At 36.8% G+C, this 72,089-nt stretch overlaps 1 pseudogene; it reads left to right on the top strand.

Moving 5' to 3' along the window:
- Positions 1 to 483, top strand: part of LOC149164509 (uncharacterized) — a 1,352-nt pseudogene extending 869 nt beyond the window's left edge.
- The last annotated feature ends 71,606 nt before the right edge of the window (positions 484 to 72,089 follow it).

The following is a 72,089-nucleotide window of genomic DNA, read 5'->3' as shown; positions in this document are numbered from 1 at the left end:
AGCTTTTGTCAATGGATATACACAAGGAAAAACAAGTGAGGGTGTTCATCACTACACGGAACAGAGATGTGCGTAAAGGGTGCAGAATGAAAACAAACGCCTTTTCTATAAGATGTGTTCCCTTAGCAGAAGTAGTGCATTTTATCAAAAATAAAATGTACAATAAGACAAGTGACACAGAGGAACAAATGGATTCTAGTCAAATCGAACAAGATAGTAGAGAATATGGTGGAATTCCAAAATTTTTCATTATGCTAGCAGCATTTATACGGAAGACATACAGAAAGCTTATCATATAGAGATGGTAGAGAAAAACAAATGGAATGCTATCTCACCTCTAAGTTTCTAACTATCTTCTATCCTGAGATAGTGAAAGGTCCATTTCTTGACATCTGCTTATTTGTGGAAGATTTCAATATAGATTTGCTAATAAAAAGAGCACTGGTCACTAAAGACGCAAAGCGCTTTTCACTAAAGACATAAACTTTAGTGCAAGGGTATATGAAAATCCGTTGCCAAGACACCGGGGGAATAAGATTCAAAATAACAAAGTCTAGTCAAACTGAAAAGTTGTTTTATACAATGTGTTACACAGTAATTTGTCACTGCCTTCCTGTCAGTCACCCTGCTGTGCCAATCACTAAGCTTCATGCCTTCTGAACTGGCCCAAAAACCCATTTTCCTAAAGTTTTGTTCATCAGCGCGTCTGTTTGGAAAATACCCACGATGACTGGCGCTCCATAGTGTATCCCGCGCGCTGCCAGCTCGGAAGAACATCACTTTTCCGCGTTGGTAGCCAGCGCGCCTTTCCCGTGTTCTTCCGCGCTGACATGACTGTCCTAGTTATGTGAACGCGGCGACATCGCGTTAGTTGCCTCATAATCCGCGCTGATCCAGTTTGGGCGAATTTGTTCAAACAACCAGCCTTCCAGATAACTCCAGGCTTGGTTGTTAGCTTTGTGAATGTCGACTCCCTTCTATGGCATGTCTGTTCGACCCTTTGCAACCATTTCCCTCAAGGATAAGCTCATCCTTCCACCCTTTTTGGAGGCTCCTTCTCCTACATTATACTTCCACCATTACCATGAGCAGCTAGTTAGACTTAGCTTGGAATAGCTTGGATTGTACAGAGCTTGTAGTGCTCAGATTGCTGCTATAGGTTTGGTGTGCTAGGTGTGGAAGTGATTGATTGCTTAGGGAAGGTTGTTTTGTACTATTTGTGTGAGAGAGAGAGTTGTTTGTCTTGGGAGAATCATCCTCAAAGGTGAATGCTTGAGATACATGCTGACTGGCCCCTCCTGAGAAGGTTACCGACGTCAGAACATTTGGTTGTATTCTTCTCTATTCTAATTAATAATAGATGACTGCTATTATTGTTCCATTCTCATTTGTCTATGCAATGGTTAAATGTGAATTACATCTTTTCTGACTGATGTATGGTTGCTTTTACTAGATTTCACGCTTGTGTTTGTTTCCCCTTCGTGTGTGCAGGTATCTATTCGTGGAGATCGCGGAGGATTGTGACCAGCCGAAGCGGAGGAGCGAAGGCAACATCTCTTCGTCAAACGACAGCGCAGGTATCCAAGTAGGTGCTCTTTACCTCTTGTTTAATTGTAATTAGGAACATGCGTAGCAGCATTGTGTGATTGTTGCTAGACCCCTGCTGGGCTAGTAGGGATCGCCTCTATCCGTAGAGGGGATTTACCTCTCCAACAATTTGGTGACTCCGCTGGGGATCAGCCTTTTTTGTCTCTTGAGTCCACTTTTGTGTTTGGCTTTGATTGATCTCTTTTCGAGTTTTTGGGATTGTCTCTTTTTCTTATGAACTTTCTGGGTGTTTCTGGGAAGCATCTTTATTGTCAAAAGGCTCTTGCCTTTGGTTTGGGAAGTTTTTATTTTGGCCTTCCTTGTTTTTTGCTCTCAGCGCGTTTTAATTCCGAACAGTCGCGCTGACATCGCGACCCTGTTCTTTGGTTTTCTTTCCATCGCGCCTGTACGTCTAACAGTCGCGCTGACCTCGTTTTCAAGGGCAGCGCGCTTTATTCGTGTCCTTCCGCGCTGGCATCGCGCCCCCGCTTCTTTGTGGTTTTTGTCATCGCGTCTGTGTGTTTTATTTCCGCGCTGACCTTGTTTTTCTAAGACAGCGCGCTTTATCCCTGTTCTTCCGCGCTGACGTCGCAAAGTTGCTACAGGCCTCCCCCTGTCAGCGCCGAGTTGCTGAAGGCTACCCGCGCTGATCCTGTAAAACTCATTCTTGACCAAATTGGCCTCCTGAACCTCTTGCTGTGACTTTCCCTTCTTCTCTCCACCTGTCTGATGACTTGTTTTTCACTGTCTGAACTCTGAACTGCTTGATTGCGGAGCTTGGTTCCATAAAGTTTCGTTTTTTGCTCAGTTTCTAAGTTTGCAAATACCTTCCCTTGTGCTTTCGCTGCTTGGTTCGTGTTTCCATCATTACTCTTGCAATTGCCGGATTGGGTTGAGTCTCTAATCGACTGGTTGTGGCTCTCGTCCTTCGGGTGTTCGCTTTTCTCTATTGATTTCGCACTCTAGCCCTAGGACATCTAGAGGCCGTGTGTGTATCAAGCCTGTCGTAGGAATCTTGTTTGCTTGTTTGACCAGCTGATTTTAGATTTGTTTTCTCACTCGTTCAGTGATTGTCGGAGTGTTTTGGATTGTGTTCTCGAGTGGTTTCTTTTCGCTTCCTCCTTGCTTGCAGTCCTTGCTTGTCTTGCAAGAGCTTAGATCACATAGCTCGTGCGAATTTTGTTTTCCTTTGATTTGGAAGCTTTGGTTGAGTGTTTTGGGAACTTTGTGTGCTTTCATTAAGTAGTTTACTTGGTGTTCCGGTTCCTCCAAATTCATTTAGGTGCTTTGTGTCATTGAAAAGAAATCAAACTAGTAGCTTTGCTTTAAAAAATTGAAAAGGAAAAGAACATTATGTTGGTTTGCATCTTCAAAAGAAAAATTTCCTTTCCTCGCTTTAGTTGCATTAAGTTGCTTGTTTGCTTGTACTTGTTTTGTTTGGTTAAAAATTCCTTGCCCTCTCGTAGCTAGAATTCATCGAACAAAACAGAATTCTTTGGCATGTAGATTGCATCTAGGTAATTGTGAGCGAACATACGATAGAGCTTGAAATCGAAACTTAATCTCAAGATCAACTGTAAAATGAACCAAATGAATCTAAAAATGCATTGGAACTAAACGCAAATATCTAGAGGTCTAGGTTAGAGACGTGTTCCGACGTCTTTAAACATAGTCACTGTTGTTTCACATTAGGTTGGGTGATTCCTCCTTCTGTGACTCGATAGTGGTCTAACACGGACTGCGCTCCCATGTACCGTCGCGTATATAGGGAGACCCCACCAGGCTTTTATCCTTTATCCATAGGAAGCTGAGTCGGCCGCCCTACGATTCGCAATGCAGTGAACACAACATTCACGAAGATTGACCACCCGTACCCTAAAAAGTATTCTGTGGTTTTGCGAAAAGTTTGGCACACCCTCTACCTAGAATTCCAGAGTAGTCACTTTTGATCCTTTTCGGACTCCCTAAACGAAAAGGTGCCTGTGAGCGTCTTATCACTTCGTGCTCATTAAACATTCAAAGGAGACTGGAGTCATCTTTTCGTCCTTTTCTCGACTCCTGAAACATGAAAAGGTCAAGTTTGGTTCTTGTGTCTTAAAATTAATTTGGCCACGATAACATCACCTATTTTAGATCTTGTGTGCGATAGTTTTGAGTAGGGTTTTATCGTTAGTTTCCTTTTGGTTTTCTAAGGGGTCTGGTCATCCTGGCTGACCCATCAACTCCCGGTCTAAGTGATCAAGGTTCTCCGTCCTCTGTTGCTCCAGAGGTACCAGTTGTAAGCGGTACTCTTCCCATTGTTCCGAGTATCCAGCCTATCAACGTACGTGCCCCAGGCGACGAAGATTACATAGAGGATTGGAATCCCATCTGGGAGCCCGATTATACCCCCCGTACCCCTCGTACCCCTCTCGGTATGTCATCTCCAATGTCTTCTTCCCACATGGATGAGACAGCTTCCAGCACCGGTGAGACACCCGTGGTCACAGACATCGAGACCTTGATCCCGGCTTCCTCTCCCCTCCCTCCACGATATCAATCAGTGAGGGATAGGTATGCCACTAGAACGACTTCTACAACTATATGGGATCCTAGTCTTGTTGCCTCCACTGGGCCTTTTGTTTCGCAGCCCCTTAGTACACCCCTTACGACAGGGCTTAACACGCCCGTCACCTCAGTTCCCACTCAACCTACTGTCTGTGTAGCACGTTCGACTCCGGCCGTCAGTGCTGTACCGGTTTCCTCGTCTGAAAACCCTCAAGCTGGTTCCTTTGTTGGTGGAATTCCAGGATCAGGACCGTATGATGCTTTTGGGGAACCCATAACGGACCCAGATTACGAAGGTCCCTTCTTTTTCTATGATGAAAACGGTGAGTTCCTTGAGAGCATCTTAGGCCTCCCTCATCGCCCTTTCGAAGAAAACGAGGAACCCTTGAATGTCACGTACGATCACGCTACTCATATGTTACAAGGGAACCGGGATCCTCCCAGCCAGCCCATAGGACCACCCAATCAAGGCCAGCCATTCTACGTGCAAACCCCCCAGGGGCAACCACTTTATGGCCCGCCTGACCCAGGACAATCTGGGGGCCCTCAAGGTCAACCTTACTAGGAACAACCCATGGGCATTGGAGGTCCGCCATATCCATATCAAAATCAACCCACTGGACAACCAGAGCAACCTTCTTTTCAACAAGGCCAACTCGGTTTCCAGCAAGGGTACCCCTCTGGACAAACTGGCTCAGTTTACAATCCTCCAAATCAACCAGTAGTCCAGCAAGGGTATCCTCTTGGGCAGGGTGGACAACCCTATGTACAACAGGGCCAACCTACCGCCCAGTCTGGTCAATTCCCTGGGCAGGGTGGACAACCCTATGTTCAACAGGGCCAACCTACCCCTCAACTCACTCATCCTTCTGGGCAAGGGGGGCAACCTGCTATACAGCAAGGCCAACCCTCTGCTCAACCCATACACCAAGGAGGGCAGCCTGCCATACAGCAAGCCCAGCCCTCTTCTCAATCCGTTCACGCTGGGGGACAAACGGGCCAACCGTCTATACAGCCGAATCAACCCGTTGTCCACCCTCATCGTCAACCTGGACAAGCTGGCCAACCTCGACGTCAACCAGCTATCCAGCCAATTCGACCATCCGTTCCGCAAAGACAACCCTTGGTGGCACATGGACAACCTGGTGCCCAGCAAGGCTACCCTGCTGGCCAGCCAGGCCCATCTCGAATCCGTCCAAGTCAACCTTCGGGACATATGGTTCAACCCCAGCCGGTTCAAGGACATTACTCTGGGCCTCAAACTCAAACAGGTTATCAACCCTCGTACCAAACGCAGCCTGCCTACCAGGCTCCGTATGGGACCCAGCAGTCATCTGGCTACCAGCAGCCCCAGGGGCAAAATCAGTATGCTCCTTATCAAAATTATCAGCAACCACAGGTCACCCCTTATCAAAATTATCAATATGGCCAACCTGTCGGGCAAGCTGCTAATACATGGGGAGCTGGGGGGCAGATACAGGGACAGCCGTCTGCATATGGCCAAAATCCATACGGACAAAACTCCTATGGACAAACTCCCTATGCGCCAAGTCCTTTTGGACCAGGTCCATCGGGACAAAATTCCTACGCGCCGGGTCCTTTTGGGCCGGGCCCGTCCTGACAAAGTTCGTGGGGGCAACCCCAATCTGGGTGGAACCCTAATATCGCCTCGAATCCGCAGCCACAGATGTCCTTCAACCCGCAGCTACCATTTTTTGCAACGTTGGAACTACCTGATGTGTCCAAGTTAACAAATGACCCTATTTTGCATAATCCATATTGGCCACCGGTTCCAACCAAAATACCAAGTGACTGTCCAAAGTTCGACGGCAAAGCCGGAGAGGATCCTTAGGCCCATGTAATGACTTATCACCTTTGGTGCTCATCTAACTCATGGCTTGATGATTCTATCCGACTTCGCCTCTTCCAGAGGACTCTCACTGGTTCAGCTGCTAAATGGTACATCGAACTCAATCGCGGCATGTTTTCAGATTTTAACTCGTTGGCTATGGCCTTTTTAACTCATTTTCAGTTACCCATTCGGTACGAGACTGGGACCCATCTTCTCACGTCTCTAAAACAGGATACGGCGACGCACATCTCCGATCATATACATGAATGGAGAAGGCGCCGTCGCTTGATTAAACTTTGGATCCCTGATCAACTCCTGACCGACTGGTTTACCACGTCCTTTGTCCCTAAAATTGCCAAAGATATCGCAATGGGGGCGTGTGTAACTGAGGAGCAAGCAATCGCGCGAGCTCAATACCTTGACTTAGTGTATTCTCAGTCAGGTACTTTGTATGAGTATTTGCCAGATGCCCCGAGGCCCGGACAACCCAAAGCTCCACCAAAGCCTTCTGTTGATGGAGTCATTGGTTCCGTAAATTCATCATCTAAGAAATCGGCCGCGAATCCTGGGAAGCAGAAACAAAATGCCTCTAACGAGAATGCTTCTCAGAGCCAATCTATTCCTGGGAATACCTCCGAGGTAAATGTCGTTCAGTCCACCATGGCAGACAAATCTTCGAGAGGAAAAAAGAAAGGAAAGGCCAAAGAAAAATTTGGACAGCCCAAGCAGAACCCTCCTAAACCTCCTTCTGAGGAAGGAGCCAAACGGAAGCCTAAGTATCCTTGTCTCATTTGCGAGGAGGATCACTACACCAAGGATTGCCCCAGGCGCTCCGAGGGTAGTCGGCTTTTGAAAGGTGCTCCAGGGTCCCCTGCCATGCTTAAAGAGCCTTTCCCATCCCAGCAGACGCATCAGGTGGCAGATCCCTCTCAATCCTCTTCCTCGTTCGGTTCTCAAGTGTTCATGGCTGGAACCATCCCCATCCATGTCACGACTCGAGCGAAAGATTATCCATCTTCAGCCGGGAAAGAGCCGGAGGTTCCCTCCAGCGCTCCTCCGTCCAGTTCTAGTCCCCTTCACATTGAACGGCCCAGCACCGAGACGATCCCCCGACCCCCTCCCAAAGGTGTACTCAGGAAGTCATCTTATAACCCCAATGCTCGTGCTGCCCAGCATTATAGCATTGTCGAGGACTTAGCTCAGGCTCTGTCTGCTATGTCCACATTAGAAGTCCTCCAGAGCTGCCCCTCCCAGAGGAAGTCCCTGCTATCAGCAATTGGTGGCATAGACCCGGCAGATTCAGATTTAATCTCTTTTGATCTTGAGGGTTTTACGCAGAGATTGCCTCACCAGGTGGCCTTCCTTATACAGGTTCTCATCAATGGCAAAACGATCCATCGTACGGTCATTGATGAAGGTGCCTCAACCTGCATCATGTCGGTTGCTTGTTGGAAGGCTATTGGTTCCCCTGCTCTGAGCCAGTCTCCTACCACCCTAGAGGCTTTCGATGGAAGAGAATCTCGTCCATATGGTATCCTCCCGCGATTGCCTATCTCTTTAGAAGGGAAAACGGTAGAGGTCGAGGTTGAAGTCGTCGACGCTAATCTCTCTTACAACCTCCTCCTTGGACGAAGTTGGACATATGCCATGCATGCCGTGGCTTCCTCTTTGTTCCGTGTCGTTCGTTTTCCCCATCAAGGGAAAATCGTCACAGTGGACCAGCTGTCCTTTTTCGCTTCCTCTTCTGAAGGGAATGTGCCATTCGTAGAGCATACCTCCAAATCGCTAGTGAGTGTGGGTGCTGGATTATTTAAAGATCCCTCCCTGATGGGAGTCTTTCCCCTCCCACCTCCAAATCTTGCCTCCGTTAACATGATCACAGTGCGTTCCGATCCATGGGTTCTCCCTCCCTTGAATCAGGAAGACTCTTGGGGCGAGATGATGCCGTTAAGCCCTGCCGAGCTCAACTACATCGAGATAGTCGCTGCATCGGCTCCACCCCCTGAACCTGCTTTCCCAAGCAGTGTTCCCAATTCATATGACCACTTCCCTTGGTTGGGAGCAGAAGCCACTTCGGATCCCCTGAAGGAATCATTTCCCTCCGATGAGGCTATCATTGAGACTATGTCTCCGGAGGAGCTCCCTTGGTCAGATTACCACCATCGCTCTTCGTTTCTCCCTCCTCATTCGGAAATGGCCACATGTCTCGAACGGTTTGCTTCATATGTCCCATCTATCCCTCTCCAAACGCCTGTTCAGTTGTATCAAGTGTCTTCGGAAGGAAACATGGGTAACATTACGCAAACTCTGGCTATCGACATCTCTGTCAAAACAGGGGTTGTCGAAAATATTTATATTGGAGTCACATGCACTCCTGAGGAAATTCAACTTTATACCGATTTATTTCGTGAATTCCGTGACGTTTTCGCATGGTCTTACGAGGAAATGCCCGGCATTGACCCCAGTATCGTAGAGCATGAAATCCCTACTTATCCCGGCGCTAAGCCTCTCCGTCAGCGTTTACGCCCAGTGCACCCTCGAAAGGCTGCAGCCATCAAGGCCGAAGTTGAAAAACTCCTTCGAGCTGGTTTCATCTATGCCATTCCTCTCACGGAATGGGTATCTAATATAGTCCCTGTGAATAAAAAACAGGGTACTATTCGGGTTTGTGTTGACTATTGCGACATCAATCGCGCCTGTCCAAAAGATAACTTTCCTACGCCTTTTATTGATCAACTTATCGACGATTGCGCAGGAAGCGAAATTTATTCATTTATGGACGGCTTCTCTGGTTACAACCAGATCAACATAGCCCCCGCAGACCAGCACAAGACTGCTTTCATTTGTCCTTGGGGCACCTTCGCTTACAAGAAGCTACCTTTCGGTCTCAAAAATGCCGGTGCCACTTTCCAGCGTGCGATGTCGTATGCTTTTCATGATATCCGACACATCGTACAGCCTTACCTGGATGACCTACCAGCTCATTCAGCTAAACGTCAAGACCATCCATCTCATTTACGCGAAATCTTTCTCCGCTGTCGACACTACCGTATTCGACTCAATCCGCATAAGTGTGTCTTCTGCGTAGAATCTGGCCGACTGCTCGGGTTTATCGTCTCCCGGGAAGGTATCCGTCTGGATCCCCTTAAGGTCGAGGCCATTTTGAATCTTCCTCCCCCTGCCTCTCTACAGCAGTTACAGAGCTTGCAGGGGAAAGCCAATTTTCTCAGACGATTCATCCCAAATTATGCCGAGGTGGCTAAGGGTTTCACGCGATTATTGAAGCGAGACACGCCCTTTCGCTGGGACGCTATCGCTCAACAATCTTTTGAGCATCTTAAAGACCTTCTGGTCTCAGCTCCGCTCCTAAGACCTCCAAATTATCACCGTGACTACACCCTTTATTTGGCTGCCGCCGATACCACCATCGGCATGGTTTTAGTGCAAGACGACGATGATGGCACCGAGCATGTTGTATATTATCTTAGCCGCAACCTTCTGGATACGGAAACTCGCTATGCATACGTCGAGAAGTTGGCATTGGCAGCTGTCTGTGCCGTCCAACGTTTCTGTCATTACATCCTGTTGCGCACGACGACCGTGATCTCTGATAGCAACCCCATGACCTATATTTTGTCACGTCAGTTGCTGGGGGGCAAATACTCAAAGTGGATCGTAATCCTCCAAGAGTTCGACTTGGAATTCACTGCAGCCAAGTCTAAGAAATCGCTGGTCTTCGCCGAACTGCTCTGCTCCTTACCATCTCAGTCTACACCATCTCGTTCAGAGGAACATATTCCGGATGAAACGCTATTTCTCATCAGCACTCTTGACCCGTGGTACGGGGACATTATCGTATATTTACAAACGTCTTCGTTTCGTCCCAACACATCGAAAGATGCTCGACGACGAATTCGTCACCAAGCTCAACCATACCGCATTTTGGGCGATACCCTGTACCGCCTCGGCGTCGATTCTGTTCTTCGCCGATGCTTAACCCTTGAGGAGGCTGAGCGAGTCTTGAATGACTGCCACTCCGGTGCTTGTGGCGGCCATATGTCCGGATATGCTACCTCTCAGAAGATCCTCTGTGCTGGTTATTTCTGGCCTTCTATCTTCAAGGATTGCATCCTTGCTGTACCAGGTTTACCACCGGAAGATGCGTGCACCTGTTGCACCACTGCACCCTGTCGTAACCGTAGGTCCATTTGCAAAATGGGGCATCGATTATACGTCCTGTAACCCTCGTTCGGCCGGGGGGCATGGGTACATTATCGTTGCTGTGGATTATTTCACCAAGTGGGCCGAAGCAATGCCTACATTAAGCGAAGACGGTCATACAGCGGCGCAGTTTGTATTCAACCATATTATCACTCGTTTCGGAGTCCCTCAGGCTATTGTTACAGATCACGGAAAGCATTTCCGAAATCATATGATGACGGAATTAACGACCCAGCTAGGCCTGCGCCAAGATAGTTCGTCACCGTACTATCCTCAATCGAACGGTCAAGTCAAAGCCGTGAACAAAGTTTTGATCACCATGCTTCAACGCACCGTCAATACACACAAGTCGAACTGGCATCTTATGCTTTTCCCAGCCTTGTGGGCCTACCGGACTTCTGTGAAGGATGCCACCGGTTTCACCCCGTTTCAACTGGTCTATGGACTGGAGGCTACCCTTCCCGTCGAATGCGAGATTCCTTCATTAAAATTAGCTGTCGAGTTGCTTCCCAACACCACTCCGGTGGAGGAACGGCTTCTTTACCTAGAACGGTTAAACGAGACTCATCGTTTGGCTTCTCTGGCTATCGAAGCACAGAAGAAGAGAGTCAAGGCTCACTTCGACCAGAATATTCACCCTCGTTCCTTTGTTGAGGGAGACTTAGTACTGCTCTACGATCAAGCTAAGGATAAGCTGGGGGCAGGAAAACTCGAATCCATGTGGTTAGGTCCCTACATCGTGAAAAGAGTTTTACAAAAGGGCGCATATGAGTTGATTGATTATGAAGGAAATCCTCTTCACAAGCCCCGCAACGGGCTGTATCTGAAGAAATATTATGCATAACTTCGCGCACTCACTTTATACGTGTGTTTTGTGTGTTGTGCATGTTTTCGTTTTTGCCTTGGTGTGAAAGCGTGTTTGCCTCTTATTGTGTTTTCTTCTTCTTGTGCAGATGTCTAGTGCACCTTATGTTGGTTTCGCTGATGGCGCCTGCCGTAGTACTTGCAATTTGTCATCTGCGGCGTGGGTGATCTACGATCCTCACGGAGAATTGTTAGACCTTCAGGGTGTCTGCCTAGGTCGTACCACTAACAACGTTGCCGAATACAGCGCTGTAATTGAATTACTTGCCGAAGCGGTTGACCTCGGCATCCGAGAATTAGTGGTGAACCTGGACTCCCAGCTGGTCATCCATCAACTTAACGGGCGATATTCCGTCAGAGACCAACGCATACTAAGGTTGTACCTACGTGTAAGATTGTTGGAACGGAACTTTGATTATATTACATATCAGCATATTCCGAGATGATTAAACACATTGACTGATGCATTGGCAAATCATGTGTTAGACAGACATTTGCGGAACAGATAACATCATGCAAGAAGACATAGAAAGCATAATAGAGTAAAGCATATGTAAATAAATCATTTCAAGCATAGTTTGCATATGTGTGCTTTTAAGCTTGCATTAAAAAAAAATATAAAATTCATGGGTCATGTGTCGTGAAAATTCATACATAAGATCACAGTTGTACTGAACAATTGCATAACATAAACAAAACATCATCACATGTAACAATGATCCATCCAAAAACCGGTATGTATATATATATATCGCGTGGCGCATTAAGGCGCTCAAAAATAAGTGTATATGTCCAAAATATCAGTACGTCTGAGTCATGTGTCTCAAAATGACAGTGGAAATAAAGCCTAGGCGACTATTCGGCTGGATGATGCTCTCTGTAGTACACAGCTGCTCGTGCTACCCGCCTCAGAAGACGGTGCACCCTGGGTTCCACCCCCACTGTATGGATCTGATGTCGTAAGGGGACCTCTTCGACCCCCTGGTAGTCAGGCACTCCCTCCAGCAACCCCTCAAGGTTGCGAGCCACAGTCTCTGATGTGTCAACCCCTGGAGGGACTAAGGCCAAAGCCCCGGCCCCCTGTCCTTCTCTCCGTGCCGTGGCAGCCAGGCCAATCGGTCTAGTGGGCCCCACATCTGCATACCATGACATTTATTAGGACATGTACATAAAAAATTCCAAAACATTACAAAACTCAAAAAAGTCAAGTGTTATACCTGCATCATCCCACTGTTCACCTGGGGGCAGCACCATATCAGGGTCATTGCGGAAATCCATACCCGCGTATGGCCAGTCCTCCACGAAGACAACCTGCTGATCTAGCTAGTCCCGGAAGAATGTCCCCCAGGCATGTGGCCGGCCGCCACCCCCGCGTGGCATGATGCGAGCCCATCGTGTGGCCCTCGTCTCCCGAGGATCCCTAGGAGCATCCACGGCCATCGTCTGTAGCCGCATGGCTGGCACTCGCTCTAGAATGAGCGGGACTAAGATAGACCCGTAGCCGAACTGTTTCGTCTCCCCGCGACGATAGTTGCTCAGCTGCCTCTTCATGTTGTTGGTCACTGCTGTGCACCAATCAAACACTGTAGGCTCAAGGCAATCAAGAGCTAGCATGAGGTGGGTCTTTGAAGCCTCGTGGTTGGCCATGCTTCCCGCTGCCCGGGTCACCATGAACAGGATGGTGCGAAGGACTATGTTTCCCACTGTGGGGATTGCTACTTTCCCACTCCTCGTCTTCTCAGCCTCCGGGCATACTCGAGCCATGAGATCATCTAGAGGACCGCCGCCAGGTCGCTGTCCCTCTATGATGGGCCGCGCACCCCGGCGTGACAACCCAGTCAAAAAGAAGATATCCATGTGGTCAAATTCGATATCCTGGCCCCGGATAGTGAATTTCATATCCACCGGGTTCCATGCCCTGATCAGTAGCTCGAGAAGATCATGCTGAGCTCTTAGGCGAGGTGTGAGGAAAAATTTCATAAAACCGCAAGCCCGCATGGCATTGCAACAATCCACATTGGCCCAAGCAGCAATATCTTCGACATCGTGCACTCTTTCCTGCCATTGGAAAGCCATTACGTCCTGCACAAACCATGAAAAGAAATTAGAAGTGCTGGCATAGGATTTTTCACGTTCAAAATTGAAACAAAAAATCTTTTCCGCGCCAGCGCGGCTGTTTTAAAAACAGCCGCGCTGGCCATGGCAGACCTTCGTTATTTTTCGAGGTCAGCGTGGAAGAACACGGGTTTTCCGCGTTGACCCTAAGTTGGTCACGTTTTGTCCTAATTCGGCCAGCGCGGACCCGCGTGGGATATCCGCGCTGACCGAGAGCGCATCCATGCACCAAGAATTCGCCCGATTGGGCAAATTCAACCGCTAAAATTCTACCAAATATGATCAAAATGCAGGGCGAGGAGAGGAGAACCTACCTGGAAGAAGCGGCTCGCGAAATGGTGTCCGTATGGGCTGGAAATCACTCCGTCAACTTTCTGGCTTCTCCACGTCCTTCATGTCCCAAAATGGTAAAATGGTAAAAATGATCTTTCACCCCCCCTATTTATAGTAAAAACTCATAAATATCCATATTTTTGGGTTTCTACCATCTTTTGCCATAAATTTAGCCCTAGATTTATCAAATGCATGTTTTAATATGTTTTTTTACACATATCGAATGGATTTATGCGGGTAGTGCTCTTGTGCAGGTTCGAATAAAAGGTGAAAATCATCATGGTCCTGAAATCACTTGGTCCCAACAATGTCGTCTTTGAGCTCTTTTCCGACATAAAACAAGAAAAGATGGCCGAGCCTCCTTTCAGCTCGTTAAAGGGAACGAGAGGCGGTCATTTTAAGCTCTTTTTCGGACCGTGTAACTTAAAAAGATTGCAGGGTGTTTGTCGTTTCGCACTCGTTATGGGCCCTAAAACGACGTGTTTTCGACCGCTTTTTTACTTTTTCGGGTCAAAAGCACTATTTACGAAAAGTACTCCTCGATCGTAATGGTCGGGCGGTTCTTTCGAGCATTGTTTTATACTTTTTCGGGCTCGAGAGACACAACTGTACGAAAAAGGACCCCCCTGGAGTCTTCTTTTCTGCTGTCTTTTCAGGCTCTCTAAACAAGAAAAGACGCCGAGTTTTTCCTTTGTCAGGCTCGTTAAACACTTGATGACATCGGGTATTGTCGAAATGACACTCTTCGAGCATATGCTATCCCCGTCAAGCTTGTCATCCAAAAATAACCGGGGTACCTGCCAGAAATGGTGGGGAAAATGGAACTGTAATCATAGTCGTGTCGGTAGTATGTCGCTCTTGAACATGGCACTCTTCTGCTTCGTGTCTGGGTGGGACCATCTCATCTTGTTTTTCACTGGCCTCCATGGGTTTGGGTTATCTTATTCGACCTCTCATCTGCCCATTGCCATTATTACTATACCCTCTGCTCATTTGATGTCAAATACTGCCAAACCCGCTACAGTGCCGCCGATATGTTCAAGAGAAGTTGACCTCTGCAATAATACAACCTCATCTGCTATCTCACACAAATCAATTTTCCTCTGTCTCGTGTCGATGATGTGGGAATCATTATGGCCCACCTTCGATCAAGGTCACTTCCTGTCGACTTCAGCTCATTATCCAGGAAGGTGACTTAGAGACTCCCTTCAGGTGCCTTAGAGCCTGCATGCCCTAATGGCAGGTTCTTCGTGTTCGACGCGAGATTTACATCATTGGCCTCCAATCGAATGATTCCGTGGGTGTTCGACACCAGCTCATTGATTCACATGCCGCGGATTGTACCTATAGTACCTTGAGGGCCATTGTCATTATTGGTGGTACCTCTCGCGTCTGTTAACAGTTTTCATCATTATCTGGTAATCAGACGATGTTCATGCATGTTCGACTTCAACCCATATATTCACATGCTTGAACTTGTACTTTGTTCGGGTCGAGACGGAGCGCAAGACCCTGGATCCCCGTCTGTTTATGGTCCAGGTTGCGATTTTGTGGATAATCATTACATGACTCATTGATGGATGGCTGCGTCCATTCCACAGACCTTTTCGCATGTCTTTTGGATGGCTGCGCCCATGCCTCGACTGCATGTACTTGACTATCAGAGATATTTCGGTCCTTCCTGGTGATGTTCCAGTTCGGCGTGTGTTGTAAAGCATTTCACCCCTCCCACTCTCTCGGTCTTCATGCTTTAGGGGGCATCTGTTACACAGTAATTTGTCACTGCCTTCCTGTCAGTCACCCTGCTGTGCCAATCACTAAGCTTCATGCCTTCTGAACTGGCCCAAAAACCCATTTTCCTAAAGTTTTGTTCATCAGCGCATCTGTTTGGAAAATACCCGCGATGACTGGCGCTCCATAGTGTATCCCGCGCGCTGCCAGCTCGGAAGGACATCACTTTTCCGCGCTGGTAGCCAGTGCGCCTTTCCCGTGTTCTTCCGCGCTGACATGACTGTCCTAGTTATGTGAACGCGGCGACATCGCGTCAGTTGCCTCATAATCCGCGCTGATCCAGTTTGGGCGAATTTGTTCAAACAACCAGCCTTCCAGATAACTCCAGGCTTGGTTGTTAGCTTTGTGAATGTCGACTCCCTTCTATGGCATGTCTGTTCGACCCTTTGCAACCATTTCCCTCAAGGATAAGCTCATCCTTCCACCCTTTTTGGAGGCTCCTTCTCCTACATATACTTCCACCATTACCATGAGCAGCTAGTTAGACTTAGCTTGGAATAGCTTGGATTGTACAGAGCTTGTAGTGCTCAGATTGCTGCTATAGGTTTGGTGTGCTAGGTGTGGAAGTGATTGATTGCTTAGGGAAGGTTGTTTTGTACTATTTGTGTGAGAGAGAGAGTTGTTTGTCTTGGGAGAATCATCCTCAAAGGTGAATGCTTGAGATACATGCTGACTGGCCCCTCCTGAGAAGGTTACCGACGTCAGAACATTTGGTTGTATTCTTCTCTATTCTAATTAATAATAGATGACTGCTATTATTGTTCCATTCTCATTTGTCTATGCAATGGTTAAATGTGAATTACATCTTTTCTGACTGATGTATGGTTGCTTTTACTAGATTTCACGCTTGTGTTTGTTTCCCCTTCGTGTGTGCAGGTATCTATTCGCGGAGATCGCGGAGGATTGTGACCAGCCGAAGCGGAGGAGCGAAGGCAACATCTCTTCGTCAAACGACAGCGCAGGAATCCAAGTAGGTGCTCTTTACCTCTTGTTTAATTGTAATTAGGAACATGCGTAGCAGCATTGTGTGATTGTTGCTAGACCCCTGCTGGGCTAGTAGGGATCGCCTCTATCCGTAGAGGGGATTTACATCTCCAACACAATGTATATAAGATATACCTCAGTTCTCATGACTGATTCATTTAATTTCATTAATTTGGTAATTGCATACAGTAGGACATTCAAAAGATCAGAGGTTTAGTGAATTTAACGATGCATTGCATATCCTGAAAGTATGCGTAATGCATTGAGAATTCTTAAAATCTATTCTTTATGAGCCTGAGAATCTTGTAAGATTTCTACATTATAATAGATTATAGATTTTCCTTCTAAAATGTATTTTGGCTACAATGTCGCACACATTATGAAATAAAACAACCTAGGTTGTAAGCAAAAATGTTTCCGTGACAAGAAAAAGATACAATCCATCCAAAATCCACATCATAATGTGATTAGAACCAAAAACATATGACACCCTATTATTTATGGCCCTGAGAATATTGAGTGCCAAAACTCCCCGAATTACCTTCTTAAGCCAGGTAGGTTGGCCTACCAGTCAAGAGTTGATTAGGAAATGGTTGATTGCTGCCATATGATTGATTCCAATTTGTAGCTTCCAAACATGGAGGTATTGAGTACCCATACCTCACATTTTCACTACTGACCCCTGCATTAAGTGGAGGTGTGTAATGAGCATACATAGAATTGACACCAACTCTGGTAGGAACAAGGCAAGTGGGTAAACCCTCAGTTTGATAGTGAGGCACTTGAATGTTTATGAGATCTTGGGATAATGGTGTATTATCTGCAATGGAGTCCAATGAGTTTGAAATAATCCTAGTTTCATCATCTATTCTTGTATCATTGATCATCCCTTGTTCCTTTTCAAGCATTTGTTGTGCCTTTCGTTTTTATTTTTCCTATCTTGCCATTTGTTTTTGTTGGTCCTTAACTTTCCTTGCTTTATCTCTTTCAATCCTTTAATCTGCTCGACGTTGCACTGCAACAATCCTTGCTGCCTTCTTCTCCTTGACTAGATCCTTCTTTTTCTGTTTTAATTCTTGCATTTCAAATTTCTTTTTTTTCAGACTCAACTAACAGGTTTATATAGTCCTCTGAGGTGAGTAACTGTGAGCTTTGGCCCAGACGAAGACTACTCGGTGCACCTTGCTTTTTTTTTCGTTGATACTCTCTCTACTGGTAGCTTTAGGAACTGGCCAAGTGTCTTCTCCACCCTTCCCACCTGCATGTCATTTCTTGGTACTTCCATTTCAGTATCTAATGGAACTGATTGAACTATATCATTATCTTGATTTGATGCCTCATTATGTGCTTCATATTCTTCCATTGATCTATTGTCCACAAAAAAATGAACAATTTCACTGTTTAATTCTGCTGGTTGTGAGGGCATGTTCATGCTTTCTTCATTGGTCACTGAAACACTATGTGCATTCATATTAATCATTGCTTCTGCTAGCCATTAAGGTGGGGTTACTTGGCTTGGCAATGTCAATTGGTCATTGTCAACTACATGTTCAACAATGTCATTAACAATATCAGCAATAGGAGTTTCATGTTCTTGAGTTGGTGGAACGATCTCCATGTTACTGCGAATTTGTTCATGGTTATATTGTGTTTCACATACAGTTTCATCATCTTCAACATATAAGTATCCTTGAGATAGGGAAATCATATTACCAGCTACAACAACATCATCTTGGTCATCTACTTCTTACACTTCAACACCTGTTTGGGCATTCCCTTCTTCATGAACATCTACATGAAACGCTTGGCTACACCCAGTATCATGCATAAGAGCATCATAGTTCAGTGGCTAGATTCATGTCCTCCTAAAGCCAGCCTTGATATTTGATGGTGTCAAATCCCTTTTAAAAGCTTTACTTGCAAGCTCTACTAGTTTGAACCTTTTCACCTCAACCTTTGGATTCTTTGTCATCCATGCAGCGCGCTCCAACCTGAAATAGTTCTTGAAAGGGCCAAACACACTAACATCAAGGGGTTGCAGTCTATGAGTGGTATGAGCAGGCAATGTGAACAGGTCGATGCCTAAATTGTTTGCTTCCTCAATTGTTTATACATCCATGTGGCTCCCATGGCCATCTGATATCAATAGGTGTCTTTTATTAGGCGAGACGCCACCTGGTACCAATGAAACAAAGTGAAAAAGCCAACTTAGAAACAGTCCTTTAGTCATCCATGCATGGGGATGTGCAGCCATGCATGCACCTGGTTCACAATTCTGTATATAGTTTTTCAGTTGATTTCTACCTTTGAATAGATAAAATCTTGGGATTGAAGTACCAATTGCATTGACACAACATAAAATAGTTATCCACTCACTGCTCTTAGGAAAAATCTTGGGCACATTTCGACTCCCTCTCTTGGCAATTACCCGCATGCCACAATTCCTCCCTACCTGTAAACCTGTTTCATCACAGTTCCATATATGGTCTGCTCCATAAGAATGTTTATCGTAAGCACTAGAAAGTGTGTCATAGAACTTTTGCACAACTGCAGGGTGCAAATTTAATGCTTTGTCTCTGTCAAGGCCCTCAGCAGTACGCAATACAAGTTCTGAATGCCTTTTTTTAAACCCAAACCACCATGATTTACCAGGAAACCCATCTTTGAATGGGGTTGGCCTCCCTTGACAGATTTGAGCAACTATGGATTTGAGTTGTATCAACTCTAGCCCATGTCCCAATTGGGCCATTTCTTTACACCACTCAACCACCTCGGCCTCCTCCTCCTTAGTCATAACTGTAAGAGTCCCACTACGTTTTATATGAGTCAGTCGATTTATCCAATAATTTATTGATGAGGGAGGAATACCATGTTTTTTTGCAAATGCCCAAACTGAGTATCCATTAAACTCTATGTCGTCAATTACAACTAACATTTGTTCTTTTGTCCATCCTCTTATAACACTGATCTTTTTAGTTGAACTTGCCCCTTGGACTGTTGTTGATGGTGGTTCTGTGGCTGATGGTTTGTTAACATCAGCTGCCATCACATGGTCATCCTCAACAATGTTCCCTGGTGCATTGTTGACATTAACATCAGATGTCTTGTCCTCATCAGATGATGTGTATTGCAGCTGCACACCCCTTGTCACTCTCCTGCCACTTCTCCTTGTACGAGCAACATAAATTCCTTTTGCCATAGATGCAACAACTTGTAAAATTATTGCATGCATTTAGACATTAGAATATTTGTAAATTATGCTTTCATACAAGGCAAAAATACTTCTGCTTTATTACAGGAAATTATCAACATGTATGTTAGTATCCTTGAAAATCAAATATATAGAATCATTTCATTGTATGTCTTCAAAATTATTAGTGATTGTTGTTTTGACAACTTGTCTTTACACTTGAAATACCATGATTGTATTGATTGGTTTTGTTATGCATTTCCCAATAGAGCTCTTGTTTGGTTCGACTACTTAAAATATTGTTTTGTTGTTTGTTGTTTTTTCGTTGTTTTGTTGTTTTCTGTAAGTGATTGGCTGACATTGGAATATGTATTATTACAGAAGTCAAAGATTACAAATAGAGTTCATGCCTCAGCATCCCTTTCTCCAAACCTGTCCTTTGACCGCATCCCTATGTTTCCACTGTAGTGATGTAACTGGATGGAAATGAAGAAAACTTAGATTTTTAGTAATAGCCAAATAGGAAACCAAAAGCCAAATTATCTTAAGTTTCTAGCTTAGTCGATTTTGATTATTACATTCTGAGTCTCTCCATTGACCTTTGTTCACCTATTTACACATTGTTTTAGCTAAGGCATAAGCAAGAGAAATGTGCACATATATTTGTTTCACTATGTCTTATATCATTTGCTAGTGATATTGCACATGCTAGCATCATTAGAACCATGGCTATGGCCAAGAAAGAAGTTCATTCACATTCAGTTACTCTAATGATCATAACTTGTGATGTTTTGGTTATTGGTAGTTATGTGCATCAAATGCCTTGAATCCATGCTTTCATCATGTAGAGAAAGAAATGCTCGATAATGGGGTAACTGAAATAAAGGAAAAGTTGGATCATGTTTCCAAGAAATCTTCTCAATTATAATATTTCATAGATTTGACTTCCAAAAAATCGAATTGCATTACCTCGTAGTCTCTCATTGCAAATTACAACTTTCTTTTGCCTTAGAAGATGGGCAGAAAGCTAGGAATAAGCAGGACGAAAAACCAAATTATCTTTAGTTTCTAGCTTAGTCGATTCTGATTATTACATTTTGAGTCTCTCCATTGACCTTTTTTCACCTATTTACATAGTGTTTTAGCTGAGGCATAAGAAATTGAAATGTGCACATATATTTTGTTTCACTCTGTCTCGTATCATTTGCTAGTGATATTGCACATTCTAGCATCATTAGCACCACATGTGGCTATGGCCAAGGAAGAAGTTCCTTCACATTCAGTTACTCTATTGATCAAAACTTGTGATTTTTTGGTTATCAGTAGTTATGTGCATAAAATGCCTTAAATCCATGCTTTCATCATGTAGAGAAAGTAATGCTCGATAATGGGGTAACTGAAATAAAGGAAAAATTGGATCATGTTTCCAAGAAATCTTCTCAATTATAATATTTCATAGATTTGACTTCCAAAAGATCGAATTGCATTACTTCGTAGTCTCTCATTGCAAATTACAACTTTCTTTTGCCTCAGAAGATGGGCAGAAAGCTAGGAATAAGCAGGACAAAAAGCCAAGGAAAAGAGGAAGGCCTGTGACCAAAAAGAGAAAATATCCAAAGCTAGACAAACTTGATCCATGTAGCACAAAAACAAAACGATAGTCAACACCCATAATTTGCATGACACACACAACATTGGTTTCCAGGTGATAGATCAAGATTAAAGTAAAATCTTGTCCTATAAGAATGTTTTTGACATCCTTGGATTAAGCAAATAACACCTTCAATTATATAAATCACAAAAAAATTTCCATATCTGAGAAAACGAATATATAGAACTTGTTCAAGAAATATACATTGGATGGGTTGGGGAACTTTTAAGATAACCTACAACAGTAACTATGGGTTGCAGAGTTGTTGTCTACAGTTTGTAATACTGTACTGAAAAGGGATGACGATGATCATATTGATAGTGAGTTGGAAAAAGTGGTGAAGCTTGTTAGGTATGTGGGTAATAAAGATGTATTTTCTAAATTTTGCAGGGAAAAAATTTCTCGCAGATTTTTGTTCAATAATAAAAAGGTAATTGAAAATCATGAACGGAGTTTGTTATCAAAGCTCAAGGTTCAGTGTGGTTCAAAGCTTACATTCAAGATGGAGGCCATGGTTAATGATTTTGTCCTTAACCAAGAAAAGCAAGCTACCTTTCATGATATTTTGAAACAACATAATCATCTTACAATAGATTTCTCCCCTGTAGTGTTGAATATGGCAATGTGGCCAACCTACCAACACTCCCAACTTAATCTTCCATCTCAGATGCTTACTTGTGTTGAGGTTTTCGAGCACTTCTATTCTACCCAACATAAAAATAGGAAGCTTACATGGATACATTCACTGGGCACATGTGATATCATCTCCCACTTTGACCACAAGTGTATAGACATGACAGTAACAACCTACCAAGAAGCTACGCTATTGTTGTTAAATGACTCCCAAAAATTGACTTAAGAAGACATTAAATTTCTTTTGAATTTTCCAGATGAAGATGTTGAGAGATTGTTGCATTCACTTGCATGCAGAAATTACAAAATTCTTTTGAAGTAGCCACCCATCAAAACAATAGCTCCACATGATACTTTTGAATTCAATTCTATTTTTACACATAAAATGGCCAGGATTAAGGTTCCACTTCCCAACCTCGTGAATGAGAAGAAAAACGCCACAGGGACGGTGGAAAAAGATAGAAAACCAGCCATTGAAGCTGCCATAGTTCGTATCATGAAAAGTATAAAGGCTTTGCATCATCAATGATTATTGAGTGAATGTATCCAACAACTTGAAGGCACATTCAAACCCAACATTAAATCACTGGAAAAAGGCATTAAAGATTTGATATCAAGGGATTTCTTGCGACCAGACCAACAAGATCCCAATATATACATATACCTAGCCTGATCAAAACTTCGCTCTTGTGGTGGTGGAGTTAATAAAATGTGGTCATGCATATGTTGATCATCAAACCAAGAGAAGTAAAGGAGTATAGAGAGGAAAAGATAAATTCTCCATGGAGAAATTGACCTATTGCAAAGTCTTTAATGTTGATTTATGAAATCTAAGTACTCTATTTTCCTTACTGTATGTATTCCTTACTGTATGTTTTCATCTAAATGGACAACAATATTTTCCTTACTGTATGTTTTCATCTTATAACTCAGTTCCCCTTAACAATATTTTTGTTACTGTTTATTTTTGTCATATCCTTGTGGTTATATCTCGGTACTCCTTAACAGTATTTCCCTTATACTCTGTTTTCGTCTGATCCTCCTGGTTATATGTCGGCTCTTCTTAAGTAGTAGTCATTCGATTATGCTTTTCAATAAAATCTTGCTAGGCACATCAATATGTCTATAAGTCTGAACATAGAAATTGAAATACGTGAATTTTGAAATAGAACTATAGGCTGTGTGTTTATTTTCATGAAAGTGAAACTGAATCTGTAAGAAGGTGAATTGTGAAATAGAATTGTAGGCTGTGTTGATTTTCATGAAAGTGAAACTGAATCTGTAAGAACTCTGATAAATGAAAACCGAACTATAAGAAGAATGTGTTGTAATTGATATAACTAACCTGGATATATTGGCAACTGTTTTGTGATGTTGTCTTCAAGTTTGCTAAATAGTTTGAAAGCATAAGATGTAACTTCAACAGTGGTTGAACTTCTTTTATAGTTTTTTGCACTTGAATTTAATTGGTAGACATGGATGGACATGGATTGCAATGGATTCATTTTGAATGTGTGGTCTGGATTTAATTTGATGTGATATAATGGTTGGGAATTTGTTATTTGTTGATCGATGTGCTTTGATATGTTTTAATGAGAAATAGAGTGAGTTGGGTGTCATTTATTGCAATTATTGGGTTTGGGTGTCGTTTATTGAACAAAGTGGGCTTAAATGTTATTGGATTGGGTGTCATTTATTAAACATAAGGGGTTTAGTTTTTGAACAACACAACAGTTATGGCTGACATACATTCCCTTTTATTATGTGCAGGTATGGATATTTATTTGGGATACAAAGCTTCAGTTCTGATGAGTGGGGGTTGAAGTGACTGCTACTTTGTACTTCTGGAATAGACCATCTTGGAAGCATTTATGGTTTTAGCTGTTTTCTAGTTGGTTCAATATGGTTTGCACTCTTAAGTATTAAGATACTATTTATGAACAGTTGTGGGCCCAATCAATGTATGGGGAAGTTTTCAACATAAATTAATACTTATTTATACTTAATGTTATTTATCTTTGTTTAAATATTGGTTTCAAAAGTCTCAATTTCTGGTGGTGTGGTGGGACCAGTACTATATCAATTACTGGTCCCTGCACAACATTAGGAATCTCTCCCCTAGTATCAATTAATTTGAAGGACCTTAAACCACAAGAAATTATTCATTCCAATTATATTGACCAATCACGAAAAGAAAATTTATGCTTTAAATATTAAAAAAATTATTTTATTTTGAATAAAATTTAATGAGTCGGTTATTACTTTGTGAGAGACCATAAATTGCTTGAAATTAGTCTTTCATTAAATATTTTGAGGCTTATTAAATTGATATCATTAATTTAAACTAAATTTTTTAGGAAAAATCATATAGAAATTTTAGGGATTTGAATTTTTATTGAGATTCATCGTTATGAAATAGTTGTAGAGGTTTATCATCAATCACTAATATATATCTCAAGGATTCAAAGATAAATATCTAATGGTCAAAAAGAAAATAATATAAAACTAAAAAGAAACCTTAAGGGGTTAAAATAAATAATTAGATAAGAAATTTATTTAAATAGTTATTTATAAATTTGAGTTATAATGGAGATCCAAATGGAGGTGGATAATGTTTGCGAGAGTACGAAGCCTGCAATGGTGGTTGTCCTGCTCAGTCGGTTCCTCTTAGTGCATGAGATTAGAGTTGCAATTTACGCTACATGGAAGAGGGAGAGATTGATGGCGCGTGTTTGGGCTTCAATGCTCTCTGCAATTGAGTAGAGAGTCAACAGTGGGGATGCATCTATCATTTAGGGTCTTAAAGGACATATCTAGAGCCATTGCTCTGTGCCAGATGGGTTAGGGCACAATGGGATCTCTCTCCAATTAATTTTGATCATTAGATCTCAACCATCACTTGCCTACGAAAGAGAGGGGAGTACCTTTCTTTTTATTAATATACTGGCTTAGGCCATATCTGCACTAGCAACACCGTGACAACGCTCCCCCTTCAACGATTTTTATTGTTGGTTCGACGCATCTGTGATCGTACACACTGGGAGCCCACATCACATTAACAGGGCAGATCAGTTTGTTGATGTTGAGGCCTGATCCGCCCAGATCTCGCAGGAAGGACTAAACACTTGTACAAGGACAAGTTGTTACATACAAAATCTGTATTCACAGATGTTGTCTGGAATAGATATGAATATTTATACGCCTTTGTCACCTGTCATAGAAGATCTGATACCAGAATTTAAATGAAGGATCGAATAAAGCACAATGAAAACCATCATTGAGGTAATGTATGTAATAAATCTTAGATATCCCATGTTGGATCTAGGATCTTCACCCAACTTGTGCACATTCAACACTAGTCAAGACGCATCAGGATCTAAATCGAGGCTTTCTTAACTCATTTCATCAGATTTTCTCTCAAACACAATAGATCATAGAGTTAGTAAGGATCTTGCAGTCAACGATTTTGCCTGCATCGCAATCTCCTCTACAAGCAACAGAAACATCATTCGACACTAATCCAGAACCCAAAACATATGATCCCCTCGATTAGGAATATCATGACTTCCTCCAATTTTTTTTAAAAATCTCCTACTAGTAAATCTTCATTAGTTTGGGTGCAGGTTTAAGACAATGTTTTTCAATTGAAGCAAAATATCATACAAACTATGGGTTATCCATCACACCTGTAAAACCTGATTTGTGGTGGTAGATCTATGCGAGATTGAGAGAGGGAGCAACGAGATCAAGTAAATCAAAGGGAGTAGGAGGTGTTGCTGGCTCTAGCTTACCCAAAGGAACAAAACCAAACCAAGAACACATAAATGGTGGAATCTCCTTAAAAAAAATCCGGCAAGGGAAACCAACAACTACAACACACCCATAACAAACACACAATACTCCTAGTCCCTACATAGTGGATCAAATGACTCATGTCCCAAAACTGATCATAGATCTTTTAGAAACAAACAATCTCTACAAAAATTATGAAGCACAAGCCATCATATGCAGATTTAATATTTTATGGCCAAAACCAATGGATTTCTTCCATTGGATATTCACAAATTGGACAACAAACTATGAAATACACCTCTGCTCCGAAGGATTCTTCATTTTAAAGTTTTCATCATTAGAGGATAGAGAAATTATCCTTCAGGAAGGCCCATGGTTTTGGGTATCGACCAGACTTTCCATTACCCCATGGTTCCTAGATTTTGATGCAAACACCACGATTGTATCAAGAATGTCAGTTTGGGTTAGGGTGCATAACCTCCCCCTTCATTTCTGGCATAACCAAGTGCTAGAAGGCATTGGGAATATCTTAGGACGATACATAAAGACCGACACACAAAGAATGGAGGAACGAATCTATGCATTCACACAAATATGTGTGGAAGTGGACCTCAGTAAATGTCTGTCAGATCACATTCAATTGTCACACAACAAACAAAGCTGGACTCAGTTCCTAGATTTTGAGAATGCATCCTTCAGATGCCGAATATGCCGACAAAGAAGACATCTATAAAACATGTGCCCTGATGCCAAGAAAGAGTCATGAAGGAAGAAGAAACCAGGAAAGTAACCCAAAGGATGATAATTTCCCTCAAATGAGCCAGATGAGGAAGAAGATGAAGAAGAAAAGGATCCCATTCCCAATGTGGAAAATCATAATACACAAAAAAAAAAAAAAGGAAAGGGGGAAGCATCACAAGAACCAACAAAATTACAGGTCACTGCAGCACAACTAGTGAGGATACCTGAAGAAAAGGACCCTGGCAAGTACAAACATCATCATGCATCTGATAATTCTGATTCAGACAAGGAAATTTAAAGAATAGAAGACATAAATCAGGTAGCTATTGTCTCATCCACACCATCTCAAGGAGAATAGCGAAAGGTTGAAAAAAAAAATTGAGAAAAGTTTAAAATTTTTTCTTCATCTGTTTAGTTCATTATTTTGTATGAATTTATGATCATCAATCTTTGACTAGATGATGGAATGCAGGCATCTACAACATGTAATTTTGTTTTCATTAATAAAATTACAATTTTTCCTTGGGAAAAAGAAAGTTATTTATAAATTTAATCTTTGTTTATTTATATTTTTCTAAAATTCTTGTAAGACTTTGACAATATAAATATAATAAGATTCAACTATTTTTCACTCTATATACTAAAATTATATTAATATTAAATAATTGTAATATTAAAAACTCTCTATAACTATTCAAAAAGAGAAAAAATATATATTAATAGTATTAATAAAATTGATAAATTCAATAATAAAAATATAATTGACAATATAAACAAAAAATCAAAACATATAAAGGAAAGGAGATCAAAGAAAAAGATAAATACAAATACAAACCTGGAGAAGAGAAGGAAATGAAGAAGGGGAGAAAAAACAGGGTTTAGGAATAAAGGGAGGGGACCCACGAACTGATAATCTTCCATCCATCATCCCTATTAGGAGTACTAATTCTCTTCTGAATTTCGATGGCTTCTCTTATTTTACGATGATGGAAATGATCAACCCTAGTGAGGGCCTTAGAATCCTCTAAACAAATATGGTGTTTCGACAATTCCGCATGTTCTGCTGGAGTAGAGGAGCAAATCCTACAATGTCTAAGGTTTGCAACATGTTGAATTCTCTGTGAATTGGAACGACCAGTCTCTCCAATGTAGGGGTTCCTCAAGAACAAGGAATCAAATAAACGCCCTTCATGCTTTTGGGATCCAAAGGGTCTTTGACAGATCTTAAAGAGCCATAGATGGTTTTTAAAGGTCTAAATGTGGAGAGTACCTTTTGCTTCCTTAGAGTACAAACAATCTTGTTAGTAGTCCATTGGATAAAGGGAAGTTGGACACCAAAGGCCACCTCACTAGGCTCTTTCTTAGTCCTAGGTCCTTGGCCAACTTAAGAAAAACTCAGATACATTGAGACTTATTATAACCATTCTTCTTAAATACATTTATGAGACGGATTTTCTCATCATCCAAATAACTTTTATGAGAAACCCTTAACACCTAGTAACTAGAGTATTGAAAACACCTAACTTTAAGACCAAAAAAAATTAAGATTTTATTAATACAATCATTAATATTTATTAACTCTTTAATTTATATAATTCTTTTAATTATATAATTAAATTACACTAAAAAATAAAATATCAAAATAATAAATTTAGCTTTATAATTCAATTTACCTTTACCATTTAAAAATATAATAAATAAATTAAAAAATAAATAAAATATACACTTTTTATACATAAATAAAATATAATAAATCATATACATGTACTTAAAAATAATTAATTTTATTTTTATAAATTAATTAAAATATAATATATTAACTAAAATAAAATGACCGTATACTCTCCGTCAATCCTATAAAATGAAGTATATCTTATTACAAGAAGTTTAATTATAATGTGTTTAATTAAAAATGTAATTAATGGACTAAAATGATGAATGATACATACTTTATCACACATGTATAAGAAAATTATATATTTCATTTTAATAAAGTCTATACTAAATATTTCTGTAATCAGGTTGAGGTTTATCTTAAAATAATGTTATTTTATTAATTAAAAAACGTCTGCTTTGTCATGGTTTTTTTTATATATATTTTCAAATAGGTATATATTTAATTTATACGTAATTTTTGATAAATAATAATAATAATAATAATATTTATTTTATTTTTTAATTTTCTTAACTGAAGATGTATTAAGATGTGAGAGTTTTATTTTTATTATGGTTTAATGTCTAGTAATATTTACTGATTATTTATTTTGGATAATTTTATTATAGTAATAATTACACTAATTAATTTAATTATCAATAATTATTAAGTGGATGATAATAATTTAATATTCACTAAATATATTAGTAATATTTATAGATTAAAGATTAAAGTTTATTTCAAAACCATTTATGTCTTTTATATTTTTTTAATTAAATTGATTAATTAAAAAATATCATGATTTTTTTAAACATATGGTATTGATAAGTTATAATATTAACCCATATATTCTTCTGTGAAAGAGTTCTGAAGCTCGGCGAAAGAGTTAAACACATACTCTATATATACTTCGGTGAAAGAGTTCTGAGGCTTGGTGAAAGAGTTAAACACATACTTTATATATTCTTCACATATATTCTTCAGTGAAAGAGTTCTGAGGCTCGGTGAAAGAGTTAAAAACGTACTCTATATATTCTTCGCATATATTCTTTGATGAAAGAGTTAAATATGTACTCTATATATACTTCAGTGAAAGAGCTTTGAGGCTCGGTGAAAGAATTAAACACGTACTTTATATATTCTTCGATGAAAAAGTTCTAAGGCTTGGTGAAAGAGTTAAAAACGTACTCTATATATTCTTCGCATATATTCTTCGATGAAAGAGTTCTGAGGCTTGGTGAAAGAATTAAACACGTACTCTATATATACTTTGGTGAAAGAGTTGTAAGGTTTGGTGAAAGAGTTCAATGAAAGAGTTAAACACATACTCTACATATACTTCGGTGAAAGAGTTCTAAGGCTCGGTGAAAGAGTTAAACACGTACTTTATATATTCTTCGCATATATTCTTCGGTGAAAGAGTTCTGAGGCTCGGTGAAAGAGTTAAAAACGTACTCTATATATTCTTTGCATATATTCTTCAGTCTGCAGGCTGCGGTGGGTACTGGCAATCTGCAATCAGGTTTGCTGATATTCAGGTGCACACATTCTTTATCTTTTTCTTTTTCTAATACATATTTGCTCATATAATTTCAAGTATGAATATTTCACCACAATTACCAAAGATTACCAAGGGCAGACCTAGCACAGTTACTCTACAAGGCCTTTATGAATATATAGAGTCTTTAGAGAAATGTAGAGAAGAAAGAGAAGCCAAGCTACAAAAAGAGTTAGAAGCCATGCTGGAAAATAAATTTGCATCTCTTGAAGGCACGATCCAAAAACAAATAGAAAATAAAGTAAAACTATTGGAGAATAAAATGGAGGCAATGGAGACTAGATTGCAGGTTATAGAAAAACAAAACCAAGATACTAACCAACCATCCTAGTAAGGAGATGCTGATACTTTAGAGAGTCTTAAAACGAAAGACATGATTAAAGAACTAGAAGAAAAAGTTAATAGCCCCCTCACCCTAAGTAATGTGGTAGATAAGTTAGATATCAAACCAATTAAAGATGAAATGAAAAAATTAATAGAATTAGACCACAAACGTAACAAAAAGGCCTTCAACCTTATAATCTTCAGTTTAAAAGAGGAAGTAGATGAGATACTTTAGCCTTAGCCTAGACAAAATTACATAATAGATTACAAATTGAAACAGTGTGTCTCACAGAAGCAACAAGGTTGGGGAAATTAACTGAGAATAAAGGAAGACTAATCCGCATAAAGGTGAGATCCACTAATCATAAGTATGACATACTTAGTAAAACCTCAAGTCTAAAAGGAACGGGAATATTCATAAATGAAGATATCATTCCAAAAGATCAAGCAGAATTAAGAAAGGAGGTTCAAAAGGTAAAAGAAGCTAGAAAGGAAGGAAAATGGGCAATAATTAGAAATAGAAAAGCCTTTATTTGAGATAGAAACCAAAACGATAGTAATCAATAGCAATTAAACATGCTCTGGATCCTTTCTTGGAACTGTCGGGGCTTCCCATGGAACAAAGGCCCCAAGCTAAGTTGGATTTCAAATGATGTTGATATTATTTTTCTTGTTGAAACTTGGGAGCACGAAGAATCTAAGGTCCCTAACATAGATGGCTTTACACTATGGTCTACCTGGAACAAGCAATCCTCTTGTAGAGGCATTGGGGGAATAACTTGTTACATTAAGAAGAACATCTCCCCCGATGCTCGGATTTATAAAAATGACCCTCACAACCAATATAGTTGGATAGAGATCAGTGACATTAATAATAAAAAGTCCTACATAGCAATATGTTATTTCCCCCCCATCAATTCTACCTTCTATAAGAAAAAGAATCTAGATAAAACTAACCCTTACAATGGTTTAGAGAATGATATTTCTAGCCTAAGGAATGACCGTAATATCCTTTTAATAGGCGACTTTAATGCTCAAACTTCAAACAACCAAGCTATTATTCTAAGCAATCACTCCAACTCTAATCCTCTTTGGTTAGACGAAGACCCTACTCTGGCTAGTGGGTATAAAAGGAGCTCTGAAGACATCGGGGAAAATTTGTTTGGGTCAGAGCTAGTCAAGCTCTGTACTGCTCAGGATCTCATAATTTGCAACGGTCTAAAGAAGTGGCCCAATTCCAACAAGATGACCTGCATCCATGGACTTGGTAGTAGCATGGTAGACTACGTTATTTCCGATCTCCCATTATACAACGAAATAATAAATTTTGACATCTTAAATGACCATGAACCTGACTCTGATCATAGGCCTTTACTTATAAATCTCAATTTTGTCATGCATAGAGTTCCCATAGAAAATAATACTTACAACCAAAAGAACTTAATATTTGATAGAAATAAAAATGATCTCTTTCTAAATGAATTAAAAACTAATCTGCTTCCTTTATCTAGTATAGACAACATAGAAGACCTCTATCATAATTTTACTACAACCCTCTCATATTCTATTAACAAGTTCTCAATTGAAGTTTCAAATAATAAAAGAAATAGCAAAACCAATTCATGGTATGACAAAGATTGTAAAAGTGTGAGGAGAGAAATTAAGGAAGCTGTTGATGAATCTCTTAAAATGGACAAGATAAAAATATACAAAGCCCTAACTAAAAGGAAAAAGAGGCAGTACATTCGTCAAAGGCAGGAGAATCTCTTACACCTCTCTAAGGTAGCTCCTAAGAAATTTTGGAGGCAGTTTCTGACTAGGAAGACTAAAGATAATAATAAAATTGCCCTTCGCGATTGGAATTCCTATCTTAAAAAGCTTTATGAATCTCCAAATGTCATGGATAATTTGGAAACCTTGTTCACAATGAAAGAAGTTTTCTCTTTAGAAGACATTAAGTTTGGGGTTAATCGCCTCGCTAATGGGAAAGCTAAGGACATTGAAGGTTACCAAGTGGAAATCTTTAAAATTGGAGGTCCTGTCCTCATCCCCCACATCCACAAGCTTTTCAATCAAGCAGTCAAGCAAGGGTTTCCTAAACCTTGGACTGAGAGCCTCATTATCCCTATTTTTAAAAGCGGGGATACAAATAACCCCTCTAATTATCGGACAATTATGATCAACCCTCTCTTAGCCAAGTTATATGGTAGTATTTTGGAAAAGAAGTTAAGCATATGGCTTGAAAGTGAAGGTAAGCGGGCTAAAGGCCAAGCAGGTTTTAGAAGGCATCACTCAACAACAGACCACCTTGTTACGCTTAGGATCATTGCGGAGGAATGTTGTAATGATAAATCCAATTTATTTTGTTGCTTTTTGGACTTTAGAAAGGCTTTCGATACAGTTCCTAGATACAACCTTTGGAATAGATTGGAAGAGCTAAAGGTTCCTCTCGAGTTGAGAGCTGCTGCTATAAGGTTATACGAGAATGTAATTGCCAAGCTAAAGAGCAATGAGGGGTGGTCGAAAGATATTAAGTGTAACATCGGAGTTAAACAAGGTTGCCCCCTCTCCCCTGCCCTATTTGGCATTTACATCAATAAGCCCGAAGGTTATTTAGAGGAAGCAGGATGTGATGGCACGATTTTAGCTGGGATAGTCGTTATCCTTCTTCTCTATGTTGACGATATTGTTCTTTTCGCAAGGTGCCCATCTGATCTTGATAAGCAACTCAGGCTTCTTAAGGATTTCTACTCTACCATGGGTATGACTATTAACAATGACAAAACAAAAGTTATGATTATCAAATCCACGAATGACACTTATGCTAATTTTATGTATGACAATAATAACTTGGAGGAAGTGTATTCTTACAAGTACTTAGGAATTGATATTCATCACAAGCTCAACTGGAACCATAGAATTGAGAAAAGGATTAATGGGGGGTGGAAAGCTTATTTTGGTCTTGAAAATAATTGTAAAACAACAAACCTCGTAATGTGGGATAAAAAGAATTTCCTCTTTGAAACTTTAGTCACTCCTGTTATCTTATATGGCTATGATGTTTGGGGTTGCAACATCTACAGAGAATCATGGAGAAAGATTAAGCAAATCCAGAAGCGTTTTATAACTTATAACCTGAAAATTAAAAGTAATACACCCTATCCTATTCTCCTTATAGAAGCAGGTCTTTCCCCTATTGAGAGCCTAGCTATGATTAGGTTTCTTCTGTACAAGCAAAAACTCAATAACATGGATGATCATAGACTTCCTAAGCTAGCTTTAAATTCCATCCAAAACCACCTAAGGCTCAATCGGGGGTGGCATAAAGACACAAGGGCCTGGTTAAACTATTGGGAGATCAACGAGAATGATGCATTGCAAAACATAAATAACATCAAAGATATTGTTACTTCTAAGTTCAAAGAAAAAATGTGGTGTGAGAAAGATTTAACGACTAAAAGAAAATTAAGTTATTATAAGAAGGTCATCAACCCCACCCTAGAAGATCAAAAGTATCTCTCTATTTTAACTAGCTCAAAGAACGAAAATTAATATAGAAAAGATTAGAACGAATTCTCATGAGCTCCATAGTGAAACAGGTCATTGGGCAGTTCCTAAAACGTCATGGATGGAAAGGATCTGCCATATATGTGAGAATAGGAACATCGAGGATGAAAACCACTTCCTCTTAGAGTGCCCCGCATACAACCACATTAGAACTTAGTTTCACAATCTTTGTTACAATATTGACCTTCCTAGCCTTTTACAATGTCAAAATTATAGTGAGCTCGGGAGGCTTCTCTCCAAGCTTTTTGAGCATAGGAATAAAATCTTAAATCAAAATAAATAATTTGTTTCTTTAAGTCCGATAGACCAATGTTTGGTCTCAGTGGATGTTAACCACCACCATTATCATTATAACAAAATTTATTTATATACTAAAAATCTTATTCCATATACATTCTTTTTAATTTATGTTTGTTTAATTCATATTTTTTCAAGTTAGGTTTGTTTAATTCATATATTAATTAGTTAATAAAAAAAAATATAATTAAATTATAATTTTATGATTTTAGTTTACTAATATTATTTTTAATTTAGATAATATGAAATGTATTATAAAAAAATGTTTTAGTGATTATTATAAATTGTCTTTCTATTTATATATAATTTCAGTCAGTTAATTATATATGCTTGCTCTAGTTTTTATTAAATTAAGTGACATGATAATCTAAATAACAATTCACAAATAAAACAATTATACTTTTGTTAGCAAACCTAACCAATAAATATTTGTCAATAAATAATGATTTTTCATAATTAAATGAAAAAGAAACAAATGATACACACTACGCCATGCATGATGCACCTATCATGGGCATTTGAGATCTCATAGCTTTTATAGATTTCTAATATTAGCATTTGAGATCTCATAGCCTTTTTAGAAGATTGTTCTAAAAATATCAGCGTTGTGAACAGTATTTGTATTTGGTTTTGATTGTCATTGTCATACATGGCCGTCATGCTCAATGGATCAACCTTGGCACATATTTTCAGGTCTAGGCCTGCAGAATATCTTGTGGCGGTGAGTGTGAGGCGAGACGAATTTAAAACGAGGGCGATTCCTATTTCCGACTCTATAGCAATATTAATGCTATCTGACATGCGAGGGGAATAGTCATGGAGTGCCCTCTCCATGCTCGCCCTCTCTCTCCACGTGCTGTCACTCAGAGGGCGATGGCTATTCCACTCGCATGTCAGATAGCATTAATATTGCTATATGGTAGGAAATAGGAGTCGCCTAAAAGAAGAGGTAGGTTTTTCTCCTCGAAAGCCGTGGGATGCACGTGTCTTTAAAGGCGTCCAGGACAGCCAATTCCATCAGGGTATCCATTTCTCATTTTGTATGCTCTTTTGCCTTTTCTGGAAACATCTCCCTTGTGTTATGAATTCTATATGTTCTTTTCCTTTTCTGGAAACACCTCCCTGTGCTATAAATACGCTGGGCTTTTGAGATAGGCACTCATGAGTCAAGGGTTTGCCTTTTCTGGAAACATCTCCGTGTGCTATAAATACGATGGGATTTTGAGATAGGCACTCAAGAGTCAAGGGTTTGCCACTGCAACTTTTTTTTTGGCTTTTTGTTCTGTGTCACCGCTAATTCTGCGGAGGGCTTTCATCCGCACACCCATAGGAGAAGAGAGAGAGCATAGCCACTATGTCATGAAATCAGTCTTTTGTTCTTTAAAAGATTTTGACTAGAGGTTGTGCTCTCTTTCTTCTTCTCTTGGTATTCAGTAATATTCAACTTGTGCTTATTGTGTTAGAGGTTGTGCTCTCTTTCTTCTTCGGTTGGTATTCACTAATATTCAACTTGTGTGCTTCTTGTGCTAAAGACTGTGCTCTCTTTCTTCTTCTGTCCTTATTCAGTGATATTCAACTTTTGTGCTTCTTCGGTTGGTTTTTAGTAATATTCAACTTTTGTGCTTCTTGTGTTAAAGGCTGTGCTCTCTTTCTTCTTCTGTGGTTATTCAGTGATATTCAACTTTTTTGCTTCTTGTGTTATCTAGTTGCTACAGTAATTGATTTCAATGATGTAATGTACATAGGAAAGATATTAGTTATGAGAAGAGAGAGAATAGCCACTATGTCATGAAATCAATCTTTTTTTCTTTGAAAGATTTTGATTAGAAGCTGTGCTCTCTTTCTTCTTCTTTTGGTATTCCGTGATATTCAACTTCTGAGCTCCTTGTGTTTATCTCGTTGCTACAGTGATTGATTTCAAAGATGATATAGGGTATATAGCAAAGATCTTCGTTTGTTTGCAATGTAGGGTTTTCATGACCGACTCATGAAATCAACTCTTCATTCATCGAAAGATTTGAAAAGAGGGTCTATCCCTGCTCCTATTGGTCTTTAGCTGATACTCAACAATGTTCGAGATATCTGACTTTAATTTAATATTGAAAGCAGACTCTATTGTAGCTATACCTGAATGTTGAAAATAATTAATTTATTAATGGACACAGCAAAATTATTTATATTTATTTGATAGATTAATTTGTTAATAGACATTAAATGAGCAAAATTATATATGTTTTTATAGATGAGTGATTTAATAATGAGCATATAAGTAATAAGTAATTTGTTAATAGACATTAAATAAGCAAAATTGTATATGTCTATAATTAGATTTTGATAGATTAGTGATTTAATAATAAGCATATACAGTACGACTCATTTAATACCCATTAACGGACTCAACAAACTATATTTATTGCTAGATTGTACTTGGATTCTGATAGATTAGTGATTTAATGATGAGCATATACAGTACGGCTCATTTAATACCCATTAGCGAGCCATATTTATTGCTACAGTAAAACCTACTTCACGATTCTAGCAGAACATTTGACCTACCAGCTCAAAGGAAATTCATTTAAAACAGGTACCATGTATTTCTTTTATTATCTGCTTAACGCTTAAGCTATGTCGCTAGCTGTTTCGTGCTCCTTTGCTTTGCTAGAAAAGCTTTGTTTCTAATATGGCTTTGATAAAGCTGTAAGAGAAATAGTGACGAATCAATTAAAGGAATCACATTTTGTGTAGGCAAGATCAAGGTATTGAAGGCTATAATTTGCACACTGCAAATTTGCAGATTGCCAATACCATTATTCATATTTTCATGCTTGCACGGAAATAATTCCATATAACTGTGTCTAACATTTTGCCTCATATTCATCTACACGACTCTTGGAGGAAAACGCTTTAATCACAGTAATCAGTAGGAAGTATTACGAAGAAGGTTTTCTCAGATTTCATCTCCGTCCTAAATCTGATTTCATCTTATTATTCATTGCCAATTTAGTTAAAAATAATTAATATTATTTTTGTATTAATGGAGAAAATGGTTACATTGTTGTAACGTTCTCCCTAGTTTAGGATTAGTTCCTAAAGTTTAGGGGTTTGGGTGCAACTTCCTATTTCCTATTATTGTATTTAATGATGTAATCTTTGATTGATTGAGATATAGAGTGTACGAGAGTGATCTCTCTGTTTTGGTGAGTGTAGTCTCCAGGTGCAGGGCACACCTGAGAGCTACATCTCTTTCTTTTCAATTCTGTTCACATTTTATCTTGGTATCAGAGCTCAGATTGAGTGAGCCTGATCTTTTGTCACCTGTGAGGCTGAAGTGCCTGTAGTAGCTAGCTTGCCTGTGTGGCGGAATTGCCTGTGTGGCTTGAAGTGCCTTTGTGGCTGTGTGTACACGAGAGCTCTGTGCTCGATTGAGCAGGTGGACTGCAGAACACCTGGCTCGGACTCGGATTTTTTTTTTTTTTTTTGAATAGAAAGGCGGATTAGCGCGGATTTTGCGCTGACAGTCGCGCCAGAAGATGAATTAGCACGGATTTTGAGGGATAAATCGCGCCAAAGCGCCAGAAAGCCCGATTAGCGCGAGATTTTACCGGGAAAGTCGCGCCAATTGGGGTAGCGCCAAGGGGATATACGAATAGCGTGAACTTCGTTTGGGGGTTTGCAAACGGTGCAGATCGGCGGAGTTGCAGATCCGTCCGGAAGAGACAGATCGGGAAAGCGCCAGAGGAGATCTGCGGGAAACCTCGACTTCGTTTGGCGATCTGCAGGGACAGTAGGATCGGCGAAGTGGCAGATCAATCCGGGAGAGGTGGATCGGATCAATTGTGATCAGATCATTGTTTCGGCTGTGTTGGAAACGCCGAATTTGCTCATTGGAGCGGGAGTGCCAGACACTGCAGATCGGTGGCAGAGGTGACAGATCGACCTGACAGGTATTATTTTTTGTTGTTGTTAAGTAGATTCACAATGAGTAATACGATGGAATCTTACCTTAACGAGTCTAGTAAACTTAATGGATCTAACTTCACAAATTGGAAGTTTAAGATCCAGACCTTGCTCGAGGGTGCGAATGCTTGGTCCATAGTTACAGGCGATGAGCAAAAGCCGAATGGAGGGCCACAGGAGCAAGACTGGGAAAAATGAGAAAACAAGGCCAAAGTCCTGTTGAAGATGTCTGTGAAAGACAATGTTATTGCGCACATCAGAGATTGTAAACGTCCGCGGACATCTGGACGAAAATCAAAAATCTGTATGAGACCCAGAATACAAACAGAGTTTTGGCTCTGAAAAGCAAGCTGTTTTCAATGAGGATGGACGAAAGGGAGACTGCTACTGCATTTTTTGCGCGAATTAAAGATGTGAAAGACGCATTGGTGGCCATTGGAGTGGCGGTGGCTGATGAAGATCTTGTTGCAATTACGATGAATGGGATGCGTGATGATTTCCAAACCTTCATCACTGTAGTCTCGGCAAGGGAGAAAGCGCCCTCATTTGATGATCTCACTGGGATCTTGCAGCAAGAGGAGGAGCGGCGGCAGAACTTGAACCCCCAGAGTGATGATCTTGCGTTGATGGCGAAACGACGATCATCCAAAAGAAGGCAGTCACAGCAGCAATCAGTCCAGAAAGGAGGAACAACACATAAACATCACTGTCAGAAAGGTATGCTTGCAAATCATTCTGAAAAGAAATGCTTTTATTGTGGAAAGAAGGGTCATATACAGAGAGATTGTTATTATAAAAAGCAGGCTGATGAGGCAAGGAAGAGACAGGTAAATCCAAAACACAGAGGATATTTTGTTGAAGAAGAAGACTTCAGTCATGAATTTCGACTGTTCACAGTCGACTGTGCCCTTTCAGCATCGAATGAAGATGACATCTGGTATGTCAATTCCGGAGCATCCTCTCACATGACAAGTAATAAGGAATTTTTTGATAATCTTGAAGAAATTATAAATGGATCAAAAATATATCTAGGGGATGATAATGGATATCAGATTAAAGGTCATGGGGTGATTTCAGTTAAGTTACCAAATGGAAAAATAAGTCACCTTTCAAATGTTTTATATGTACCTGGAATAAAGAAAAACCTGATATCTGTATCCATGATGGCTGATCAAGATATGCATGTCGAATTCTTCAAGACTCACTGTGTGATAAAGGATTGCAGGAATGAAATTGTTGCAACAGGCATGCGAGTTGGAAGCCTATACAGATTGGATGCAAAAAGTATGTCAAAGCAAGCCATGGTTGTAGGAGAGTCGACAGCTGAACAACTCTGGCATCAGAGGTTTGGTCATCTGAATCTGCAGGATCTCATGTTGTTACAGAAGAAAGGTATGGTCGAGGGACTCCCTATCTTTCGTAACATTCAGTTAAACTGTGATGGTTGTGCCTTAGGAAAGATGCACAGAGAACAGTTCCATGTGCATGATAGGAGGAGGCAAACAGAAATCTTAGAGCTAGTGCACACTGATGTATGTGGTCCCATGCAAACAAGGTCGCTAGGGGGAGCATACTATTTTTTGTTATTTATTGATGACTGCACTAGGTATTCATGGGTTTATTTTTTGAACAAGAAAAGTTAGACTTTCCAATGTTTTATAGATTTCAAAACCCTGGTGGAAAAACAGTTTGGAAAAAGTATTAAAATTCTCCGATCTGATCAAGGAGGAGAATACAAATTAAAGGAATTCATGAAATACTGCAAAACTCACGGGATTGTTCAGCAGTATACAGTGCCGCATACACCACAGCAAAACGGAGTTGCAGAGCGTAAAAACAGAACCTTGGTGGAATGCGCAAGGAGCATGCTGCAAGGTAAGGGTCTATCTAATACTTTTTGGGCAGAAGCGATAAATACTGCTGTATATTTAAAAAATAGAAGTCCTACTAGGTTTCTTGGCTTCAAAACCCCTTTTGAAGCCTTATATGGATTTAAACCAGCAGTAAACCACTTAAGAGTCTTTGGGTCAAAGGCATTTGCACATGTACCCAAAGCTGATAGAAAGAAACTAGACCCTAAGGTAGTCAAATGCATCTTTGTTGGTTATGGTGTACAGAGTTTAAAGCATACAAATTGTTCAATCCTGAGTCTCGTAAGACATTTGCAAGTAGAGATGTAGTCTTTCATGAACAGGTACAGGAAAGGAAAGCTGATGTTGGAGATGATTGGAACATTCCATTGCTGTTGGAGGAAAGGAGCGAGGATGAAAGGGAGCAGGAACAGGAGCAGAAAGAAGAGAATGAAGAAGAACAACAAGAAGGTGAAAAAGCAGGCCCAGTTATTGCAGAGGAAAACAAATTTGAGGTAAGTCCCCTACCAAGGAGGTCAGGTAGGAAGACTCAATTACCATTGAAGTTGAGAAACTATGCTTTGATGTCAAAAGTTTTGAACATTGTAGAACCCTCTAATTACAAAGAAGCTAGTCAATTTAAGGAATGGAGAGCTGCAATGAATGAAGAAATGGAATCAATTCTTAGAAATGATACTTGGGATTTAGTTGAGCTGCCTAAGAATAAAACACCCATAGGATGCAAGTGGCTGTTTAAACCAAAAATGAATGCAGACGGAAGTATAGATAAGTTAAAAGCTAGGCTGGTTGCAAAAGGATATTCACAGAAGGAAGGTATAGATTTTGATGATACTTTTGCACCTGTAGCAAAGCTAAATACAATCAGAATACTTATTGCTTTAGCTACTAAATATAATTGGGAATTACACCAGCTTGATGTTAAATCTGCATTTTTAAATGGTGATTTAAAAGAAGAAATTTACTTAGTACAGCCAGAAGGATATGTAAAGCAGGGGCAGGAACATCTTGTTTGCAGATTGAAAAAGGCTTTGTATGGTTTAAAGCAAGCACCCAGGTCTTGGTACGAAAAGGTTGATTCTTTCTTTATAGAGTATGGTTTCCATAGAAGTTTAAATGACCCAAATTTGTATACCAAGTACAATAATCAGGGGCAGATTATTTTGATTTCTTTGTATGTGGATGACATGATTATAACAGGAAATGCAGATGATTTAATCAAAGGAATCAAAAGGCTAATGGCACAAGTTTTTGAGATGAAGGATCTCGGAAGCCTTCACTATTGTCTGGGATTAGAAGTATTCAGAGATACTGGGCAAACTTTTCTTACCCAAGGGAAGTATGATAGAAATCTGTTGGAAAAGTTTGGTATGGATCAGTGTAGAACAACAGCGACACCTTTGCAGCAAAATCTAAAATTGAGCAGTGACGATGGCACTAAGGAGGTTGATGCCACAATGTACAGACAGCTGGTTGGCAGCCTGATATATCTTACAACAACCAGACCTGACTTGGCATACTCTGTTAGTGTGTTGAGCCAATTTATGTCGAAACCGCTTGAAAGTCACTGGATAGCAGCAAAGAGCGTGTTGAGGTATCTTTGTGGTACTGTTAATTATGGTATTTTATACACTGATGTATCTGATGTTACTCTAGCAGGTTTTTCAGACTCAGACTGGGCAGGTAACCTGGATGATCGGAGGTCCATCACAGGTTATGCATTCAACATAGGTTCCGGGGTCATAGCTTGGAGCAGCAAGAAGCAGAGTACTGTAGCCTTGTCTTCATGTGAAGCTGAGTATCAAGCATTGTGTGCAGGAACGTGTGAAGCGATCTGGTTGAGAAGGCTTCTTAAAGATGCAGGAAAAGAATAGAAAAATCCCACTTCCATCAAAAGCGACAACCAGAGCACCATTAAATTAGCATACAATCCAGTGTTTCACAAAAACACCAAACATATAGACACTCAGTTCCATTTTGTTAGAGAGAAAATACAGTCTAAAGAAATTGTTGTTGTATATTGTAAAACTTGTGACAATGTGGCTGATATTTTCACAAAGCCTCTTGCACGAGTGAAATTTGAATTGTTTAGAAAGATGCTAGGAGTCATCTAATATAAAGCTGAATTCGTTTTTGGTGAAGCAAAGTAGATTCACCGAATTAAGCTTGTTAATTCTAGATTTTATTCTATGTTCTCACTGGAGTGATGCATGACATGGATATATGACTCTGTAATGTGTTGGTTTAAAACAAAAGATTCAACTTATCCAAAACCATCGCTTGAAACCCTAGTGCAATGAAGCTTGAAACAATAGTGCATTGGAGCTTAAAATCATACCCATTTCGAATTTGATTGAGTATTAAACCATGTCGAAAAGGGCTTGGATAACATTGATTAGTTTTGTGTGAATGAAAAAGTGACTAGATCGGAAGAAAATCTTCAAATTTCAAACTACCTAAGCCTCAGATAATGAGACATAACAGTCAATTAGAGGTATGTAGGGAGGGTGAAATTGAAATGGGTTACATGAAACGCCTACCCAAATCACAAACTAATTCACACCTCGGTGAACTAGACTCCCATGAAATCTTGTTCTTTATTCATTTCCCTGTGTCAAAATTAGTTATTTTTTAACCAATTTCTTGATTCGTAATGGTTTCTTGGCATTCAACATTTTTTCCATTTTTATCAGACGTAAAACATGGTAACTGACATAGTACTTAACAACATTTTTATGAGCGTTGAAGGGATATTACATATTTATTATGAGATAAATGTTTTATCTTTCTTATAAATTAATGTCTATAAATATTTATTAATTGTTTAATTTATATGGTTATATAAAAATGTATTTATCTCATGGTGATTTTTTTAGTTATTATTATAATGGTTGCTCTCATATTAATTTACAAAATTTATTATTTGTTATTTAATATTTAGAAGAAATTTATATATTTGTGTTTGGATTTTTTAATTTCAGTATGGTATATCTTGACGTGGCCGTGAATTAGGTTTAAACATCTCTGGTTCTCAAGATGTTTTTTACAATTCTTATTTTAAATAAAATATTAATTTAGTTTATAATAAAAACTTCAAACCACCATTTTATAACTTTTTTAATATATTTTAAAGATTATAAAATAACTATAATTGTTAAGTAAGGTAGATTGAGTGGTTGAGGTGGGTTGTTAACTTCCCCACCACTTTTGTTCAATTCCATGAAACAACATGGTTAGCTTATAATTGTTTAAAAATGATTTCAATTAATTGAATAATTTTATATTAATTTTTACAATTCTTATTTTAGATAAAATATTAATTTAGTTTATAGTAAAAGCTTAAACCATTTTATAACTTTTTGTAACATATTTTAAATATTATAAAATAATTATAATTGTGAAATAAGGGTAGATTGAGTGGTTGAGGCGGTTTGTTAACTTCCTCACCACTCTCATTCAATTCCATGAAACAACATAGTTAGCCTATAATTGTTAAAAATTGATTTCAATTAATTGAATAATTTTATATTAATTAATAAAAATATTAAATTTGATATAATTATAATTAATTAAATAGTTTTAAATTACTTATTTTTATTAAAATATGTGGACATGGTTCGAATGTAGTATGTATTAATGATTATGTATAGAATTATAACCTTAAAATTTTTGAAAAAATATTCCACGTGTACATTAGCCAATACTTATCTAACAAAAACCAAAATTTACATAACATCAAAATATTACATTAAACCATACATTTAGAATGTAAAATTAAATTATAATAAAATACATATTTAGATTATAAAATTTAAAATGTTTTCAAAAAAGTATATTTCTCAATTCAAAATATTGATAAATATACAATAAAACTAAAAATAATAATTTTTGAGTATATTCAAAGTATAATTTTTGGGTAGATTCAAAGTAACCACAATCTTCTTATAAAAGCAAAGCTCTTTTTAGCAGAGGGAGGGAAGCTTTTCATGCTGAGGACATCTGTAAATTCGAATCTAAATTCAAAAGTTTCAGACACTGTGAGGCACATGTTATCGATGGTGACTAAGTTGTATTATGAGTGGTAATTAAGCCATAGTGGCAGTTATTAAGCCACAACAAATTTAGTCATTCAACTTATATTAATGGTTAATATTTTATTATTTTATTTTAAAAATAAAATTTAATTAAAATAATAAATTATATAAGTCATTATTTCTATATATAAAACAAAATTTAAATATATTTTTTAATATATAAAAAATTAATTATATTTTTAAAATTTTAATAATGTATTTTTGATGTTTATTATAAATTAATATTCTTAATATTTATCAATTATTTAATTTATATAATTATTTTAATTATACTAGCCTAGATCTATCTTAACTCCATATCTATCAAGTGATGAGAGGGATCAAATATCTCATGGTGTAATCTTTTTTTTGGGTTCGAAATTTGAGAAAATGTTTGCAAATGGAGAGATTTGATCTCTCTACATTTGATAGAGCTGAAATTAAATAGATCTAAACTGGTTTAATATACATAACCTTGGTGGTTAAGACTATAAAAGCCAATAACATACTCTATTATGCTATAAAACTCAATAAGAATATATACCTTTGTCTTTGCAGGAGCTCAGGATATTAGCTACCCCTAGTTTAATTTTATTTTTAATATTATCATTCAATCTCCTAAATAAAACTCAATAATAACTGTATCTAAACTAAAGTGTTATGAACATTTTTGATACATAGTCGAGTAATTTTTCATGCGAAGGTTAAACCCTTCACATTAGAATTTATAAATTTACTTACACATAAAATGTAAATTTTGGATTAATATGTTGTTGCGGTCAAAAGTAATGGATATCAAGAATCAGTTTCCTCAAGAAGTAGTAACGAAAACAGTCTTGTTGTTACTTTCACATTGGATAGCGATTAGGAATCTGACGTGTTTCCTTTTTCGAATATGGAATGTAATAAAAATATTATTAAGGTATTGTATGTGTAAAGATTAAAGAATTTGTTTCAAAACTAATTCTTGACATCTGTGAAACTGAAATTTAGTTCGATAAAAGAAAATAACGCTCTTGGTTAAACGTAAGGTGGAGATGAACCCCAACAAAAAGCAATCACATCAACAATGTTGGTAGTCATTGTCAAAAGGATGATGAGGAAAAACATGTTCCAATACTTGGTGTTGGTTCCCATCACATATAGCAAGCATCAATCATTGATGAAAAATCGAGCGACGAGGACAATCAAGATGTATGAGGAAGATACTGATAGTAAGAACTGTCCATTCAATATTAGAAATCACCTCATTGTTGCAGAATGGAGCAATCCATACTTTCCAAATATGGACTTAGCCCTGCTCCCGTAGTAAACAGTAAAGGAAAGCTTTCGTATTTAACTTGAGAGAATCTATAAAATGCACAAGATTCCAGGGTGAGGCAGAAGTTACGGGAAACAAATGGTAGAATCTTTAGAAAAGATAAGTAATCGTACTATCTTTCTTGAATAGTTTTCATAGTTTGTGCACATAAAATAGAAGTTCATAAGGTTATTTTTCTTGAAAAGAATTAAGTAGTTTAATTCTTTAAGATATTTCATGGGTTCAAAGATAAATTTAATGAGTTTTTCTTGAAAAGGAAGTTATGAAGAAGCCATGTTAGTCTTCTTTTATATATATATATATATATATTTCATGCTAGAAAATAAATTACTGAGTTAAATTTTCTTGAAAAAAAATATAAGTTGCTTGCAAGACAACTAGCTATTATACTTTTGATTTTTTGAAAAGAAATATTTGTTGGCATGCATGAAAGAGTAACTACCATAGATTTATTTTCTTGAAATGAAATATGTGTTTTTGCGTGTATGGCTATTATGATTTTTTTTTAGAAAAATAATAACTATAAAGGTGCACAAAGCAATAGCCATGATGTTAGCTCACTTGAAGAGTATGAGTGTTCACATACATAAAAAGATTAGTTAATGTGTTAGTGTTTTTGGAAAAGGACATGTTATTTTGTGGTTAGTTATATATGTTGTTCTTGCATGAAAATAATATAATTATTGCGTTAAGACTTCTTTTGCAGAGAGACATGAATTTGCATGCAGAAAAGAATAATTAATTTGTTAGAATTTGGAAAAGAAACATGTAATTGCATACTCGTGTCTTAGGGTTCTTGGAAAACTTCCAAAGTACTTATCTGCATGAGCATAGTTTAAATACGTTTATTTTCTTGAAAATATTGTTGTGCATTCCTTGGGAAGCTTTTATGGCTTTTGTGTGGAAGAGAATTAGATTATCTAAGTCGTCTTCCATGAAAAGAGTTATATGTGAACCTTGCACAACAAAAGAATAACTATTTTTCTATATCTCTGGAAAAAAAATATGTATTTACATGTACAAAGCATTAGTTGATTGTGGTAAATATCTTTATGTGGAGAAGACTATATCAATTGTGAAAAGAAAAGGAATATTTATGCATAGAAACAATAGTTATTGTGTTAATTTATGTTCGAAAAGGAAGTATGTGTTATATATAAGATTATGTTAACTTTTGTTTAGAAAATATTATGAATTTGCATACAAGATGATGTTAGTTGTTGTTGTTTTTTTTTTTTAATGCATTTGCATGCGAGATTATGTTTGCTTCATTTTGAGAGAAGATGATGTATTTGCATGCAATTGTGAAAAGTTTATGTATTCACATGGAAAAATCATAGCTAATGTGCTAGTTCCTTTAAAATAATAAGGATAATTGTAGTGATTTTTTCTTGGAAAGTAATGTGGACTTATATGTGAGGGGAATAATGGTTAATGTGGTAATTATATATAGACATGATTTAAAAGTTAGCGTTTTTAACTTATACGGTATTGTTTAAAGAGCATGTTTTGATATTTTGTTTATATTTAATGAATGCACATGAATAGATATTGATGCATCGCTAATAAATATGTGTTATTGATCTGATCACTATTTGATCTAATCATGATATCAAAGTTTGCTGACAATACCAGTTGCAAGAAAAGGTTGCGAAAAATACAAAAGATGGATTATGCTTACCATTATAGCAAAAAATAAGATAATAATCTATGTATATTGAACGAATGTTAGCTATATGATAATCCACTTATGGGAAGAACAAGGCCCTAAAGACACAATTCTCAAGGGTTTGTGGGTAAATGATGTTATGATGATTGTAATAACTTATAGCTAGTGATGTTGTTTTTGAGATGATATTCTTTGTAATATTCTTGAAAATGGTTAAGGGATGGAATACCTTATAAGCCATTGAGTGAGGGGTGAACACCTTCATGAGCATTTAGTAATAGAATGAAACGTTTGTCGTTTTTCATCTTATGGTGTTTTAGAGTATATCATGTCTAATGATGTGGTTTTTTGTTGTGTCATGTTTATGATTTTTATTCCTTGCATGATGTGACGTTTATATTATCAAGAATGTGATTAACTAATTGAGTTAAAAGAATCATGGAATTGATGCAAGGTTACATCAGGAAGTTTAAGTTAATATGCTACAACAGTGGTAGTTAATGGTTGTGTAACTTACTATTCCTTTACTAAAGATTACTCTATGTAATGATGATGGTTTATCTAATGGTCATTGGAGGAATATAGAAAGTAATTCAAAAATTTACGCGTTGGGAAATGTTGTAAATTTTTTTTAACTCCATGCATATTCATGCGAGGTTACCAAGGGATGTTACAACAACTCTAATAATTTCTAATGCAGACAAAAAGATAAAAATAAAATGGAGGACTGCATTCACCGTATTTTTGTTTCATGCTTTCATTTCTCTTCACACTCCAGAGTAGAATTTTAAACATATAAAAGAATATGAATAATATACAAAATAGCCTAGAAAAATATAATCTTTGAAGGCTATGTAACAAAGTGAGCAAGGTTGTTTTTCCAAAGTTTTACTTGGAAAACATGCATCCATAGAGCTATAAAGTATTTGTGTAGTGTACCTTTATTGAGTGGTTTTCTTTGCCCAATAGGATACGAAAATTGCTCAAGGTTCTGATATTTATGGTGGAAATTAGGATTTACTTTGATCTACCTAAAAACTTTTATTGCAATGAATGTCCACATTAATTAAGATATGATACATTAGATAATAATACCATAGGAAAAACCATGGGTTGCGAAAACCTGGAACCTAAAAACCTCCATCCATGAAATTACTATTTTATCTAAATTTTGTTTTAATTATTAATTATCATTTTTTAATTCTATTTTATTTTTTAATTTTTAATATTTTATTTATTTTCTTAATATAATTTTACAGAATACCATGGGAAAGACCACAGATGGTAAAAGCTTAGCCTGTAAACTTCCATTCATAAATTTACTATTTTATCTCAACTTTATTATTATTATTTATTTATTTATTTTTATTATTACATAATTTGATCAAGTTAAAATATTTACATAAAATGCATACACTTATGAGTCAATATTTAAAAAATATTAACATATTTAAAGTTTGCACACCTACACATCTAATATCTAGAACTTATACATATCCCCATACTAAATTGTAAAACACCTCTTAACATAATAATTAAATTAAAATTAAAAAGCAAAATTAAAAACAAACAACTTCACTTTTACAATTTAATTCAGCTTTGCAAATTAAATAATACGATAAATAAACTAAAATAAATTGCAATATACTGTCCAACAAATATAACAATAAAATATATGCCTTTTAACAATAAGAAAACCATCATAACTCAAAATAAAAAGCATATACCATTATAAAAAATCTTAATTATAATAAAAATAAAAAATAAAAACTTACAAATAGTTAATTTTATTTCTATAAATTAATTAAAAAAAATAATAAATTAATTATTATTCTATAAATTAATTAAAAAAATAATAAATTAATTAAAAATAATTAGAGAGATTCATCGTGAAATATATAAAATATTATTCTTTCCCTAACGCATAATAAGACCTCAATATAACAAGTTTATATAAACACATACTATATTCATTAAAAAGAAGTATAATATACAATGGCATATATCTGATCATAAGAAAGTCTAAGCATATTTGGTAATAATAGAGTCCAAGTGGTGAGAAGAGAATATTATTTCTTCAAATTTAACAATGGCATATATTTGATCATAAGAAAGTCCAAGCATATTTGATAATAATAGAGTCCAAAGGGTGAGAAGAGAATATTATTTCTTTAGGTTTATTATTTATTTGAATAAGATATTTAAATTTTGTTTTAATCATTAGGTAAATGATATAAACTTAATTTTTATTAATATATACATAATTTGTGCAGTAATAATAAATATAGAGGATTATAAATTATCTTAAAGTAAATATATTTTTTTACTTTTTAATTTAATTAAAAAAATATTATATATATTTTTATTATTTTATTATATTTTTTTGTGATATATATTTTTAATATTATATATTTAAATCATTTATATATTTTTTAAAATTATAATAATAATTTAAAATAAAATTATAATTTAATTAATTGTCATGATTTTTTTATTTTGGTGTTATGAGATATATTATGAAATGTCTTGATGATTACTATAGACTGATTGTGATTAAAAGTGTTCTACAACTCAATATGGAGATATGTTGTAGTGTCGGTAAATAAGTGTAAATAAAAATTTAAGATAATGAAAATGTTTTAGTGTTGATAAATGAGTGTAAATATTTAAAAGCTGGCTTAATTAAAAACATTATTTAAAATTCTATATGGAAATTCTTTATATCACCTAGATTAATATAAAAATATAAATATGTTCATGTCAATAATTATATTTATCTAGAGTTACTTCATATCATAATTTAAGCATGTATTTCGAACAAAAAAACCAGGATTAGAATGTAATTAAGCATACTTACCGAGTTTTATTACACACCATTATTTATGCGAGGATATTTATTCAGGATTCAAATACTATGCCTAAAAAACATATAACTTACTACCAAAATTGGTAACTTTCTAGTATATATATATATATACTCACCAAAAAATTGCAAATTTTGATAGTAAGTTATATATATATATATATATATATATATATATACTCACCAAAAAATTACCAATTTTGGTAGTAAGTTATATTTTATATATAAATTTTTAACAAAATGTGTAAATAATTTTTTAAAAATTAATTAATTAAGAAAATTAACACTTAAAATTTCACTTAGCACTAAAATAGATATATGTAAAAAATTGATGATCATTTTTCATAACATATATTTTAACACTAAAAAATTAATATATAAAATACTTATAAGATAAAATTATTATTATTTATTATTTATTAAATTATATAATTAAGTACATAGAAATGATGTTTTACACTTATCAATACATATTAATACATATTAATGTTATTATATAAGTATTATCATATTATAATTTATGATAATAAATTTAATACAAGATAGATATCTTACAATCTATTAATTTATTTAAGTGAGATAAGATTTGTGTATGTCTTAGAGACAAAGGTGATGCTTTCATCATAGAATTCGTGTTAGTAATAAACTTTCAAAATGACAAAAAAAGAGGTGAAGTTTAGACATTTCTATCCAATTTTCTCATACTATAACTTAAGATGACATATTTTTTTTTTATTTTTTGTAAGTTTGGTAGGACTACATCTTCATCATGTCCAACTTCTCACTCCCAGTTAAGGGATAACACAAGATTTGAACCCAAGACTTTTGGTTTGGTTAGACTTCATTTCCACAACCATTACCAATTAAGCTACCCCATTGATCTAGATTTAAACAGGAACACAACAAATTACAGAGATAACCATAAACATAGAGATGTAGTAGAAATAATACTTCATTTCATTAATGTAAAATATTGAAATATGCTTACAAACAGCAATGGAAATAAACCAACTAGGGCGACGGTAGCTTATCTCTGAGAAGAGATGTGGCAGCTACATGCCTCTGAACTGTGTTGCAATGAGGCTCGAAGACCTATTTATTGTTGAGAAACAATGAAAATCCCTAAACATCCAAAAAGCTAACCCTAGAAGATGAAACACCAAATTGTGGGCCGCGTTTGAGTAAATTGGTACATCAACTTCCTGGGGTCGTAACTTTGGTATACAATCTTTGTTTGACACGCACAATATCTCACTAGAAAGATCTATCCAGGAACTACAACTTTGGGAAAAGCAACATCGATCCATGGACCCATGTTGCTCCCAGTTTTCCTAAAGAACGTTGTTTAGGGCCTCAAAATGGTTCTGGAAGTTCAAGACGCGAAAAACTGCTAAAAATAGTAAACTGTGCTACAATTAAGGAAACTGAAAATTTGAAAGAAGCAATGGTGGGGGTCCAAGTGGACTTGGCAGGTGGCCACCAATATCCTCCTAGATCACCCATGCAAACAACTTGAGAGAGAACATATGAATAATATAAAAGGTTTAAAGATAATATTGAGTTTAATATTAATGTTAATATAAAACTGAATATTAATATTAAATGTTTAATCTTGGTGTATATATATATATATATATATATATATATATATATATATATATATATATATATATATATATATATATATATATATATATATATACACACGAAATGTTTTATATATATATAGATAGATATATATGTGTGTGTATGTATTGATGGCTGAAGAACTTTAATATAATATAATATTTAATATAATATTATACTTAATGTTATATGGCATTATATGATATTGAATATTATTAATCACAGAGAAAGAAAGAGGAAGTCACATATTACAAAAGGAAAAAGAAATTGGATTAAAATGTGCACTAAAGTGTGAAAATTAGATAATAAAGAAAACAATATACTGAAAATTGTTGAAATTTTGCAATAAATGGGTAAAGGCATATGTAATATCCTAACTCAAGTTTAGATTATTTTTACATTAATATTTTTCTTTTTTTACTTAAATAGATGCATTGATTTTAGGGTAGATGTTGATTTATAAACTTAATATATTTTTTTCTAAGTTAAGTTAATCTATTAATATGTAACAAAAATGTACAATGAGGCTCGAGCCTCAGCAATGCTTAACATAGTGTATTAGAGAATATCTTGACTGCCCCAACATTGGGGAAACCAGTCCGCAGAGACAAAAAAAACCTAGATGGGATATCAGTCTTTAAGACTGGAAAAAACAAAAACCAGAGAAGTTTCACCATGACATAAAAGATGCAGACAAAATCCAGTAGAACTAACATATCAAAAAAGACCAGACAAATGACACCTGGCAGCCACGCAATATCATTTGAGCTCGTCCGGGATGGGCTCCTCTACAATCGGACACGCATACTTCGTCCAATCATCCTCCTCCAACGACAATGCTCCGTCGTGTGGCCCACCCGCAAGTTGGACGTCACCATGGCTGCCTTCGGAGCTAGCCCTTCAATCCCTATTCCACCTGGGAAGCGCGTGGCACCCTCAGCATGCTGACGACCACCCAGGGTCTGGCCATTCAGAGCAACTTTTCCTTCGTTCAATAGATTCTTTCCTGTGTCCCGGCCATTTCTGTGTCTGTGAGCCTCCCCTTGCCGCAATTCAGAGTTTTCTGCCTAGGTAGCTGGCTGCTCATTATCTTCAGTGAAAAGGATGGTGATTGTAGCAGTAATCACTGGTCTGTTCAGGGTGCTACGAAATCTGAATTGGGTCGAGTGGGGAGCGGGGTGAGGGGGCAAAGGGAAATTGGCAGTGTGAACTGCGAAATCTCTGCAACCTTCACCCGGAGACAGAGCACGACCCCAGCCACTACGAGTATTGGGATATCTTCCCAAACCATAGCTATGGGGGGGATAAAGATCAGGGGAAGGAGAGGAGGCATCATGCTCAGGATTCAACGCCATCTGAGGGTGGGCACGACCTCCCCGAGTCCCTCCTCTTCGACTTCTCATGCGATGGTGAACCATGTTGGAATGCATGGCTAAGTGGTCAGTGGGAGTGTTGGCGGAGGAATTGAGAAGGGGAACACGGACCGGTTGGGCGGTGGTTAACTGGCAGAACCTGGAATGGGAATGGTGATGCCCATTACTGAAATCAACACAATTCGCTAACCAGTAGCGATGCCCAACAACTGTGCGAGGGCTAGGTTCAGTAGCTTGGGGCGGGCAGCAAGGATAATTTTAGGGGCGAATGTTCGCCCTTTGGCGAAATTAAGGGGTTTTAAATTTTTAGTGGGTGAATATTTTTTATCATAGTACATTTTTACAAATCACCTCAAATAGCCCACCTTATTTTAAGGGAGAGGGTAAAAAAGGTAAATTTAGCCCTTGAAATTAGGACTTACAACCTTCCATTCACCCATTTTCAAGATAGGTTTTATTTAAGTGAATCCATTCGCCCATTTTCAAGAATAGGTTTTATTTAAGTGAATCCTATGGGCCAAATACCATATTTATAAAAGAGGTATGGTAAGGGTGTAAAAAAATAAAAATATAAGTAAAGTAGAGGTATGGTAAATAAATAAAACGTCTTTTTATACTTACTCAAAAGGTATGGTAAATAAATAAAAATATAAATAAACTAGACGTATCGTAAATAAATAAAACCTCTTTTTATATTTAATCCATAACCCTCGTTCTATTTATGAAGGCTCAAGAAATAGGTTTTATTTAAGTGAATCCTATGGGCCAAATACCATATTTGAAAAGAGGTATGGTAAATTAATAAAAATATAAATAAACGAGAGGCATGGTAAACAAATAAAACATTTTTTTATATTTACTCCATAAGTCACCTTATATTTACGAACAATCAAAAAATGGGTTATATTTAGGTGAAACCTATGGTCAAAATACTATGGGACAAATACCATGGACTAGATTGTTATTAATACCATGTAAAAAAACCATTATTAACCCTAATATTAGAATTAATAAAATAAAAATGGCACATGGTATTGACCCATGGTATTCACCAAAATGGCACATGGTATTAACCCATGGTATTCACCTGGAATGTAGCCTATTTAAATGGGGGAATTAAACCAGCATGTAGCCTATGCTAAGATTCACTAGGACTTTACAAAGTTTTATTATTTAGTGAAAGAATCACCAAGATCTTACAAGATTTTATAATTGAGTAAAATATTCGCCATGCCTGGTGAGAGATTCGCCAAAAAATTATATATACATATTATATTATTGATAAAATCGCCTTCCATTTTTCCTATATACCATGGAGATTCGCCCATTTATTATATTTATAAATTTAGGGGGGGTTCTTAAAATTTTCCCTGGCGGGCAGTTACAGTGGAGCAGGGGAGAAGGAGACACAAAGAGATGAGGGGAGTCCATGTCTGGGCAGATGATATCTCTTTCTCAATCCAAACCTGCATTAAATGCTGCCTGCGGTCTGTCATGAGATCGGCTCAGAGTGGTGTGGGGTGAAGCGCCATTGGCCAAGTGGCCCGTCCTCTCGCCGCCATCCATTCTATTCTTCATAAATTACATTGAATGTCACCCGCATCCGGGTATAAACTTAGTATATTGATTGCACTTGATGTATTGATTTAAGTGTAGATGTTGATTTCAAATCCTATTTGATTGATTGCACTTAATTCTCTAATTTATAATCCTATTTGATTGTTTTCACTGCATGCATATGCATCGATTTCAATTTAGATCGATTTTAGTTTAGTTGCTAATTTTGTAATATGATGTAAACAATGTGCATTGCTTTCGGAGTAATTAAATTAATAGTATGCATTGATCTTAGTGTATGTAGATAGTAATTATTGACAACATGCATTGATTTATGTATGACAATAATAATTTACCTAGATTCATATTAAATAGAAATGAACAAAGAGCCTATATCCATCTTAATCATTAGTCTAACTCCGTCTTAACTAAAAATAAACGAGATAGTTATAAGAAATGATAACTAAGGATGCATTGAGTTTAGTGTAGATATTAATTTGTGATATGATTTAAATAGATAGATGATGTGTAGTATTTTGAAAGTAATTAAACTAATAATGTGGATTGATTTCAATGTATATACAAAGTAATTATTCATGCCGGGCACTGATTTCTATGTTACAGTAATCATCATCCTAGAGAGAAATGAACAACAACCACACTAGATCCATCTTAATCATGAGCCTAGATCCATCTTAAGTAGAAATTAACATCCATGAGCAAGTCAACAAATAAAGGCATAAGAAGATGAGTGTTAACAACAAATGGAAAAGTAAAGAGAAAATCAACAAAAATAATAATAAAAAAAGGCAATAGAAGAATAACAAGAACACACTAAGGAAAAAAGTAAAGGATAAAAAACATAAATGACAACTTAATAGTGTAAGAGTAAAGAATGCAAGAAACCCCACATTGAAGATGAGATCGACAAAAAAGGCAAGGAAATGATAATTGAAGAACATGAAAAATAGAGGAAACAAAAAGATGAATAACAAAGATTGATGAAGAAAACAATATTTAACCAATTCAGAAATAGTACAAAATACAAAAGAAAACCTATGAAAAAAATATTTAAAGATATCTATGCTCAAGCCCAACTAGTAACTCTCACTGATTTGAATATTTTACATTGGAAATTTTGGTGACACGAATTATCGATGTGCTCAAGTAAAATAATTAGATTAATCATATGTTAGAAAAATTTTGTGTGACTGCCCACAACTCAAATAAGTCTAGATCCATTTTAACTTTGGATTTATCTAACACTGAGACAGATCAAAGTCTCTTGAGGTGCAAACCTCTTCTTTGCAAAAGAAGAGATTTGCAACTCAAGATATTTAATCCCTCTAAGTGATTAATAACTAGAGAATTAAAATAAATCTAAATTTATTCTTAATTTAATTTAGATTACTATGATAATAATATTTTTATTAAAACTTAATTTAATTTATATAAATATAATAATGATATTTTTTATTAAAACCAATATAAATATCTAAACAACATTTTAACAAATAAAACAATTGAATAATAAATAATTAGCAATTTACTTATTTGGCAAGGATGAGAGTGGATTCATAATTGAATGAGAAAGGGGGACATGATATCAATTGCCCCATGCTATACCTATGAGCATTTGACATCTCAAAGTGTTTATAGTTTTCTAAAAATATTAGCATTGTGAACCTAGCATAGATATATTTGTATTTGGTTTTAATAGTGATTGTCATACACGGCCATCATGATCAATGGATCCACCTTGGCACCTATTTTCAGATCTGGGCACGAGGAATATTTTGTCGTGGTCAGTGTGAAGGGCTAAGTTCTCCTCAAAAGCCGTTGAATGCAAGTGTCTCGAGAAAATGCCAGCAGAGTATACATTTCTCATTGAGCATGTTTTTTTTTTCTTTTCTGGAAACATCTCCCGTGTTATAAATAAGATGGGACTTTGATAAAGTCAATTACGGGTTCTCCGCTGCAACTTTTTTGGCTTTTTGTGCTTCCGGTGTTATCTCACCGCTGCTTGGTTTGTTTTCAATGGATAGTGTCGATGGACGAAGATCTTGGTTTCGGTGTTTTCATCCCGACATCCATAGGAGAGTTGCCTAGGGTTTTCATTCCGGCAACCATAGGAGAAAAGAGAGAGCATAGCCACTATGTCACGAAATCAATCTTTTGTTGTTTAAAAGATTTTAACTAGAGGTTGTGCTCTCTTTCTTGTTCTGTTGGTATTCATTAAGTTCAGCTATTGTGCTTTTGTGTTATCTCGTTGCTACGGTGGGTATATAACAAAAATCTTCGTTTGCTCGCTATTTAGAGCTATCATCATCGACTTTCATAGTTTCATAGATGGAGAGAGAGAATAGCCACTATGTCATGAAATCAGTTTATCATTTTTTAAAAGATTTTGAAAAGAGATTCTGTTCTGTCTCTTTTTCTGGTCTTAGGTGTTACTCATCAGTGTTCTAGATCTCTATGACTTCAATATTGAAAGCATACTCTGCTGTAGCTAGGATACCGGGAGATGTACTTCAGGATTCTAGCGAAACATTTGACCTGAGAGAACACTGGAAAATTCATTTAAAACAGGTACCATATATTCCTTTTATTATATGCTTAACGCTTAGCTATTTCAATTATTTCCGGAAAGACATATAGCTAGCTTAGAATAGAAAAGCTTTGTTTCCAATGTGTTTTGATAAAGCTGTGAGAGAAATAGTGATGAATCAATTAAAGGAATCATATTCTGTGTAGACAAGATCAAGGTATTGAACGCTATAATTTGCACACTGCAAATCTCGTAGGTCTGTAATTTGCAAATTTTCAATACCATTATTTATATTTTCATGCTTGCACAGAAATAATTCCATATAACTATGTCTAACATTTTGCCTCATATTCTTATCTAAACGACTGTTGGAGGACAACGCTTTAATGACACAATCAGCGGCAAGTGCACGCTTTAGGTTTTACGCGGTAGGTACGAGTATTAGGAAGAAGGTTTTCTCAGATTTTATCTGCGTTTAACTCTGATTTCATTTTATTATTTACCGCCAATTGCTCTCACAGTGGGATGCCTCTACTCTCCTATTCTACATGTCTACATAACCAACCTAGATATTTATGAGACATTTCCAAGTTATTAATGGCGTACAGAAAGTGCTCATGGCAATATGGACGCGTTCCTTTTCCTATTCTAATTGTTAATGGTGTATGTTATACTTTGTTCGTTTATAGAACTTAATAGTGTTTTTTTGTGGTGTTGACGGTATTAATGGCGTACAGAAAGTGCTCATGGCAATATGGACGCGTTCCTTTTCTTATTCTAATTATTAATGGTGTATGTTATACTTTGTTCGTTTATAGAACTTAATAGTGTTTTTTTGTGGTGTTGACCGTATTGGAAATCTATTAATCTAGGGGTTTCTCCAATGTGAAGTTTTAATTAGATTTCGCACCATTTGGAATAGGAGCTTTATCCGAAGTATTGGCCTAAATGCCATATATTTTTATAGATTTGTCTTGGCTTAAGCTGTCAATTTTCAATATTGAATTTACATAATCCACAAAATGATGTGGCACATGATGACTCATGAAATGACATGACATGACACCACTGACATGGACTACAAGATGACATGGCAATGTCAAGCCACTCTTTGCTGCCGCTTTCTTTGATAAAAAATGTATCCAAAACTTCATCTTTGTAAGAGATATGCTTTTCTCTTTATATCCACATTCCAAAGGGTTGTGAATCAATATGGAGTCTTTATGCGGTCCTAATCTTTGATCTTTTGTTATATTCTTGTATTCCTTTGTCTTTTCGCCTGATGATCATCTTATCTCTTCAGCTCCATAGGTGTCTTTCAGCATGGTTTCCTTCTCCTTTTCCTCCATCATCATCTTGTCATGATAATATAGAGTACCTGCCATTGAAATCCATTCATGACAAGACAACATTAGTTTGAAACCCCCTAATCTAATATGATTCATGAGACCACTTATTAGGGTTGGGTTCACGTGATTGGTTGAGTGATTGAATTTGGTATTGTGCAGTTCCAGAGGCGAAGGTCTCGGATTGAGGCTAGAAACTACACAATGTGTGATTTAGGATGGTCAGGGTTAAAAGATTATGCAATTGAGGGGTTCAAGAGCTTAAGGTTTCCCAATGTGCAGTTCTGGAGGGACATAAGCCAAGGGATTGCACAGTTGCACAGTTCAAGAGCTCAAGGTTCAGGCTTGAAGCTTGAGATTGTGCACTGAAAAGTTCTGGAAGACCAGGGCTAAGTGATTGCACGGTTGAGGGGTTTAGGATATCAGGCTTAAGGCTTGACTACTGATCTTACCCACTATGCAGGTCTCAGAACAAGAGGCTAATGATTACATAGTTGCGTATTTAAGGAGATCAAGGTTGAGGCTTGAGGACTGAGACGACATAATGCATAGTGGAGCACTGGTTGGAGAGGAAAACTACGCAGTTCTGGAGCTCATGGGCTAGGCTTGAGCACTGATATTACGCAATGCACAGTTCTGGGGGGGAAGATATTGTGCATTAAGTAGTGCCAAGATGCAAGGTTGTTGCTTGAGGACTGAGAATATGCAGTGTGCAATTTAGGAGGGGTGGATGAGGCTCAATGGCCTAGTTGAGGAGTTTTCCCAGTTTTGACTAAGTGTGGGATCAGTGAAATGATGTTGAACAAGAACAACACTCAAGCATGATCACACACTTTTATCACCTAATGACATAACATAGGACATCCTAGAACAAACGAAGAACATACTTTCCTTAATACAACAATATTGCGACATCTTATTCCAAGTGTGACACTAAAGATACACTTAGCGACAATAGTGACTACACTTGTTCGATAGTGCTTGAAACTTTGGAAATGGGTATAAAACATGTCTACATAATTAGAAGGACTCAATAAAACCAAATTTATCCTTTGAAATAAGCCAAAACTCCGCTTTACATGATAGACGACACTTCCCATGTCAAAAGACGACATTTTCTATATGAGATAAAAAGTGTGAACATGCAACATGCGAATGATGGTCAAAGTGACACATGCCAAAGCAAATACAACATGAAAAAGAAACTAATTAAAGTGAAATCAAGAAAAAACGACAATTGAAAGCATGAAAATGACACTCGTGAAAGCGAAGGCACGTAAAAGCAACAATTTGAAAAACTCATTGAAATAGAGTACAATTCCAGCCAAAAGTGAGAGACTTTCAATGAAAGTGTGCATTCACTCTTGAAATAGGTTGATCATTGCATAGGCACGGTCTTGATGGACTATGCTATGCTTGTTCAAGCTTGCAAAAAAGAATGCACTCGTGAACTTGTTGCGGATTGAGCATGTGTGAATAGGTGACTTCGACACTTACAATCCAAGAAGGGAGCTCAAATAATTAACAAAGCATCACCAACCAAGAAGTGACTATGAAATGACGAATCACAATATCCACAATAGGCTCCAAAATTCGAGATAGACAAAATTTTGGAGAATGTTTATCGCATCGACAACATGTGAGTGTGAGTATAGAGATGACACATTTCTAAAAATGAGAGTCGTTTTAAGTCCAGTATACAACTTTTCTTAAGGCATCTGTGTATTTGAACAATAGGTAAATCTCCCGATTATTTTGATGTGATTGGGCACAAAATTCCTAAAAGAATTAAGTATAGAAACTCCTATTTATGTAAAAAGAAAACGAAGGGAGAGTTCACAATACAACTTCAAAGCTTTTGTTAATTTATAATGTTTATATTAATTATGTGATGGGTTTGTTTCTTTTGGTATCTTTTTAATATTAATATTGGGCTAAAGTAATGTAGAAAAATATATTTATATGAAATATCTTTGTAGAAATATAGGTGAATTTTTGTAAGAGTTATTTTATTTTATTTTATTTTTTATTTTTAATTTTGTTATTTTGTTATTTTTTTAACGAGAATATATTGAAGTATATAAAATTGGTTTATCCATAAGAGTTATGATTATTTTTTTATGTTTATAATTTATTTAATTATATGGAATTCATTTGTTTCTTATATATTTTATTTTGTGGATAATGGTGCCTATTTTCAAATAAAGTTTTTAAAATTTTAATTTAATTATTATTAAATTGATAGTATTTTTAAGGCATAGTATAATTTATAGACGAAATGTTTTTTTCACAACATTTTTTCTAGTTATTTTTAACAAAAATCCCACAAAAAAATTTAAAAACTTGATTCTAAGTTGTAGAATTCGAGTTCTCTATGGGTATTTCAAGGAGTTGAATCCATCTATGCATTCAAAAATGTATTTAAATAACAAAAAAATCACATTCTTGATTGAAATTGTATTGACGAATTCCGGTGCAAAAGGTTATTTCGTCTATAAGTTAGACTAAACCTATTTTTAATATTAGTTATGGTAGAGGGTTTTGATTTGTTTCAAATATAGTTATGTTTTTTTCTTTTTTTTTTGAGTTAAATTAATACTAATGTACCCATATAAATTAAATGGTTGGTAAATGTCAATAAACATCAATACAGATTAGCATCAAGACACTTACTTACCAAGATTAAAAAAAATTCATAAAAACAATTAAGTTATAATTTTAATTTCAATTATTATTATTATAAAAAAGTTAATGCATAAGTTAAATATATATACATTTAAAATAGCATGTAATAAGATTTTTAACCATAGAAATTCACCCCACTTTACCTTAGAAATTCTTAATGTATAAATATGTTTTTTTACAATACAATAGACCACACACACACACATAATTTAGTTAATTTTTATGATTTTTTAATGAGATGCACTATGAGATAAGTGTTTTGATACCTATTATAAATTATTTTCTATAAGTATTTATTAATTATTTAATTTGTATGACTATATAGAAATGATTTTGTCTCATTTTAATCATGTGTTTATTTAATTTGTTTTTAAAATTATTTCATTATAACTATTGATTATTTATTTATTGGCATACATCCATCTTAATCATGGATCTATTATGTACCAAAAGGGATCAAATTTCTTGATGTGCAAAATTTGAAGGAAAAAGGTTTGACCTAAGTGATTTTATCCCTCTCATAGTTTATATATATATATATATATATATATATATATATATATATATATATATATATATATATATATATATATTTTTGAATGCATAAAATGATACAATACTTTGAAAGTCTCCTTGAACACTTGGATTATGTAGACTACACAACCTGTTGTTGCAATTTCAGTAAATCTTTCTTAAATTTTAGACTAAATTGATCTCTGAATATATTTATGAAATTGTAAAATATTAATACTACTTAAAATGTTTTATAATATTTTAACCATAAATTTTTATTTTTTTTTAATTTTTAATTTCTTTATTTAACATACACATATATGCATACATGACATCGAAATATTTTACTTAATATGGATATTAAAATCATTTTTTTATGCAACACATTATCCATATTAAAAGAAAATTTGTGTTATTAATATAGTTTTAAATACATGTAACCTTCTATAGTGAAATATTTGATTTATGATCCATAATAAATATTTTTATTATTATTAATATTTGTTAAATGCCGCATATCAATTTTATATTGACACTTGAATGGATTACACATCTCCATTTTATGAAGAAGTAAGCAAATTATTTTAATTTTGATTGCTTCTTCCTTTTGGGCATTAAAATATTTTCATTCATCTATCTATCTATCTATCTATCTATCTATCTATATATATATATATATATATATATTCCTTGAAAAATAAATCATAATTTCATTTCATTAGTAAATGATACAAAACTACACTTTGTCTATGCATTCTAACAATGCATTCATATATAAATATAATTAGTCCAAAATATAGATATAGTTTATCTATGCTACTTCAATACATGTAATCATAAGAGCCAAAAGATCAACTACATTGCATATAATACATAAAAGTGTCTCATAAATTTGTTCCAAAATAGGTTGAACTGTGAGGATAAGCATAATATATTACTACCATAGTTTTCCAGGAAACCATAAGCCAACAAGTGTAACTGTTGCATATTTTAAAATAGATGTTAAGGGCCACCCTCTATGAAAGGATGATAATAATATTCATAATTATATTCACCTCTATTTTACTTAATTAACTATCTCCTATGATTATGATGAAGACCTTGTTAATTTTGGCAGCTCAGGTACAAATTCCCTCCTATGATCAATCTTTCGCACTTCTATGCTCAAGATTTCCCAAGTCTCTTAGCTCACAAATTACCCTCAGATGCATGCCGTAAAAGATCTAAAATGGACTCTTTCCCATGCTACTATTTGGTGAGTCATTATATGAAAACTTAGCCTGGGCTAGCACATGATCCCACTGTTTTGGTCTGTCACCTACTAAACTCCTCAACAAATTACCCAAACTCCTGTTTACAATCTCTTTTTTTCTATCAAACTATGGATGATAAGCTGAGCTAAAATTTAATTTAGTGCCAAGTTTCTTCCACAAGGTTATCCAGAAATGTCCAGTGAATCTTGTATCCTTGTCAGAGATTATACTTTTTGGAAAACCATGCAACTGAACAATCTCATCAAAAAAACAAATTAGCCACATGGGTAGCATCACTAGTTTTGAAACACAGAATAAAATGAGCCATCTTAGTAAATCTATCCACAACTACAAGGATTGAATCATTACCTCGTTGAGTTCTTGGTAAACCCAGAACAAAGTCCATACTCACTGAATCCCAAGGTCTGTTGGGAATGGGTAATGGCATGTATAGTCCAGTATTCTGACTTCTCCCTTTCGCATGTTGACATACCCTGCACTTACTCACGTACCTTTGTACATCTGCCTTCATCTTAGGCCAAAAATAGAAGTGACTCAACTTCCCAAGTGTTTTCTCAACACCAAAGTGTCCAACCAACCCGCCATTATGCTTTTCTTGGACCAAGTTTTCCTGCATTGAGCAATTGGGAAGACATAGCTGATTGTTCTTGAACAATAAGCCATCCTGCAACATAAAAACTATTCATGGACTACTGTCATTATTGACTGGATTTTTACACACTGCAAAATCTTCTTTAAAATCAACATCAATGTCATATAAGTCCTTCAAATAATCAAAGCCTAAAATTTGTATTTGACTTTCATGCATGGTTAATAATCTCCTACTCAAGGCATCGATAACCTTATTTGCCTTCCCACTAATGTGCTTCAAAAAAAAAGTGAAACTTTGAAGGAATTCCACCCACTTTGCATGTTTATGATTTAACTTATGTTGCTGCATAATGTATTGTAAGGCAGAATTATTCATGTATAGAAAAAACTCGTTAGGCATCAAGTAATGCCTCCAATGCTTCAAATCTTGAACCACTGCATAAAAATTTTTTGTCGTAGGAAGAGTATTTCTGCTTTGACTCATTTAACTTCTTGCTTAAATATGCAATGGGCTTATCTTCTTGGCTTAGTACAACTCTAATGGCTGTCCCACTCGCATCACATCTCACTTGAAAGGGCTGATTGAAGTCTGGAAACTTCAACACTAACTTCTCAATGATCTTCTTCTTAAATAGTTGAATTTTTTTAATATGTATATATATATATATATATATATATATATATATATATATATATATATATATATATATATATATATATATATATATATATATATATATATATATATATCTTTTTTTTTTCTTTCTTTTTCTATTGTGTTGTTGCTGTCCAATAAAATGGCTTCCTATTCTTCTTGATGGTGTCAATGATAGGTGCACAAATGCCACTAAAATTCCTGATAAATTTTCTGTAGAAGCTGGCTAAACCATGAAAACTTCTCACCTCAAAAATATTCTTAGGTGAGGGCCAATTTACAATTGCCTCTATCTTTTCTGGATCCATTTTCAAGCCATCCTTAGAAATGAAAAAACCCAAGTATACAAGTTCACTCTTCATAAAAGAACACTTCTTCATGTTAATCAATAGATTTTCTTGCTGCAATCTCTCTAAAACATACTTCAAATGTCTTAAGTGCTCTTCTTTAGTTTGACTGAAAATTAAAATGTCATCCAAGTAAACAATGACAAACTTACCAATGAACTCCTTCAAGACTTCATTCATCAGCCGCATAAAGGTACTAGGTGCATTTGACAATCCAAATGGCATGACCATCCACTCGTACAAGCCTTCATTGGTCTTGAAAGTTGTCTTCCACTCGTCTCCTTCTCTGATCTGAATTTGATGATAACCACTTTTCAGGTCAATCTTTGAGAAGTAAGTTGCTCCACCCAAGCAATCCATCATATCATCCATCCGTGGTAATGGAAACCTGTAACGAATGGTGATCTTGTTGATTTCTCTAGAGTCAGTGCACATTCTCCATTCTCCACCCTTCTTTGGACTTAATACTATAGGTACGACACATGGACTCAAAATTTCTCTTATTAGTCCTTTGTCCAACAATTCTTGGACTTGCTTCCTCACTTCCTCATTCTCTTTGGGTGTCATTCGATATGCAACCTTGTTCGGAAGACTTGCTCCCAGTATCAAGTCTATGTGATGACTGATGCTTCTTTTGGGTGGAAACTCACTTGGCAATTCATCAAATACAATATCATGAAACTCATGCAACAAATCCTAAACTTCAAGAGGTAAATCTACAATTTCGGTGTGATAAAGTAATACATTTGGCTTGCAAATCACTGCATATCTTACCTTTTCTTCTTCCATCTATTGTAGAAATTCCTTTCCACTAAGTAGCAGTGCTTTTGGGCTGCTTGTTTCAGTTGTACCTTCCTCTTTCAATGGTACAAGAGTGTGCTTGATGCCATCCTTTTCGAACTTATAACAATTGCTCTCTCCATCATGTGTCACCATCCTATCAAACTACCATGGGCGACCCAAAAGAATGTGACAAGCATCCATTGGCATTACGTCACATAGCACCTTGTCTTTATACTTCCCTATCTAAAACTCAACTTCACCTTGTTCATGCACCAAAAATTGGTGTCCTTTTTGAAACCACGATACCTTATAAGGTGTGGGGTGCTTAATCTTTTTCAATCCCAATTTGTCCACTATTTCTTGGGAAGCTAGATTGTCTGTACTTCCGATGTCAATCACCAATTTGTAGCATTTGCCTTTTGCCTTACACATTGTCTTGAATAAGGATTTCCTTTGGACTGGTTCAACAATCTCCTTTGCTAGTTTTAAAAGGACTTTGTGCATCATCAACACCTCTCCAGTATCTGGCACATTCTCTACCTTAGGTACTTGTGCCTCTACTGCTTCGATTTGAGATATGTATGAACCTCGATGTTCCGTATTGTCATTTTCAGGACATTCAAAAGATTGATGACCCAATTTGTTACATTTGTAACACTGGTAGGCATTCTCTCTGCCTCGTCCTCTACCTCTACCTCTTTGGTAAGGTCTTCCTCCTCTACTACCATATTCTTTCTTTGATTGCCCTTGCTGATTTGAGTTGCTTTCATAATTCTTTTGCGTAGGAAACTTTCCTCTTCCATTTTTCTGTCTTTTCCCTTTGGAAAAACCACGTCCTCTGCCAGATATTTCTTCCTGGCTATCTTTTTTTCTAACTTCAAAGTGCACTTGTATGCTTCCCCTATTGTCCTTAGAGAAAGTATGCTAATTTCATCTTGAATATCTAGCCTTAAACCATTGATATACCTTGCTATCTTTTCCAGGGTATCTTCTACATAGCATTCTCTCAAATTCACCTTGTGAAACTCTTCGGTGTATTCTCTCATTGTCATTATCTTTTGTTTAATATTTTGCATATGTTTGTAAAGAGTTAGCTGGTAATCCTTTGGAAAGAACTTACTCTTCATCTTTTCCACCATTCTATCCCAACTCTTGATCAATGGTTTGTCCTTCTTCCTTCTTTTAGCCTGTACATTGTCCCACCATAGTGCAGCATGGCCTTTCAACCTTGTCACTGTAGACTTGACTCTCTTATCCTCATCAATTTCCTCGTACTCAAAATACTTGTCCATCTCACTGATCCAATCTAGTAGATTCTCATTTTTCAAACTACCATCGTAAATAGATATTTCATGAATTTGGCCTTGAACTTGAGCCCAATACTGCTCCCAACAACTTAATCTCAAAAAATTCTTCAATAGGTGTTGCTCCTTCTTCTTCAAGTTCCTCTTCGGCCTCACTAACATCTCCACCTTCAGGATCCCATTGTCTCCCTACTTCCATGGCTTCTAATCGAATTTGCAGTATCCTTATCTCTTCCTAGAGTTCTATATTTCCTGCGGGCCTGCTTCCTTGACCTTTTGCCCTTCTTGCACGCCTATTCATCTCTTTAAACTATAGATACCAACAACGTTAAGGCTCTGATACCACAAATTGATGGATGCTATGTCAGCGAACCGCAGTGCTATTACAGGATGAACAACAAATCTTTTCTCTCACGACAAACTTCAGTGATGTTACAGGCTCCCTCAACAAACTACAATGTTGTTGCAGACTCTCACAACAAACTACAGAGCTGTTACAAGAGGAACAACATTGTTTTTTTTTCCAACCACGTAGTCTGTCAAAAAACAGTTTAAAGATCCCTTTGTAACTCCCAAATAAAGGATCTTTTTTGGATATCGCTCGTGGGTTACCAAATAGACCCTACTCTGCACAAAATCCAAATGCTAGAATTTCGAAATTCGTCTTCCTTTGATTAGAAATTGACCCGCAAATTGGTGAAGGTTTTCCTTTACAAATTTTATTTCTTTTGTTTGCTTGATACAGAGTGCTCTGTATTTACAGATCTGAAATGTAAAATGACTCTTTCCAATACAAAATCTTGGATACAAAAGTATTGGATTAAAATACTAACTAAAATATGATTCTCCAGGTTCTCATTTAAATGTAAATAACAAAGGAAATACAGTGCAAGAGTTCCTCATTGAACACAACAATTTAAAGACCAAATCAATTTCAATCTCCAAATATTAATATTATGGTTCATAAACCTCACAAACATAGGAGTTGTCTATAATGCGACTTTTTGGAGATTCCGGTGACGGAATCCGGCAGAAGAAATTGAGGTTAAATCTTGATTTGTTGCAGTTAAAATGGTTTTTTAACTGCATATTTGGATTCAGCACCCTCGAAAACCCATGGGACGCTTTCATTGTGCAGAAACTAGGTATCAAATTTGCGATTCCAATAAATTCCTGCCGGATTTCGACCGGAAAAACCCGCCGGAAAGACTTTCAAAAAGTCGCGTTATAGACAACTGCACAAACATATATGCAAATAACTATCTCAAACACACTTACATATTCGATTTGCTGAAACAAAAAACCACTGGTCTAAGAAATGTTGTTCAATTAACTTCAATCTCACACCAAAATTTCCAGCACCCAAAAATGTTCCTCCTCTCTCCTTCCAAACTAAAAATCCATTGTCCAAGAAATGAGTTCATGGATGTGAACCAATTTCCCTTAGCCCTAACTACCTACTAACTATAAAATCATTTCTTTTAACTAGATATTCCTAACTAATCTTAACTGAATATCAATTTTTTTTTCAAAAATAAACTTTAAAATGTTCTAGCCTTGACATGTGATCAATCCATCACATTGCTAGGCTCTTGGTTTGAGTTTAATAGCTTATCATTTTTGTTTGAAAATTATATATTACAGAGCAATGGAAAACATAGAATATTGCAAAAATATAAACACAGAAAATGCATAAAACTAGAGAGACACAGATATACGTGGTTCACCAGTTTGGGCTACGTCCACCGAACAACTAGTCCTTCTTTTCTATTATCTAGCAAAATGAAGAGACACAACCTACAACAGATCCACTGTAATATCCTTTATTTTCTCTCACAGTTTCACCTCTCTGTTTCTCGCTCGGAGAATACACATCTATTACACAGCCTAAATACAATGTCCTCATACAAAGAGAGGGGTTACCTTCTAGGGCAAAAAACCCTAAACTAAACATAAGTTCTACCGCCAAATCATCCGCCTAATGAACGACCCAAATTGACTAGAAATTACTATACTTTTACAAGGAAATTTTACATCTAATTTAGCTTCAGGGGTGCTGCCCCCAAAACCCCAGCCGGGGGACTGCTGGCCCCCGAACTCCTCAGCCGAGGGGGATTGGCCCCCCCGAACCCCCGAGGGGGGACAAGTCCCCCCCGCACCCCCGCCACGTGGAGGGGTGTACAAACTTCCTGGGGTATACATCCACCTGAAACAAAGACCTCTAAACAATCATGCTCCATACTCAACAATTTTTATGTGCTCAGCCTAATGCACCTGCATCAGAATTCATGTTTAATAACATCTTTCACCTCTCTAAACAACACATCTCGGTTGTACACAACCTTCCTTTTTTCTGGGTTCCAAATCTTATAACCTTTTAAACCATCCTTATACCTAATAAAGATGCATCTTTTAGATTTACTATCCAACTTCGTTCTTTTTTCCTTTGGAAAATGTACATATATATCACATCCAAATACCCTCATACATGAAAGAGAAGTTTTCTTACCAATCCATAACTCATGTGGAGTCATATCCTCCAACACTAATGAAGGTGATATGTTGACCAAGTAACATGCATTCTCCACTACCTCTGCCCAGAATTCTTGTCCTAACCCGACACCACTGAGCATGCTTCTTGCCTTTTCCATCAACGTCCTGTTTATTCTTTCTGCAACTCCATTTTGTTGAGGTGTGTATGGAGTAGTCTTCTGGTGTGTTATAGCACACTTCTTATAGAACTCTTCAAATTATTACTTGCAAAACTCTCCATTTTTATCAGTCCTCGGCACCTTTATCTTCTTCTTTGTCTGGTTTTCCATGAGAGCCTTAAATTCTTTAAACCTCTCAAAGACTTTAGATTTCTTCTTGAGGAAATTTATCCATGTATTCCTTGAGAAGTCATCTATAAATGATACATTGTACACAAATTTTCCCAGTGACGGAACTGACATAGGTCCAAACACATCACTATGCATAAGTTCTAATATCTGTTTCACCCTCTTAGCACTAGAGGGGAAACTCACTCGATTTTGCTTCCCATATACACAATTTTCATAGAAATCAAAATCCAGAGAGAAATTAGACATACCTTCTACCATACCATTACCATGGAGTATTCAAAGGACCTTCTCTCCAATATGTTCAAGCATTTGATGCCATGACATAGTCTTTTCTCCAAAGACCACTAGATTTTCTGCTCCACTTTTAGGAACCACAGAACTGTTGCACCCATCAATAACAGTGCTACCATGAAGCTTGTACAGAGTTCCAATCTGAACTCCCCACATTAATACAGTGCTCCTCGAACCATCTTGCAGGTATCTTTCTCGAACACTGTTTTTACACCTACATCATCCAACTTGCTTACAAAAATTAGATTTTTGGCTAATGCAGGAATATGCAGAACACCCAAAAGTGTTCTAATCCTTCCACCTTGCAACTTCAACTTGAATTTTTCACGACCAACGATTCTAGCCTTCCTATCATCCCTAAGAATACATCACCATCATTATATTTCTCATACTTGCATAACCACTCTCTATGGGGAGTGAAGTGAAAGGATGCTCCTAAGTCAATCAACCATACCTCATGATCTACATGTGTACTTGAAGAAGAAGTGCAGTACACATCCCCACCTTCATCTGAGGTGGTTTTTTCCTCTGCATAAGGAGCATCATCAAATCCCTTTCCTTTCTCAGGAGCTTTAGATTTACAGTCCCTTTTGAAGTGTCCTTCCTTTCCACTTTTCCAGCAGACCTTTATAGGTTTTCCTAGAGATTTATATCTCCCTCTAGATTGAGAAATCCCACTTGAGGACCTATTTTTGTTTATGTTATGGGATTGTCCTCCTACAGACAAGGCATCACCATTCTGGCCCTCCATATTTTTCCGTCTCATCTCCTTCAATAGCAAGGATGAGACTATTTCATCAAACTACAAGGCAGTTCCATTACTACCTATTGCAACAACAAGACTATCCCATGAATTTGGTAGAGAAACACAACAAAATGATACACTTATCTTCATCTGAAATTTTAATATCAACTGATAGTAACTGGCTTACCACAGTATTAAAGGCGTTCAGATGCTCTATCACCGAGTCTCCATCTTTCATCCTCAAGTTGTACAACTTTTTCTGTAGGAATTTATTCATCAAAGACTCAGATTGGTACAAAGTCCCTAACTTGTCCCACAAAGCCTTCGTCAAAGCTTCCCCTAATACATTCAATAATACTGAATCTGAGACACACAATCATATTGTGCTCTTCGCTTTCCAATCCAACTTCGCCCAGTCTTCAACTAACATTGTTGTTTCTTTAGTACATGGATCTACTGCGATCCATTGATCTTTATCCACCAGCAAATCATCCATATTGAGTTTCCACAACTCAAAACTATGACCATTAAATTTCTCGATCTCCATATTTCCATTGCTCGCATCTTCTTTCACCACAAGAATAAATCCCGCAAATATCCCATTGAATAGGGTCTACCACACGCCTGAGCAAAACCCCTGAGAAACAAAGGCATCCCCTTGAAAACAAAACAATTATGATACCAAATGTAGGTTTTAACCCCGTACAAAAATTACCTGCATAAAAATTCTAAAAGTAGAAAATAAACAATGGTGAGGGCATAAAAAGTAAAACAAATATACATAGATATTTTCCCTTGGATCCCAAAATCAGGACTACTAGATTTATTTTTCATTATATTCCTTTCAATGTTACAACACATATTTATACATGTTGAAGAATCCATAAACCCCAATCCATTAACCCTGGATTAGAACATAACCATAGCTCACTTGAATGGATCTACAAAATACCATGGACACAAAACCATCATGCCCAAAACCATGTGTTAAATCCATGCACAAAACCATAGGTAGGTCCGCCCACCTAATAGAGGGTCCATTTATTTTCTTGGGCGCTATGCCCTAGACCTTGTGCAGGGGGGCTATTGCCCCCCTGCATACCCCCGATAGGGGGGTCAGCTGTCCCCCTTATGACACCTAGGCACCAACCGTGCAACGTACAGGGGGCGCTTCCTCCCCCCTATGACCCTCCCATGCATGGGGTAGTTGTGGAAAGAATATAACACAACCCAACATGGAGGATAACATAACAGAAAGTGATTTCAAGCCTACTAAAAAATTTCAAAAATCTAGGAAAGTTGAATCTAAGACAACAAAGCTTGCAAATCAATGTGATGAAATTCATGAAGCCTTCAAGCATTGCTATCTATTTTCAAGCTCCTTTAGTAGAAAAGTGGCTACTGAAAGATGTACAAAAGCCTCCAAAGTTTTTAAATTGAGATCACAAGATGATTTAAATGTTCAAGTATTAGTGAAATCATTCCTAGCAAAATTTCAAACCTCATTGCCTAATTCCCTTTTGATTCCGTTTGACATCAATGAGTCTGATCCATTGGTCAACTCTATCAAAATAATAAATGAGACAGACCTAAATGCTAAGAATATCAATTTTGGGATAGTTGATGGTCAACATACCATTCAAGTAGCGAAAGAAATTTTAAAAAATCCTAAATATAATGTATCTATGGAGGAGAAAAAAAAATAAAAAAACTGTAATGCTCGATTCTTGGATCCATCAGTTGAACCCACTGAGGTGATCCGCATTTGTTTTCAACTAAGTTATGCAAATAAGATATTCTACAAAACTCCATTTATTGATAGTGTGTGCTCGACAAGGAATTTATTAATTGCCAATGACAAATTAAATAAAAGGATAGTTGGATGTTCTAAGACAGCTGAAGCCAAGGTATGTAATTTTAATCATTTTTACATTTAACATTTAATTATTATATATCTTTTTATTTTAGATAAATGATTAAAGCTGATAATATAAGTCATATTTTCTCATATATATAATGAATTCTCATTAGTTTATAACACCTTATTTGGTTTCATTTCTACATTGAATACTTCTTAGTTTATATTTATTATTTTATCAGGTCGATGATGAAATGTTGTGTTCCTTCTTCGACTGTCGAATTACAAATTTTTCTGA

The sequence above is a fragment of the Pinus tabuliformis genome, chromosome 5_1 (assembly GCF_031772625.1).
Source record: "Pinus tabuliformis cultivar Carrire ecotype Pingquan chromosome 5_1, CPIR1, whole genome shotgun sequence".
In the NCBI taxonomy this organism is placed as follows: Eukaryota; Viridiplantae; Streptophyta; class Pinopsida; order Pinales; family Pinaceae; genus Pinus; species Pinus tabuliformis.
This window is presented reverse-complemented; position numbering and strand designations above follow the sequence as displayed.